The sequence below is a fragment of the Vulpes vulpes genome, chromosome 1, assembly GCF_048418805.1.
Source record: "Vulpes vulpes isolate BD-2025 chromosome 1, VulVul3, whole genome shotgun sequence".
NCBI classification, from domain to species: Eukaryota; Metazoa; Chordata; class Mammalia; order Carnivora; family Canidae; genus Vulpes; species Vulpes vulpes.
The window spans coordinates 89,618,054-89,690,142 of NC_132780.1; the positions used below are offsets into that span (position 1 = coordinate 89,618,054).

At 35.6% G+C, this 72,089-nt stretch overlaps 1 pseudogene; it reads right to left on the minus strand.

Moving 5' to 3' along the window:
- Positions 1 to 19,818: 19,818 nt before the first annotated feature.
- On the minus strand, positions 19,819 to 28,297 carry LOC140597825 (short coiled-coil protein pseudogene; annotated as a pseudogene).
- Positions 28,298 to 72,089: the final 43,792 nt, after the last annotated feature.

Sequence of the window (72,089 nt, forward strand, 5' to 3'; positions counted from 1 at the left end):
CAAAAATACATGTACAAGAATGTTCATAGCACCCTTATTTATAATAGCCTAAAGCAAGTCAAAGGTCCACCAATAGAAAAACAGATAGTAGAATTGTGATATAAATCATCTGGGAGGATACTGCTTAAGTGAAGAGAAATCAACTATTGATAGACACAATAACATGATGAAGCTCAAAAACATCATAAATTAGACAGAAATGAATATATATCATATGATTCTATTAAGATGACTTGCAAAAATAAGCAAAACAATTTATAGTAATAAAAATCAGTAAGTAGTTGCATGATGGTGGATATAAAATTGATTGGAAAATGTGCCCAGGGAACTCAGGATGATGGAAATGTTTTATATGTTGTTTTAAGTAGTAACTACACAGGTGTATATAATTGTCACAATGCATAGAAATCCACTGTTGAGATGGGTGCATTCCAATTATATATTATACTCATTAAAAAATAAGTCATTAAAAATCATAGACACTTCTCCAGATAGGTACCCATAAATTATACACAAAATTTCAGATGGTTAAATTGATTTCAAGGTAAAATTTTCTCATTTAGGTACTAGTGACAAGTGGTTAAATATAAATGTTACTGTTCAAAAAAATGTGTACATAGATAATTCAAGAAGAATCTTGTAGCGAAAAAGCTTGGTCTAATTCATTGACATTTCCTATATACCAACTCTGTTTTTATTTGCTTTCCCCATAGATGGTCAAAACAGAAGATTGTACTTGATCAGGGCATATTTACCATTAATTTTGAAAGGTGTGGATTTTAGGATTTTTACTATATTTACTATTTTTACTATTCCTTTTTTTTTTAAGATTTTATTTATTGATTCATGAAAGACACAGAGAGAGCAGAAACACAGGCAGAGGGAGAAGCAGGCTCCTTCAGGGAGCCCGATGTGCTATTCGATCCTGGATCCCGGAATCAGGAAGGCTGAAGGCAGACGCTCAACCGCTGAGTCACCCAGGCATCCCAATTTTTACTATTTCTTTTGAAAGATATGTAGGGTGAAAAGAAGGTTGTTCAGGGTACTGACTATGAGGGATTTAATTCATATTGCTGCTTAAGCTCCATATTGTGCTTTCAGCAATATTTTTATATATTCTAAAGAAATAACATGCTTGGGCCCTTTAAAAAGAAGCAATTATCTGTGAGGGATCTGTGACCCTGGCCAAGCTATACATCTACAAAAAATGCCAATAGAGACTAATAAGGAACCCGATTGTGTGCTAATTTCGAATTAGATTTTATACTAGCTTCAGGCTTCAAAGGGGGCTAAGAGGAAAGAAATACTTATATGGAAGAAAATTATTCTTGATTAGCAAAAGAATATCCCATTTCTTGCTCACTTCTGATTTGAGCAAAAGGCCATGAAGTGAGGAAAACAGAGAATTTTGAGAAAAAGAAGACAGAAGAAAGCTAAATATAAAAAATGGCAGACCAGCCCAAAGGAGAGGGGAAAAAAATCATTGAGACTGAAAGTTTGTGCTTATTTTTATAAGGAAAAGTAAAAAAAGAATTAGGCTAAAGAATGATTGAAGTTTAATGAGAAGATATCTAATTATACTGGCATATCTATTTAAATTTTTCTGAGTATTATTTGAGTAATAACTTATTAGTTAGTAGTGCTGGTGGTTGATTTACAGTTTGGTTTTTCCAGGATAGCATAATATCACAGGACAAGTAGTTCTATTTTATAGATGCCTATAAGCAGTTCAGACATTTAAGTCCTTGCCCTGAGTCTACTGGCTTCTGTCCCCCTGAGGAAAGCAGCCTTTACTGAAGACATAGAACCTGAGAGACAATAATCTTTACCCATACATCTTATTCCTCTAACCCAAACCTATAAAAAATGACAATTTTATACACCTTACATAAACCATTAGCATTGACCAATAGCTTTTAAGCTTTTGACCAAGACTCTCAGTTAAAAGATCCATTTTACATCATGACCCAAAATACATGTCTACATCACAGAAACGTTAAGCCCAGAAAATAAATTTAATCCTTATCCAACATGATTTGCTTGGATGTATTTTATTCCATACCACTTTTTCTGTTCCATTTTTAACGCTAATTGTTCACTGAAATGATTTCACTATTGAGGTTTAAAAAGCACATATTACAATTGCTTCGCCCACTCCTCTTTGCCTAAGTTATCTTCAGACTGAGAAAATGGCACTAGATGTCCTTTGGCAATATGCTAGATCCTGGGGGCCTTAAGTCTAATTGAGGCATGACCTTTGGATCTTCAAGAGACCTCTAGAGAACCTGTCTAAAGCAGATGTGGGACTAGTAAGATATCTTTTCCCCTTGCCCTTCTTTCCGCTAACTCTGATGCTCATACTGTCTCCCTCTGAAATATGATCAGCCTCCATTCCTGGAGTCCCAGAGCAGGACCCTGCATCCTGCTTTTTCTCAACTGGGCAATTCAACGTTGGCCTACTCAGAAACCGAGATTTGCTGATTTAATACAGCTATATATTTTAATCAAATTGGGGTAGTTTCCAGCCACTCAACAAAAGATTTATTGTTCTTGTTGTTAACTGTGTTTTGCCCTCGAATCCCCATTACCATCCTGAGTACAAATGGTGAGGGTGGCAAATAAAAGGAAGGCAGGCTTTTCCCTATAGGAAACCCTGTGTAATGAAATGAAGCCAAAGCAGTGTCTGAACCAAGCCCACATCTCTACAAGATGCTTAAGAGAAAAAAGGTCAGTCTCCTAGTGTGTTCACTCAGAGCAGCACCAGAAAGATTTATGACAGTGGGAAATGTAGAAGGAGGGTAGGCAGCCAGCAAATTATGCTGATTTGGGGGGAAGCAATAGGGACTAGGGTACCCTTTATGTGCACAAGTTCCAGTCGAGCGATTCCTCATCTCTGCACATTAGAACCATGTAAGAAGTCTGCTGAAGCCACGATTTGTTGGCCAGTGTGCTGTATAATCCTAGCGCTGACACGGAGCTGGAGGAGAGATAGGGAAAAGCAGATGCACAGAGTTCGAAAGAAGTGGGAAGCAAGTGAAGGTAGAAGAAGAAGGTATAAGCCAGACACTGGCAATATTTTCCCGAGACAGGTGTTTCTCCAGGAATACATGGCTGACGAATCATAGCACAAACCCAATCTAAAATGTTGACACTATACGACTCTTAATTGAGTATATATGTAAGAAAAATGGCAGCAAGTTACCCAAAAGTGCAGATCATGATCATCATTACTATCAGATACTATTCTAATCTATATGCTCGTGTCACAGTCCTTACCCCTTATGTGAGGAATAATAGGAGTTCACCGCTACTGGAGCTGGGTTATACTATCTTGCTAATGATGTTACCCAGCACCCCAAATCCACTGTCCTAATAGGTGATGTGGCCATGATAGCATCCTAAATTATCACAAAGTACTATGAATAACGCACTTCTACGGGGCAGCTACTTCACAAGACACATGGCCTCAAAGCATTGACCTCAGAACTGAGCAACCATTCATAATATTTCCATGAAAAATATGTTCCAGGCTCCAAACAGCATTCTTTCAGGCAAACTTTTAAAACAGCATCTGCTTAGGAATTGTCCCTACTGATCTGCGATACGTTTGTTTTGCACATGAAGTTTGTTTCAGATTCTTTTTCACAAAGACATTTCCTGCTTGCTCTTGGAAGATGACTTCAAATAATAAATTGTCACCAAAAATGGACATGAAGCTTTTAAAAAACAGTCGGGAGGAGGAAAAGATGAACAAGCTGAAAACAAGTCCATTTTGGGAAGGTTCTGAATATCCTGGTTAAGGGAGCTCTTCACTTTAAAGGACAAACTACTCATCTGATGTGTGTTTCTTCATTCGTGGCCCTTAATATAGAACTCTATAACGTGAAAATAGGAAGCTGGATTTATATGGCTTTTCCTCTAATGATACTAAACTGCCTGGAAATTGCAGAGTGTGCTATAGCAAGTTTCAGACATTAAAAGAAAAACTACACTACCAAACCTCTTTCTAAAGTTTTACGTGAAGTCCCAGGCTTTGTGGACATTCAAGAGTAAATCAGGGCAAGTACAGGAAATTCATAGATGGTTTAGCGGCTTCAGGCTTCCCAATTATATTAAAAAGTTGAAAGGATGCTCTGGCAGATTCATTCCCTCTCCGGTTACAAGTCATAAATTCCAAAGTGTTGGTGTCAAACTGTGTCGATTGCGCTCATTTATTAATATTTGGGATTCTATAAATGAGCTTGCTGAACATTAAGTATTAGCCATTTACTCCTTTACTGTGGTCTAATATAACAGCTCCAGCCAACGTTTTCAGTCCTCTCTGTAAAACCATGCATGCATTGCCCCTGGAGACTTACATAAGCCTCAATGGAGGAGAGGAGGGGGAGGAGGAAATAGCAAATTGCAGGATCTGCTGATCTTGGATATAGGTCTCTGCAGGAGCTTCCAAATGTGTCTTTGTTTATGTTCTGTACTCTGGGTTGTTGTGGGGCACAGATCTAAAGAGGAAGAAATTTGTTGCCTCAATTAAAAAAAATGTGTAATTAAGATTAAGATGTACAAGAAAGGTAAAGTGAAAGGAATTTAAAAGACCATCTCAGTGTATTCCAAAACAAACATTTACCCATTTATGATTTTAAACATCTTTTTTTTTAAATATCTTGTCTTCAGTCTTATACAGTGGTTAATAAATCTCCATTTCTCCACATAAAGTTAAAAAATGTATGCCAATGATGCATATAATTCAGACCCAAAAACTACCCTGCATGAACCATCCATATAATTAATGCAGTGTTTTTTGGCTGGTTTACTGAGATCTTAATTCTCCACTTTGTGGAACTTACTGTGTAGCAGAAAGATCACTGGCTCTGCTTCCCAGCCACACAATGTGTATAAATTAGCCAACTTCCCTGACCCTCAGTTTTGTTTTATTTAAAATGTGAAGTATAAGGAAAAAGTAATGTGATGATTAAATAAATGAAAAAAATTAAGCAACCTGTGCTCCGCTAAAATGCAGTTTCCTCCCCCTTCCCTTCTGTTTCCTCTTTAAGAGCTATATATACATTTTAAATAAGAAATAATATAAATGATGGGAGCAATTATCCAGAAAGCATAATATTTCATTGCAGATATTAGTAGCGCATGCCACATACCACTGGGCATGAGTAAATGGGCCACCACCTTGGCGACTGAATCCCAGGGGAGGGATGGGGGTGGCTCAGGGAGGAGCAGGAAGGTTGGTAACAGTGGGTTTTAACAGTGTTAGCCAGGCAGAGTCTGGTCATTCCATGTGTGAAGCTCCACAGTGTTTCTTCTTAGACTCCAATCAGGCAAGGAGTGATCCTGTCAGTGCAAAGAAATTTCCTTGCCCTATTCTCTTTATACAGCCACACAGGAGGAGACCCAGGCCACAGAATATTCACGAGAAAGGGACCAGCATATCCCTGGATAATAAATGTGGAAAGCAAGTGAGCCACATGTCACCTGGCATATTGGAAGAGAGCAAAAGCTTCTCAGCAACATTGCATTAGAACTCAACCAATATTAAGCCTTGAGTACTTGAACGTGTATCCAAGAAAGTGATGCAAACGGTAACAAAAATCTCCAGTATCTGTTCAATTCCAGGTCAGTACTATGAAATCGAGAATTACCCAAAAGTACACATGCACTCCCATGCTGTCCCCCATGCACCAGGCATGTGCACATAAGTGTCTTTACGTAAGCTTAGTGAAGACAAGTAGATAAGGCATGTCAGAACTTAATCATAGAGCATTCTAAATCTGTGACACATATTTACTCTAGTCAAGTTTGTAACATACACCAAATTCTCTTTCATTCTTTTTATATATTTTTTTTCTTAGCTAGAGGAGGACATGAGCTTTGTCTTTATTGTTCACTTTCAGACTTGTGACTTCCTCACGTAGTAGGTGCTCAAGAAGTATCTGCTGAATGAATTAAGGTCTAAAGAAGACTGTTATTTTAGGGGCAACTGGGTGGCACAGTTGGTTAAGTTCCTGCCTTTGGCTCAGGTCATGATCCCAGGGTCCTGGGATGGAGCCTAGAGGTGGGCTCCTTGTTCAACGGGGAGTCTGCTTCTCCCTCTCCCTCTGCTGCTCCTCCTGCTTATGCTCTCTCTCAAATAAATAAATAAAATCTTAAAAAAAAAAAGACGACTCTGTCATTTTTAGATAAGCAGTTACAGCAGAGTATGTCAACTGACATGCATGTGGGCTCATGAGGAAGTAGATCAGGAGTAGGGGAGCCTAGCCCCATGGATGGGGTTACTTCATATTACAGAGCCAGTTATTTCCACTTTTTTTGTACTTTTTTGCAGTTTTTTTTTTTATTTTTCTATCATTAGTAAGTAAAGATTTATTTTAGGTCTCAGCTTAAATGACTATATAATCATTTTCACGTATCCATTATTGTCAAGATTTTAACATCCATAGGACCCCAAAGCCCTTTTGTTAGTAGTTTCCTTTCTTGGACATCGTCTCAGTCAGGACTGTTTCTATACGGCTTTGCTTCAGCTGGCTGAGGCAAAGCCCATTTTGTATGTTTATGGTAGCCTGTTGAGAGACATCACCATGAAAGATAGAGATATTGGTTATATTTGCACAGGTATCTATCTACACTAAGGTGCAAGTGAGTAAATCTTTGCCTTCTATTAATATAGATCAGTAATTCATGAATTTATCTAAATTGATCTTACACTAATTTATGTTTTCAACCTACTCTCTTTCCCAGGCAGTGAGTTCCATGCTATTATTCCCCCTTCTCCAAAATAAGACATTTTATTTTGTTAGAATTCCCCACAAGCAATTCACCAAGAGTTAAATAGTCTCCTGTAAAAGACAATAACACCAAAATGTTATCTTCATTAACATAAAGACTTTCTTTTACTTTTTTCTAAGGTTTAAATTTTGTCTACCTCTTTCCCTTTTGTTATGACCTTACAAAGAATCATAATGGTCAAGTCATCATGATTTCCTCTTACAAAAACCACATTTTTTCCCACATTAAGTCATGTTTGTTTAACCACTAATTGACTCCCTCATCATAACTTCCAGTGTATGGTGAAGGGGCTTGAGGGAGAACTACCAGTTTCCTTATAAAAGGAATTTCATTAACAATCCCCCCAAAGTGTCACAATTTAGCCCCTAACACTCAAGCCACTTTTTATTATTAACATATATGCCTTACTACATATGTCAAACCCACAGAATGTACAACACCAACAGTGAACCCTAATGTAAACTATAGACTTCGGGTGATAATGTGTCAGTGTAGGTTCATCAGTTGTAACAAATACAGCACTGCGGTGAATGATGTAGATGTGCGGGAGGCCATGCATGTGTGGGGCAAAGGGGATATAGGCAATATCTGAGAAAGTACTGAGATTTTCCTGTAAACCTAAAACTGCTTTAAAAATCAGTCTAGTTTTAAAAAACAAACAAACAATGTTTACATAGAACATAAACACCAGACACTGTTCGGAATGTGTGTGTGTGTGTGTGTGTGTGTGTGTGTGTATATATATATACATATATATATATATATATATATATATTCGTGATTTTATTTATTTGAGAAAGAGAATTAGAGCACAAGCAGGGGCAAGGGTAGAGGGAAAGGGAGAAGCAGACTCCCCACTGAGCAGGGATATCAACACAGGACTCAATCCCAGGACCCTGGGATCCTGACCTGAGCCAAAGGCAGACAATTAACCAACTGAATCACCAAGGCACCTCACACTTTATATATTTTACGAAGCTGAGTTTATGTAATCCTAGAACAATCTTATGGGAGAGATAATAATACTGATATCCTCTTTTTGATGATGAGGAGACTCAGCAGAGAAAAATGAATTGACCTTGAATGGCACAATTGCTGAGTGTCAGAGCTGCCAGTACCCATCACCACTCTGGTGGGTTTCTTCTTAGTCATGCATAAGCAAGTCTCTATTCATACATTTCCCCTCTCCACCCCAAGCACATTTCTTTAAACTCTTAGCTGCAGTTGCTTTCATAGAAGAATTGTACACTTTACATAAATATATTCTTAAAAATTCTGCATGTGTCAATCTCAAGGATATGCTTCATAAGGGAAAGTGGAAGTGAAATAGTCTCTAATGGTTTTTCTCAGTCAAAATGAATATAAAGAGTCATTCGAGTTTTTCATTTGCATCAGAATCAGCAGATTGCCTCACTGGTTCTTTGGCTATCTGCCCAATTCAGAAGTATTACGCAAGTTTGTATTTATTGAATTGGCATCTCATTGCCTTGGTTATTCTGTGGTTATTTTGGGAGGTTTTTATTTTCTTCTTTTATATTTTCTGTTTTAAGAATTATATTGATGACCTGAATCACTTCTAAAACCAGAAAAGAATCAACATTTTTTTTGCTTGTTTTAAATGTCTTCAAAAGAGAGACATCTAAACTGAGACATCTAAATTGTTTGGATAGCCATCATCACATAAATGAGAGAACTTTCAGGAATAGCTGTTTACTCCCAAAGTTCAGGTTTCTTTCTCAGTAGTTTCGTGAAAATTATTTTTTTAGATACATACATACATATATACATATATATACTTGCAGGTTATGTTCTGAATATGTCATCTACACATAAAAAAGTCACTTTACAAAGAGTGTTGCTTAGATACAAGAAGAATCTTACAGAATACAAATGAACTTGGGAGAATTAGTAATACTTTGAAAACAATAGATAAAATGACAGTAAGAATTAAAGAGGTAATTGAAATCTGTCTTTGATGAAAACAGTATCTAAAAGAAGTGTTGTAGCACCTGCTGGCAGCTTTTAAAAATATTAATGATTACTGAAATTGAGAAATGCCAACAGTATGGAGTGAATAAATACTCTTTCACTAATGAGATTTCATAAGATGAGCAATTGTTTTGTATATTTTCTAACCTTTACTCTTACATTTAAGTCTTACAAAATAAGACAGTGCAAAGTGTGTTTAAATACTACAAAAAAAAAAGACTTGTGGCAAATTCAGATTATGATATAATTGACCATTAAAACAGAAATACCTTCTTTAACCAGAAAAATGAATAGAGAAATAATAACTTGTGTTCTCTGTGGCATGTTTTTACAAAGAAAAAGTGGAGTGTTTACTTGAAATAATGTTGATCTTCAGGCTGGAGTTTACAGCAGAGAAAAATATAGAAATAATGTGTTCATAGACAGCCCCAGGATGCACACAGTGGATGCATTGTATTCTCTTGGGTTGCATAACTACTTTGAAAGAAGTTTTCTTTTCTGTGTCATCAAAGAAGAATTTTGGCACTGCCAGGATACTCCACTATTTGGCCCTGTAGACTCCAAGCATGCCTAGAGACATGTGCCAATTGGTTGTTGGTTTTTGAAGACCATTCTGATCTCTGCTGAGTTACCCCACTAGACTCAGAAGAGTCTGACCCACACGTCACATTCCAGCTGTTGGCTTGTTTGTTTTTAATCTCAATCTAGTTTAATTGGAATAAGGTGAGTCACCTTGCAGGTATGTCAGCTGACATGTATGTTGTGTGGAAACTGATTAAAGGGGTTGGACTTGAACAGATAAGAATGTGATTTAATGGGCCTCACAGGAACTGTGTTTTGTTTTTGTTCTTCTTTCCCTACTTACCTTGTAAACACATTCCTTAAACTTTAAACTATGAGTCTTAATCTTTGGCATCTATAGAGCCTTTCTGCTGTGAAACAGTTATTTGGAATGTGGGCAGGATCTGTACTCCCTTACTATGTGTCAGGTAGTATTCAAAGTGCTTTCACAGATAACCTCATTTAATCATGAAAACACCCCTATTAATTTGGTTCTATACTTTTATCCTTTTATTAAGAGGAAACAAACAAAATGGCTCAATGACTTTCCCAAGAGCATCCAGCTAAGATGGGGAAGAGAAAAAGTATAGACAGAAACACAATCACAGACACAAACAAGTTTTCTGGCAATAGAGACCCTGCCATACTGCCCTGCAATGTGAATTGCAAATGTGAAAATTATTCACTGAATCAAAAAAAGTGGAAATAAACTATTTTCCTAGCTAATTTGGTAATTACTAATGGCCAAAATAGTTATCGGGCAGTCTTGGTTGAAATTATTTAATGAGTTTTTTTTTAATTATTTTATTTATTTATTTTAGAGGGAGAGAACACACATGCAGTGGGTGGGCAGGGAGAAAGGGAGAAGCAGGCTTCCTGCTGAGCAGGGAGCCCAATATGGGGCTCTATCCCAGGACCCCAGGGTCATGACTTAAGCCGAAGGCAGACACTTAACAAAATGAGCCACCAATATGCCCCAATTTAATGAATTTTAAACAATAGCTCTCTTCCCCTCAATATAACAATAGGTTCCTAATACCTAGATGAACAAAGAAAAATAGGACAAAAAATATATATAGTAGTCATTTGTGCCTATCATCTCAATTTCGAATTTGAGAAACCCATAACTAATAATAAGTTGTACAACATTCACAGTTCTTAAAGTAGCCCAGGATGGCTAGACAAAGGTTGACAGTTTCATGATTAAAAATAACAACAGAATATACCAGTTCTCACTCGAAACAAATATGCTTTCTCAAGATATCTCTATACATAATGAATTTCTTCTAATTAGAAAGATGTTATTGACTATATTTAAAAGTGGCTTGTCATAACCAAAATACCTCTAAGGCCACTGTATTGAATTTCAATTTTTTTTAATATGCACAGAGTAGAATTTGATTAATAAATGTCAAGATAAATGAAGATATCAAGCTTGGTCTTTTTGATACTTAAAAAAAAATGCTTCTTTTAGGAAATCTTTTCCATTTAGTCTAGATCATCTAGTTTTCAGACCATGCTATGATACAGAAGTGATCTGTGGGTAAGAAAAAAGATCCTTCCTTCAGACATTGGGTTCCCTCTGGAAGGGCCCAGGAAAAAAATCCCCAGGGTGAAGGAAACCCAAGGACTGACATCAACAGGATGCTTGAAGCTCAAAATCAAATCTCTTCAAGGGAGAACTAGAAAAAGTCAGACAAGGAAAAGGAAAGGTCAGGGAGGGGGAAAAGGAGGACCTAGGGTTTGAGGCAGCAAAGGAAAATGGGAAGAGAATAGAAGAGCCAGAGGGAAAAGGGGGTGATGCAGGGAGACCAAGGCCAAAGAGAAGCAGGGCAGAGGAGTGAGCATAGTTTCATTTTCTTTCATCATCGATGAGATAGCTTTAAAATGCTGAACTGGACTCTGTAAAAATAAAAACTGCACGAGGTAGGGAAATACTTGTAAATAATTTAAAAATAATAACAGCTTGCTGCCATGATAGTAGAGGCTATAGGTCCCAACTACCCTGATTTCAGTTTTCCCTTTCTAAAATGTGTGTAAAAATGACTATCTTCTACATGGAAAAAAAATTCCTATTTCTAACGGAACTGAATGGAATTGAAGGCATTTATTATAGATTGTACCTTCTTTGAATCTTCTCCACCCCAAACTAAACCATAAGCAACCTTTAACAGAGCCTAGGGATTGTTAGACTATTCCCTGCCACATATAACCAACTTCTATAAAATGTGAGTGAAAGCTAGTGCATTGTTAGTGGACACTTGTGAACATAAAGAATTCACACACAGAGAAAGGCAACCAAAAATGGTTTCTCATATAATCTAGGTAATAGCATATCTGAAATAGTGCTAAGCTTTAGATGTTCTCTAAACACCAAATAAAGCCACAGTGGTGACTGTGTGTACATGTGGTATGCATATGTGTGTACATGTACCTATACCACTTAGAAAGGAAGATCAGAAGAGCTAATAATATCCTGCTTGGTGACAGCTGAAGAGCTGAACATTGCCTTCAACTGCTGCAACAAAGTAAATGCCAAGAGGAGAGATATTGCTCAGGTGAGGGGCGGGTACGATGAGATTCAATGGAATCAGTTGAGAAGAGGAACATTAATCCTATCTGGGAAACTTCCTCCCAATGAAAACTACTAGATAGTGGAATCACCTCCCAAGAGAAATCTCAGAAATCCTATCACTGAAGACATTTAGAACTCAGCTGGACATGATGAGGCATTCCATTTTCCCAGACTTCATGCCCTTTTATGTCCAAATGCTTTGATTTGATAAAATGTATTCAAATTCCTTCTACAGGGACTATGCATAAAGAAAAACTATATATATATATATATATATATATATATATATATATATATATGAATACATATGTACATATATATGTATTAATATGGGTGTGTGTATGTGTGCATATCTATGTGTTTTATAGGATTTCTTTTCCTTTAATGCCTGTGGTTTTTCAAAGAATGAAGAGGTAGACCAGATGAAGAGTGATGGGCAGCAAAGCAAAGATTATTGACCAATGGTAGAAAGCTCCTGAAGAGACAGGGGACCTGAGAGGGTTACTGATTTGGTATTTAGATGTAGTAGTTTTTATGGGCTTGTTGCCAGGCTATTTTAATCTGATTAACCCTCCATGTGCCTGTCACCCAATCAGGTTTTTATCATCTACCTATCACGTGGGAAAGAGTAGAAGGCTCCTTCCAGGGTGGTATAAAATCCTTTTAAGTGTGGTTTCCTCTTGGGGGCGGGGGCTGCCTTTCTTCCAACTATTCTTCATTATACGCACACTTCATTTATACATGTGCATATGCACATATGGCCTCTCTATATATAGTCTGTGCATATATGTGTGTGAATATATGTTACATACAGTACATGTGTGTATATTATATACATACATATAGATGGTCTTTATGGCCTGTATGTGTGTGCATTTGTATACATTGCACACACACTGACTACATAAAGACTATGTCTATGTATATATATATAAAATATATATTATACACACACACAGACTATATGTATATATACACACACACATATATGACATACGTGTATGAGAGAACTTTGAGATTTAAGGTTCTTTTGTATGTATGTTTTTAAACTTTCAGGTTTTAACTGAACACACTAACAGCTATGATTGATGGATATTTAAGAAATATGCTACGATTAACAAGACCCTTCATTTTCCTTATTAATGCAATTATACCCCAAAAGTCAGAAGTGACCAGGTTTGCATTTCTTGTCAATTAGTACTTGCTGCTTCTGAGAATAAGCCCAAAGATTAATCTAAAATTCCAATAAAAGCAACAGAAAAAAGTACAGATGACAAATTTAAAATGCTTGAATTCATAATGGGAACTTAAAGTTCAATGACCTAACTAACTTTTCCTTGTGAAAGGAACAATTACTTTCAGAAAACCTATGCCCCCACAGAATGACGCATCCACTTCCTCCTAAACATAGATCACATTATCAGTGTTGCCAAATATATCAACAACCGCCTGGCTGTTGAACACCATGTTTATCTAATGGACCATAACAGACAGCAAGAACAAGCACAGTTGGAGACAGGGATCTCTACAAGTATTTTCCAAACCAGTAAAATTCTTTACTTTTCATTTTTCTTTTTTTTTTCTTTTTCAATTAAGGGAAAGAGGGTTATTAAGCAAGACAGATGCAAGAGCAGCACAGTTTAGTTCTCTTCTCTGAAAACTTTTCTATTGGCCAACATGTAAAGTCATTATGGAGAATCATATTTTTATGTCTTCACATAGCAACTAGGACAGGGAGGACAGAGGACCATGGAGTGGAGTTTATATTGGCCAGCCAACCAAATCCATTTTGAATTACATAGAGAAAATTCCTAAGGACCCAGATATAAATTCTCAATTTTTCCCCTCTACATAATGAAACAATTCAACTCTAAGTATGAAGATGGGGTCAACAGGACTTTTATGTAACTATTTGTGAGAAGAAAACAATACAGTTGTACAAAGTGTTTCACATTGTTTAATTTAAAAAATAATACAAGTGTGCTGTAAATTAGTCAGGAAACAGGTAAGTCAAAAGGAGAAAATCACATCAATCTTACAATTCAGAAGTAAACGAACACTTCAAAAGTTTTGATTCTTATTTTCCCAGTCTATATACTGAAAACAGATATTTTAAAAACCAAAAGGATCATTTTGTACATGTAATCTTGTGCCCTGCTTTTTCATTATTCATCATATGCTACATTGTGCCCATATTTTTCAGGCAGTATTTATGTTCAATACCCTTTCCACTGCTATCTGATACTCTAATACATTGTTCCCCATTCATTTATCTAATTCTCTATTGCTGTTTTCAAAGGTTTGCTGTTATTGGCAGTCTGTGTTATGTATCCTTACATTGTCCATTTATGCACATCCATAAATATTTCCCTAAAATAATTTATTTGAAATCTGTCAAAAGGTAAAATCTCCAAGATTTTGTGATAGAAACAGCTAAAATATACCTTAGAAAGTTTGTAACAATTTCTTCTTTTCTACCAGCAGGTTTGTTTATTGTGGATTTTGACAGAGTACCTCTTTGTGTATTTGCTTGTTCGGTTTTTCACTTACTCGAACCTGTCAATCTTCTCTGGTTGCTTTCATGGGTTCATGTTGAGAAAAGCTTTCTTATCCAAAACTACTTAAACGCTCTATAGATAAATAAATAAATAAATATATATATATATATATATATATCAAAATAAATTGGAATGTTTAAGTTGAACCTTTATTTTCCTCGTCTCTATACTCCTTTAAACATCAAATTGATAATAGAATTTATGTTGATATATGAGATATGACAGTGAACCAATTTTCTCAATATGTTTATTAAATAAACCATCCTGCCCTCGCTGATTTGATATGCTACTGCATAAAATTATTACATACACATTATTTTTTAGTTCATTCAATCTGTAAAGTTATTATAACTTCTTTCTTACTTCTCTGAAAGACCCAGGAGTAGCAATTATTTTACCAGTGTAGAGGTAGCTAAAGCTGAGCAGTGTCATTTTCTGTGTTCTTGGTTTAAAAAATAAATAAAATCAAACGTTTGTCTCTTCTCAAAATCCTAATCTTATCCATGGTTGAGATGAAGGTAGAAATCAGTAGATGAAATCAAGAGATTATGCAGCTCAACTAGGGTGGAGAGACCAACTGCAAGAGGAAAATACATGTTTAACCAAAGGACAAATAAAGTGTCAGTGCTTCTTCCTATCTCTCCGCCTTTTCATGATATTACATTTAATACAGTGGTTCTCAAACCAAAGTCTTCAGACCAGCAGCATCACTTGGGAACTTATCAGATATTAACCACCTCAGTCCTACTGAATCAGAAATTCTGGGTTCAGGGCTCAGCAAGATGTGCTTTATCAAGCCCTGTAGGTGATACTGAGCCATATCTAAGTTTGAACCACTGATTTAAAAGAACTTTGTCAAGAAAGAACCTGAATAGAACCCACATAAAGTATCATGATATCTTTATGAGATCCCAGCCTCTGCTGGGATCTACAATGCAGATCCTTATTCATTTGCCCTCCCCATTTATTAGTATGTAGTCATTTATTAAACATGTTTTATGAGCCCAAACTAGGGCTGGGTGCTGAGTATGGACATTAAATAAGCCAAATCCTTTGCCTTCAGAAAATTTACTCTCTCTCTCTCTCTCTCTCTCTCTCTCTATATATATATATATATATATATATATATATATATGAAAAAAATACCCATGAAAGGAAAGAAAACTCATCTATTAGCTTTTTGTTTGTCATTTTTTATCTACATGGCCAGTTAAATATATTTTCTGCTTCTTCAAATATCAGCTTTTGTGTTGAAAGAACAATATATGATAATTTGCAAGATGAGATCCTATAAAATAATATTAAAAGTATTTTCAGTTGAATGAAAAATTAAAAGGAACCATACATGGAGCCACACTAAAATAATCTGGAAGAAGCCCAAGTAAGCAAGAGCTGTTTTAAAGAATAAATAACAACAACAGCAATGACAAAAACAAACAAAGGCTAACAAGTTAGTTTGGAAAGATAGTACCATAGACCCCTCTTATTCATGGAAGATAACATTCCAAACCATCCAGTGGATGTGTGAAATTGTAGAAAATACTGAACCCTATATGTACTATGTTTTTTTTCTATACATATGTCCTATCATAACATTTGATATATGAATTAGGCACATTAAGAGATTACTAATAACCAGTAATAAAATAGAACAACTGTAACAATACACCATAATAAAAGCTATGTGAATGCAGTCTCTCTCTCTCTCTCTCTCAAAAGTATCTTATTGTACCCTTTTTGCCTATACCTATGTAAGATGACAAAAGGCTTACCTGATGAGATGAAGTGAGGTGAATGGTATGGGCATTATGATATAGCATTAGGCTTCTACTGACCTTAACAATATATGAGAAAGAGGATCATCTGCTTCTGTAGCACAGTTGACCACAGGTAAATAAAACTGTGAAAAGTGAAACGGTGGATGAGCAATGGACAAACTCTAATTACAATGAAGGCTAATCAGGGTATAATTGAAAGGTTTATCTCTGGGAAGAGAGAAGGGCCAGACATGATGTAAGAGATACTAAAATGGCAACAATGTAGGAGATTTGGGTACTTGATATAAATAATAGATGCAGAGAGCAGAATAATCTTGAGTATTTAAAACTCAAGAAAAGGAAAGAGATAACCATAATTATTTTTTAAAAGAAGAACTAATCAGTAGCGTGGTTTGTACTGATTGTTAAACCACTAGTCTTGCTTCTCTAAATTTGTGACTCCACAGTGAGTGAAGCAATCACCTTTCCCCTGATACCAAATCTCCACCTTCCCTTCCTGTTCAGCTCAAGACACAAAACTTCTTCAGAACACACCTTCCCTGACACTTCTCCCTTACCTTGACTACACAGTGCTTTACCTGGCCTCTTATTCAAACATCTCTTTCAATTGATACAGGAGACCTAGTGCTATTTTAATATTCCAGAACAGATTTATGAGGCATATAAGGCAGTAACTCACCTCATGTCATGGCAGAAAGATTCAAAAAAGGATGTTCTCCAGAATGCTCTGGGAGCAACTTCCCACAGAGTATTTTCCACTTTCTAGGAGGAAAAAAAAAGTCTTCACAACTCCAATCTAATCACACTTCCTTATCAGTCAATATCCTTTCTCTTCCTCACCTGGGCAATTCGTACTTATTCTTCAAGTATTAGTTCTGCCACAAAGTCAATTCTAATTTGTTTGCACAGTTCAAATTCTCCTATTAGAAGTTGCCATTTCTCTGATCTCCCTCATCACACCAAGTGTTACGATTATAATCGTATATATATATATTATAATGAAAGTCCATTTACTTCACTTGATCCCTCTCTCCCTGTTTTCGTTCACTTTTGTATCATCAGAACCAAGGTCACTTCCCAGCACATGGTAGGTGCTAAGAAAGAATTTAAACATTTGCCGAATTAATAAATGACGGTTTATGTCCTTGAATGACAGAAGTAACCCTTTTGCCCCTTAAGATCTTACTGTTCTCTCAGTGTAGAATATCCTTTTCTTGACATCCATACCTTAGTCTTGTAATTCCATAAGCAGCATCTGTCAAATTGTTCATGGAGGTCTTTCATCCATTATTATATTACAGTAAGCCACCTCTACCCCCCCCCATAGCTTTTATATGTTCTTGCTGATAATTGTTCCCTACATTCTCCAAAAGAATATACCTCTACGAAGACAAGAACTATTTTTTTAAATCCTTATTGAAGGACAGTCGGAAGAAAGGCACAGAGGGACAAGCAGCCCCTATCCTAAGAGGAAAATATCCCTAAGGAAAGAGGCCCCATCCTGTTTTACTAGGCTTTACTCAATGCCCCAGCTTTAAACTTTAAGTCTTCCTCCTGGGAGGACTCACAACTTGTAGGTGACAGAAAGGAAGGGAATGGCCTTGGATATTCTAACCCAGGCGGCAGGGCCAGGAGGTGGGGGCATGGGGTGGGGGGCGCCCAACAGCCAGTGGGATATTTAAACAAAGAGCTTGATCTGGTGGCCTGCAGCTGGTCAGCATGTCTTAGGGCAGTGGCAGCCGCAGCCTTCTTGGTCTGTCAGGTGAGGAAACACCACCCAGGAAGAGCCCTCCCCACTTTCCCATGTGAACAACTGCCTAATAGGTAGATGAGCGCAGGGATCAAAACAGGAGTTGGAAAAAAAAAAAAAAAAACAGGAGTTGGTGACAGGTGAGTGGAGGGTTAAGAAGATTAAAACAGCCCACACCAAAGAGCCCATAAAACCCCCTAGATTTAAATGCCAAATGGCAACTTTCTTGGATCCCCTCCCTCTTCGGGAGCTTTGTACTATTGTTCAATACTTTGCTTTGCTGCCGACCACTTCCTCTGGTCTACCTCTTCGTTCTTTGAAGAGTGTGACCAAGAACTGGAAGCACTAAATGAAAATAAATCCTGCAACAATCTTGCAACAGTTTTTTTATTAAGCAGCAAAGGAAAATTGTAACATAATTTTAAATGTTTGCAAATTAGGTCACAAAATGGACACAAAATGTTTGCAATATGACTATTAATTACATCTATTCACATAGCTAAAGTCAGTCATCAAATCTCACATTAATACAAACATAAGATCATATCATGATTAAAAGTAGTTGAAATCAAACAACCATAAGCTGTATTGGTGGATCTTTTAATATTTAACATTTTAACATTATCTGATACTAACTTCCTTACCTAATGGATTCTACAAACTAAAGTTTAAAAAATTGTTAAAAAATGACTAAAAATCTGCAAAGGAATAGGGTTTCAGAATATTTGGTGAGAAGAAATGAAACAAAATAACAGGAAAGTATCAATTAGTATACATGTAAAATTCTCCCATTTTAATCATGATTTTGATACTGACATCCTCTTAAGGGGTTCTGCAAAAGTTGATCTGCTGGGCACTACATATAAAGCTTGAGACCAAACTCTTGTAACCATTCTCTTCTAGATGTGGTTTACATAAGGTTAGTCAAACTTAACCCACTTTCACATATATTCCCCAAAGATCTCATCTGTGCCAGAGATAACACAGATCTGGAGTAAGAACATTTGGAGTTGGTCACTACTATTTACCAAGTACTTTCCCATCCTATTTCTATTTTTCCTCAAAATTTTATATTTCAGACATACATATAACCTAAGCTTTTCTTTCCAAATATCAAGTGGATTATTTTGTACAAGAGAAAGTTTTTAACAATAAATCTTCCTAATTTTACAATTCAGTTTCAAGAAAAACCTTCATTTTTATTGTCTGTTTTTAACTGATTAAAGAGGAACCAACAATCCTATCTTTTTTTTTTAACAATCCTATCTTATTATCAAATAAGATATCTAAGAAAGTATCTTATTTTTGGTTATGTTTTAACAATTAGTGTTTAGGCTACTCTCACAGATGATTAACTATTGACATTACTTTTACAAATGTGAAACAAATTATTTTTTTAGGGGAAGGGAAATGAGAAGGAGAGAAGCAAATGGGAGAATAGGCACAAGATGATAGATAAGGTGCATATTTTTGTGCATTCAATACATAATTTTGGTCCAACTTTTTCACAACGTAATGGCTATTCTCTTGTATTTCTTACTATGCCTATAATAAAAGTCAGTGTTAAACCTATAAATCAAGGCAAATTCAATCATACATTTACTTTCATGTTCCATAAATATGTTACAAATTATTAAGTCTCTATACTATATTTGCATATTTTATGGACTAATACAATGCACAAACCCATAGAAATTTTCTATTATGCTCTTAATTTTGCCTAGATTTGACATTATCTTCAAAGCTGTTTAATTGAGCCACAAACAAAAGTGCTATAACATTTGGAATTGATACAAGTTAAAAAAAAAATTATCAGCAATTACATAAAAGAGAAAGATGAATCCCTAACTTTTCTTTGTTTTTTTCTTGTGAGTCAGTTGTTTGAAAAACACTTGAAGATGACATGAAGTTTTCTATATATTGTCCATGAAGTTGATTTTCTGAGTTTAACTTCAGATTTTCTGCCTTAACTGCATCCACTACTCTTGCATAAAGCATTTTAGGTGTACATTGGAGTTCCAACACTTGATTGAGAAATTGTGTTGTTGTTTTTTCTCTCTAGTTCCAACTGCTTTATAGCACCAATTACATCCATGTCAGCATTCGTCACCTCGGTTTACAAACATCTCCAAAATCCTTTGGAGACATCAGGAGGGAAAAGAACCAAGAGGACACCTTAAGCCTTGATCCTTGGACCAACTTGAAAACAAGAATTTTGACTGGTTCACTGCTATAATTCCAGCTCCTGGAACTGTGTTGGAGTAAGTGCACAGGAAAAAAAAGAAAGAAAGAAGTTTTCATCTCTCTTGTGTTATACTGCAGCAGACCAGCATAGGACTGAGGCACACTAGACTCTACTAAACTGCCAGTAACCAAAGATATGTATACTACTCATTTTAGTTTTAGAGTAGGAACAACAAAAATGGAGTAGCAGAGAGCAGATTAGGGAGGTGATGATATGGAAACACAAGAATGTTTCACATCCTTAGCCATCATAAGCAATGCAAATGACATCTCAAGATTTGGAGAACTGATTAGATGAGTGGGGAGGGCAGGGAGGACTTTTTCAAACCTGAACTAATAACTTAGTGCTAATATATACTATTTTTTGTTAATTAAATGTGTGTGTGTGTGTGTGTATACACACACACACACACACACACACACTTCTGGGCAAGAGCCTTTATAAGATTCAGGTTAGGGGAGAAAAAGAACATTGCCCCATCCCACATATTAGATAAAAATCCAGATACTCCCATCACCCAAATGATTTCATTGTAAGAATTAGAATCTCACCTCTTTGTGACAATAATTACCAGTAGGAGTGGGATGGATATTGTATGCGTCACGACATTTATTTTATTTGTTATCACCCTTGTTATGGGCTGAACTGTGTCATTTTTCCTTCCAAAAATCGTATGTTGGAGTCTAAACTTATTTAAGGAGGAAATTAAAGTTAAAATGAGTTCATTGGGGTGGGCCCTACTCCCTTATGATTGGTGTTTTGTAAGAAGAGGAGATTAAGACACCAACACATGCAGTAGAAAGACCATGTGGACAAAGAGAGGAAGGCAGCCATCTATAGACCAAGGAAAGAGATGTTTGAAGAAGTATTCTAAGACTATATGCTGACATTTTGCTCGCAGACTCCTAGCCTCCAAAAGTGTGAGAAAATAAATGCCTGTTGTTTGAGTCATCAAGTCTCTCATATTTTGTTATGGAAACCCTAGAAAACTAACATACCCTCCATTTTAAAATGTTTTAATTTAAATTTAAGAACTTAGCAAAGTATATATAATGTCCTAAAAGTCTATTTGTTGACTTACTGAATGAGGAAGGAAGAAACAGTCAAAGAGTAGATATCAGCAACTATTAACAACTGAAATTAACAGATTTGTAAGATATTCACTAGTGATATATCCTCTTGGGAGAAAAAGTGTGATGATGAAGACACTGGTTCCCCAGGAAAACTCCACATATTTTCCACTTCGCATAAACTGATGCTGGACAGTACATCATTTGTACATACTAATAAAAGGGGAGACAATATATCTGAACCTGGGGGGAGGGGGAGTACATTTCAAGAGAGGTGGTAAGTAATTGAGATTTTAAAAGGTAGAAAAAGACATCAAAAAATAAAATTGTTGGAGGGATGGGATCCCTGGGTGGCGCAGCGGTTTGGCGCCTGCCTTTGGCCCAGGGCGCGATCCTGGAGACAGGGGATCGAATCCCACCCACGTCAGGCTCCCGGTGCATGGAGCCTGCTTCTCCCTCTGCCTGTATCTCTGCCTCTCTCTCTCTCTGTGTGACTATCATAAATAAAAAAAAAAAAAAATTGTTGGAGGGAGCAGATCATGAAAATGACAATGAGAGGAAAAATAATCTATGAAAGTGATAGAAAAATGTGTCTAAAATGTAAAGTAGAGGCAGAAGAGCAAAGAAAAAGAATTATTATCACCATAGCTCCAAGGTGAGGGTGTTGTAATTTTTCAAGGACCTGCAGATACATCTGAGGTTCTAACATAAAATGTATTGGATCTAAAAATGAAAGCTGCAAGATAAAATTTGAAAATATATAAAAGTTTACAAATTATAATACTATGTTCTCTAACTCATTGTATCCTACACATATATAACAGTTGTATATCATCTTTATATTATTTGGAAAAAGGAAACTTTTCAACATGTTTGATATAATGCATGCAGTGAATCTGTTATAAGAACATTATGGACCTTTAAAAGTCTTAAAATTGCCCCAGGGGAAAGACGATAATGCAATGTAGAAAGAGAAGGAGGGTATGATAGAGACAAAATAGTTTTATTTGGGTTATAAACTCATGAATTCTCTAGCAAACTCTATGGGTACACTAGACAGTTGTTCCTAGAAGAGCTAATAATCAGTGCTAAGAACTCAGACATCAGGTAAGTATCTTATTTTTTGGCATTCCGGGTGCCAAAATATAACCCCAAAATATACTCTTGCATCAGCAATTTGCTGGTTTAAAAAAGCACAGGGTTACATCTAAATAATGACAAACACTAATTTAATGAACTCTGAAAAATCTGCTAACAAAGGAGAAAACATTCACCAGTTGCTGGGCATTATGAAGAAAGAACTATTTTATTTTTTCAAGAGATTGAATCATCACTTCCTGTAGGAATGACCTAATAAAACACATTGCATTGCTCATATCAACATGAATCCATTATTCAATAAAACATGGCCAGATCTGACCATTAAAAAATAGTTTTTCCAGGGAATGAAGATAAGCTGTTGTTTGGTATCTTCAGAGAAATTTATATGTCTCTTCAAATACAATAAAAGACCATTGATTAACACTTAATTAAAAAGATAAAGCAACCCAGTGTAATTTCACACTTGAAAGGAGAATTATGACAACTCAATTTAATGCCAAAATATAGAACTTTATGTTTAATAGGATAGTATAGGAATTTTAGGGAGAGTATAACTAATAATAAAAATCAGTATGTTTATCATATTAATAGGGCATTGTAAATTTTTACAGCACTCTGCCAACATGTGAACCCTGAAAATAAATTCAACCAGAACATTAAAAAACTAAGTTTCAGTTCTCAGAAAAGGGAAATCAATTGTTTAAACCATGAAAACTAAAACCATATCTTACTTAAATTTTTCATTATTAAAAATTCTAACACCTATAAGTACCTACTTTCTAATGTGCATTTAGGTATATTTCTTATGCAGGAGGACTAAGTAAATAGGGTATCCTAAGTCCTTCACACAATATGTTCAGATTATGAGTTTTGCAGTTGTGAAGTATAATTATTAAGTACGTACCTTATCTCCTTCTTGAAACTGAAACTATCATTTGGTACAAATCTATTACTAAACACTGAGTTGATATACTTTAAGTGCAAGTATTACTGCATTCCACCAACATAAAAGAGATTAACCAGGATGCTCTGATTCACAGATTAATATTTCTGAAATAAGATAATATGGGAAATAAACCTTCACTGTTAATGTGGACAATACTGTCAAGAGGTAACAATGGCCCATCACACATAATTATATTTTTGAGCTTTGGGTTTTTGAGAGTGAATTTTTAAAAGAATAAAGGTAATCAATACATACGTGTCAAGCCTTAAACTCATCCCATTTCAGCAAGCATATCTGACCCTTGAACAATAGGGGACAGGAGATGCCTATCCCCCCTCCTATCGCAGTTGAAAGATCCAAGCATAATTTTTGATTCCCCCAAAACTTAACTACTATTAGCCTACTGTTGACCAGAAGCCTAACCAATAAAGAATCAATTGACACTTACTTTTATATATATTATAAACTATATTCTTCTAATAAAGCTAGAGAAAAGAAAATGTTAAGAAAACCATAAGAGAAAATATGTTCACAATATCATTTGATATTTATTAAAAAATCCATGTATTTGTGAACCTGTGCAGCTCAAGTCCAATTCATCAACTGTATACATGTACATGGAATATATGTATTCCAATATTATAGTGAACATACTAGGCTAGATATTAAAATGCAAGGTTGTAATTCAAGCTCTATATTTATTAGTTCTAGAACTAAAAAGAACTATAGAGGACCCTAGGTCTTGAGATCTAAAATTTCTGCAATCTGTAAAATGGGTATAATCGTACCTATCCTGATTATCTTACAAGAAAAGAGGAGAGGTATAATTGTAACATAACAATTGTAAATGTTAGAAGTAAAAATTCAGTCAAATACTAACCAGATACTCCTAATGACTTGGGCAAATCGCTTACCTCTCTTTGGACCTCAGTTATAACAACAGTAATAGTATCAGAGATATGTATAGCACTAATTCCACATGCCAAGCAGTGTTGTGTGTGTTCCAAATAAATTAATCCACTAAATCCTCCAAATGCATGTAAAAGCTATATCTTTATTGCCTAGTGGATTTCCAGATACAAGATTAAGTGGTCTGTTGAATGAAAGGTGGATAAATAAAATGAAAAAATGATTTGAAATGTAATATTTTGGCATCCCTCCTATGTAAGAAAAAATAGTACATTTTCTTAACCTATAAGAAAGGGAAAAGGGAGGAAAAAGTAAAATCTCCATATGTTGAATGAAATGTGAAAAGATGTTATGTTTCTAATTTTCTTTAAAAAAATGAATTAAGAACAAAAGTATGTGAAAAAGAAATAGGAAAAAAAAAGTCTACTGATAAATATGCGGAACAGTCCATGCTGTTAGAATTTGCTATTAAACTTCACCTAAAAAATAAAACAAAGCTTTATATATGCTTGTAGAAGCCTACCAGTTAAAGGCTCCATACTAACTTTTATATTTAATGGTGTCTGGTTACTAATTAGTTAAAGACACTCTGGGAGTCATTCACAGCTGTGGCTCTGTACATTCAGGACAGGGCAGTTAACTGGAGGGCAAATTATATACTAATAACCTAGGGAGAACCATGATCCATTTTCAGGATTTAACATCAAGAGTGGCAAGAAGGAATAATTATACTGAAATAAACACACACATATAAACACACAGAGATAATTTTAAAACATTTAATGGTAGTGAAGAGTAAATTATTTAACTCTAACCAGGGATGAGAGCCTTTTGGTAGCTATCATTTACTGCAGTAAATCTGCTGAAGTTTGCATTTCCTGGCTGCTGGCTCTGTTTATTTAAAGTCATTCTGAATGCTCTGCTAGAAAGGATTTCAGCAGTGCTGCCAAATTTTCACTAGATTAAAAATGTGCACTGCTGATAATATTTTTATAAACACTGCACACAGAACAAGAGCACTGTTCTTTAGATATCAATTTGCTCCTCCTCTACAACCAGTCTTCATGCTACATCTTCTCACTTAGCAGAATCGGTTCAATCTGGTTATTTCTGATGAGATGTCCTAGAAAACTTACAACAAAGTTCCCTTATGGGTTAAGTGCTGAATTAGATGTCTCTCATTAACTGGTAAAGCCATAGGATAATTCATCAATGTGAATGTTGGAATGTCTAAATATTTGTTAGAAAAGTGTCCATGAAGCGAAGTCTTTCAACTCCAGAAAAGATAACAAATGATGTGATGTCAAATGTGCCTTGTAGAAAAGTATTCAGATTAAATATAGCTTCCCTCACCCTAATGCTCAGGTGCAAGTTGCTTTCACTATTATTAAAGTAGTTGTAGTTGAGGAATTCTTAGGCTTTCCATTATCCCCTTAGCTTTATCCTGGGATACAAAAACCACAGGAGTTTTATTAAAACAGAGTTGCTCACAATAGGTTTCGTGAGTGGCAGAAAGGAGTCTAAACTGAAAACTCAGGAGTCAGCAAAAGTTAATGGCTGGAGCAAGGGGGAAGTCAAATTGCTAGAAAAGAAAAGCTTTGTCTACGGAGAAGCAAAAGTTGAAGATAAGAATAGAAAACACACAATGAGAAATAGAAATGCATTTCTATAGGGTCAAAGGCATTAGAAAATCAAGTAAGGAGGTCAAATACAAGAAGTTAAAAAGAAAAATCTGGAGGAAAATTATCAATGAGGTAAAAACGGAGATATTTATAATATTTGTAATTCCCCTCTGGTTACTCCATCTCTGGATCTCTTCCTTCTGATGATCTAAAACCACTTTTAATTTAGTTTCTGTGCCCCAAAGTCTATCTGGGGCTTCATATCAATATAGGCCAACCAACTGCATCACAAATCATGGTCAGAGATGAGAGTAGACGGGTTTAACATTGTTTTTTAATTTTATTTTTATTAAATAAATAAGGAGAATGTTTTAGAGAGCAGATTTACATGATTTTTTAAACTAAAATAAATTTAGACTTGCACAGTTTCACTTAATGCTTTGAGGTCTCCTGTCTTCCTATCTAGTTAGAGGCAGTTCGAGGAGCAGAAAGGTAATTAAATTCCAGCCACTGAAAAGGGAATGAGGCTTTAGAGTAAGTTCAAGAAAGGTTTCTTAATTCTTCCCAGGTACTTAGACTTCCCTCTGGTAGCTGCTACCAGCTTCTTAATGGGGCCTCATTAGGGTAGACCAGGCATGGCCTTTTAACTTTTAGCAGAGATAACTAAGAAACGGTTATGTCTCAATTTAATTTATATAGATACATATACACATGCATGTGCTCACACACACACACACAGAAATATAGGTAGGATATAGACAAATTTATGCCTTTTTTCTAAATATAAAAGTTGAGGTATAAGGGAGAACAAGTATAAACAAATCAACTGAGTGTAGTAGTATTTTTAGTGATTATTTTTCTTTCAGATTTAGTTAATATTCAAGAAGATTGAATATGGGATATTGATGCCAGACATGATACAATTCCAACCCAATTACCATTACCATTGACTTTTTTTGTGTGAAGGCTAAGCACTCTCCTTAGAAAAGAACTCTAATTATCCTAGTGATTGGGGTTCAGGCATGTGTATTTGACAGCAGGAATCTAACAGAAGCCAAATGCCAGGTGAAGGGGAGGAAGCCAGCAGTTTCTATGAGACTCTAAAGAGAACATTCACCATGAGAAACGAGAAAGTCTAGCACCTTTGAGTTAGATTCTAGAAAAAAGACCGAAGAGGCAAAGGCAGAGAGAGGGGAGGGTGCAAATAGCTGTTGCAAGAACTTTGCCACCCATGTCATATAAGGAAGGCCCTGTGGGAAGTAAGGCTAGGTATGGACAAAGCTTCAGAGAACGAAGAACATTTTGAGTCTGAAGCTATACTGACTGCAGCGGAGAGCTTCAGAAAGCGCCCAACAAGGCAGATGCAGGGGTATTGCTCTTCCTCTACAACCAGTCTTTCTGCTAGGTCTTCTCTAGAAGTCTTAATGGGACTTCATTCAAAATAAATAAATGGCATTCAAATTATATACAGGCTGAGGGAACGAGAAGCAGTCCTAAGCAGAGTACAGCACTACTTTGCCTCCTGGCCCACGCCAAGCACCTAGAATCCAGCCTTGAATAGCACGCCAAGTGATGACAGCAGTATGACTGGGAGCTGCTTACACAGCAGATCAGGCAACAAGAGGTCCACGAACAGAGGATATGCGATGCGTGGGTGGAACCTGAGTTCCTGGCAGTTTATAGATGAGAAATAGCTTGACAGGAAAAGCAGGGTATGCCCACCTCTGCATCATGGTACCCACAATCCAGAAAAGTGTAGGAGTCCTCAGAAAGGAGAGAAGAGGACAGATGGAAGATATGTGGCAGTAGAACTGAAAGGACTCAGGAAGGAGCAAGAGAAAGGTAACAGGGAATATAGTCAAGGACAAGAGTGATGTCTTGAATCTGAGTCCCTGATGGAATATTTAGAAAATTATTATTTTTTTAAATAATAAATTTATTTTTATTGGTGTTCAATTTGCCAACATACAGAATAACACCCAGTGCTCATCCCCTTAAGTGCCCCCCTCAGTGCCCGTCACCCATTCACCCCCACCCCCGCCCTCCTCCCCTTCCACTACCCTAGAAAATTATTTTTATAACAAATAATATTTAAAAGTAAACAGGAGTGCTTGTCAGTTTCAATGTCATCTGGTTTCCTGACAAGTACCTACAATACAGTCTGGAAACAAACTTCCTAATCTTCCCTCAAAGATATTTCCTTTGTCCTTCTCTTCATGGTCCTGGGCACTGAGAGGCAGAACATTGCTGGGAATCTCTTGACTCCTCCCCCTGCCTTGTGCCATGTCCCAGATCTGAATTATCCAGGTTTTACCTCAGCATTATCTTCTACGTGTTCCATTCCTTCCATTCTTCCTGTCTGATTTACAGAACCTGCCATCAGCACTTTTGCAGCCATTTGAAAGTTACTTTACTAATCACACACAAACTTCACTGGACTTTCAAGCAACAATTATTCTCTCATCTCCTAAAGCATAGTGCTCTATATACCCAGTATCATATTTATATGAATTTTCATGGACATTTCATCTTCCTTAACAGACTGCAAGCTTGTGGGAATAATCTGTAATGATTCATTTTCCATGAACTTACACATGGTAGCTATAGAATTAATATTTGTTTGGATTACGGTTGGATAATTATAAGTGGAAAAATAAATTAATGGCTTTCAAATTATACACAAACTATTAGGTAATGTATGAAAAACAGGGTCTATTTTTAGACTAGTATTTCTAATACTTATATTGACATTTATAAACTCCTCATATAAACACTAATTGTCTTAAAATTCTCCCACTTAGAAATGTCTAGGAGGATCTGCATGCATATACCCACTGACACATACTTTGTTCTGCTATTGTAACAATACTGCATTTAATAATGACAGACTTAACTGAAATACCTGAGTTTTTGTTTGGCTCTGCCAATTACCGAGTCATGTAACCTGGCTAACTTACTTTATCTCTCTAAGCCTCATATAAGTGATTTAATTTCTAGACTTGTTTTAAGGCTAAAATGATATGAGAAAACAGTCTGTTCAAAGTAGATCTTAGTAATTGGTCGGTCTTAAATAATACATGTCCTCACAGTGGAAATTGACTGCATAGTTTCCCCTTTCCTTTTATCTCTTCCTTCTATTGCTTTCTTTCTCCCTCTAACTCTTCCTCTGTCTCTCTCTTTCTTCAAACTACTACTTAGTGTACTGGAACAAATAGGACTAGGAGCCAAAAGACTTGTGTAGAGTTTGATAGTTGAGTGACCTTGGGCAACACATTTAGTGTTTACAAATCTCAGTTTCCTTTTCCATATAATGAAAAATAAAAATGGATGTGAAAAATTCCACGAAAACTATAAATCTTTATTAATCTATAAGATTTTTATTAGATTTAAGAAAAATAACATAAGGTTATTATGACTGCCCTAGTTGTTTCAAATATTTCCCCTTGAGATCATGCTCTTGACCTTCAGTATAACACAAACTGGAGTTATAAGGGATGCAGATTTTATTTCTTCAGCAAAATCTGAAATTGAAGTTTAGTTTTAAGTATATAGATAGATACCCATATCAAGCAATTCAATTACTGGAGCACAGGTTGGTAAGGCTAAAGTAAGTCGGCTTCAAAGTCATTCTCATTTGCCTTTGTAATGTTTTGAGTGACTATACCTGGACACTGATACATATATATTTTGAGAAGTAATAAAAATTCAGACCTTGAATAATGAATGTGCCCTGAGACAGTCTGAGGAAAAACAGAAAGTTTTCCACATTACCCATTTTACTTCATGACTCAGAATCCTCTGTTCTCCTCATATATTCTAGAGACAGGTGGGCCTACCTGACATATGGTAATAGAGCACCATTCTGGTTGAGCCCTACTTTCCTACTGTCTCAGAATTATTACAAATGGTTTCCTGCTCATTGCTGGTACTGTGGGAGAATAAAATCAAATAAAAATTAGAAGAGAACTCCTAAAGTACTTTATTACTTAATATGTTTAATCTCATCAATAAAATCTGAAAATAGAAGCTGTCAGATATGCAAATACTCAAGAATTGGCTAGTATTTTGCTTAGCTCTTCATCATAAAATTTTTGCATATTCTGGCAAAGATTGTCAAATCATCCTAGCTGAAAGAAAACTAATTTCCACAAACTGTTATTTGCTATATTCTTCCAAAAGTCTGTCATTACCACCTGTACACATTAGCTAATTATCTCCTGTCTGTTGTTTCAATAAATGTATTTTGTTTACAATTGTCTGTACCACTAAGTGAGAGGTCTTTAAAAATAATTGATTGTGGAAAACTTGAATATGAAAAAAATAATAAAAACTTGTGGAAAGTAATTATAATTTAAGGGAAGAATATAGCTTAAAGAGCTTTGGAAAATAGGTATGGTGGGAAAGGAAAGGACAGGGGAAAAAGATGCATTCATGTGTCATTCACTTATTACACTCAGTCATTTTTAAAAGGTGAGAAAATATGCACATAGGAAAAGTAAGACATAGTTTTTACCAGGTTATGACCAGTGATGAGTTCTTTGAGGAAAGCACATGGTATATAGCCCATTTTAAATGAAAGTCCTGGATCTGCACCTGCATTTGACTATAGTATAAGTGATAGGGAAATATTCATTCGTCGTTGAAGGCACTGATGTCTTTTTGTTGTCTTTCTTAACACAGAAAGAACTAAGTACCTTGACAAATACAATAATTAAATGCTAATTTGGAAGGTGAAAAATCATAAGTGCTATAAAAGTTAACATGTAACTATGAGCTCAGAGACTCCATAGAGTCCAGCTGTTTCACACCATGTTTTTATTTCATTTTTTTAAGTTTTTATTTTTTTGAGAGAGAGAGAGAGAGAGCATGCATGCAAACAGGGGTAGGGGCAGGAGTTGAAGGAGAAGAAGACTCCTCAATGAGCAGGGAAGTTCAATGTAGGCTCAATCCCAGGACCCCGAGATCATGACCTGAGCGGAAGGCAGACAACCAACTGAGTCACCCAGGTGCCTTCACACCATGTTTTTAAATGGGTTGAAGCAGTCAAGAGGAACAAAGCAGGAAAGAGGAAGAAATCAAGCTGGAACTTTGGAGGTAAGTATGTCATAAGTAAATAGTAAGGTGGATATTCATCTAGTTGCATTGTGTTGCTTTAAAGAAAATGTCAACAGATACTGTCATTAATTTGAAAGGTAGCACACACTCAAGTCTACTACACACACTCAGTAAATATATGTATTTACTGAAGTGAAGAAAAGGCAATGGTGTAGGAATAAAAAAGAAGTTTGGTTAGATTATGCTAGTGTATAAAACATTAACCAAGAGGTTTTGATGGGCACGTAGCAGGCATTTCTCAAAACACTATCCCAAATTTTCATAGCACAAATTTTGAACTCTCATGGATAATCAAGATCATGAAGAAAAAAATCACGTAAGAAGCTCTCTGACAATATCAAATCTCTGTGATGCTTAAATAATCATTTCCAACAATGGGTGCTCATTATATGTGAGGATTTTTTTATTAACTTTTTAATTTCAATTCCATTATGGTTAATGTACAGTGTTATTTTAGTTTCAAGTGTACAATATAATGATTCAACAATTCTTTACATTATTCAGTGTTTGCTCATCATGGTAAGTGAACCTTTAATCCCCATCACCTATTTCACCCATTCCCCCCAACTATCTCCCCTTGGGCAAACATCAGTTTGTTCTCTATAGTTAAGAGACTCTTTCTTGGTTTGACTCTCTTTCTCTTTGTTTTATCTGTTGATTTGTTTTGTTTCTTAAATTCCACATATGAGTGAGATCATATAGTTGTCTTTCTCTGATTTATTTTACTTAGCATTATACTCTCTATCTCAATCTATGTTGTTGCAAATGGCAAGATTTCATTCTTTTTTATGGCTGAATCATATTCCACTTCTTTATCCATTCATCAGTCAATGGACACTTGGGCTGCTTCCATAATTTGGAAACAATCAACAAAACTAAAATGTAGTCTACCAAATGGGAGAAGATATTTGCAAATGGCATATCTGATAAAAGATTAGTATCCAAAATATATAAAGGATTTATAAAACTCAATACTAAATAATCTAAATAAAAACTGGGCAGAAGATATGAACAGACATTTCTCCAAAGAAGACATTCAGATGGACAACAAACCCATGAAAAGATGCTCAACATAACTCATCATCAGGGAAATGCATATCAAAACTGGGATGAGATATCACCTCACACCTGTCAGAATGGTTAAAAGCAAAAACACAAGAAACAACAAATGTTGGTGAGAATTTGGAGAAAAGGGAACCCACGTGCACTGATGGTGAGAATGCAAACTGGTATAGCCACTGTATAAACATTATGGATGTTCCTCAGAAAAGTTAGACATAGAACTACCCTACTATCCAGTAATTACATCACTGGGTATTTATCCAAAATTAAAAAAAAAAAAAAAAAAACACTAATTCAAAGGGATACATGCACCCCCATGTTTATTGTGGCATTATTTACAATAGCGTGTGAGGATTTTCAACTGACTTTTTCACACCAGAAATCAACATTACTTGAAGTCTTTAGGATAATTTCTTCAGATTTCAGCCCACATTCATAATCCCATCCTCAAACCATTCATTCTGTCTTCTTCCATCCCTTCCTCCAGATTCTTAGCTCTCCTTAATATTTTGTGTAAGTTTGTCTGACATTAGGAAAATTTGATCAATACCACACTGTACTCAGTACTTTATAAAGCTTAATATAAGGTCATGTAAGCTCTCCAGCTTTGATCTTATTCTTCTTCAAAACTACACTTTTCTGGGGCACCTGGGTGACCTTTGTATACACATATACATGAACACATATACACACATATATGGCTAAATTCACTTATTTTTAGTAGGGTTTTTTTTTTGTAAATTCTTCTAAAATTTTATATGTATGAAGCCACTGAAACAAAGGACAAAAATTTGTACAATTTTTTTCTTGCTATATTAGGTAGGATATCTAGTAGTTCACTGGAAAAAAAAGGCAGCAGAAATATTTACCTTCCATTTTTCCTAGATATTAGGAGAAAGCATTCACTCTATTAGCACTAAATATAATTTTAGCTATAAGACTCTTATATGTCTTTTATCAAGTTCAAGAAGTTCTTCTCCAATCATAGTTTGCTGAGTTTTGTTTTATTTTTAAACAAGAGAGTGCTGCTATCAAATACTTTTTTCTGTATCTAGGACATAATCCGGAGTTTTCTCCTTTATTCTTTTAATATAATTGATATTCAAATGTTGAATCAATTTTGAATTCCTACAACAAACTCTTCATAGTTTAATGTTTTATCCTTTCTATACTTTGCCGGACTCAATTTACTAAAATTTGGTATGTATACTTGCATCCATATGCATGAGGAGTATTGATCTGTATTTTTCCCTTCTGTAATGTCTGTTTTGCTGATACTAATGGATCAGAACAATTCTGTTCTCATAAAATGAGTTGTGACATATTTCCTTCTCTTTGAATTTCTAAAAGAGTTAATGTATGATTGAGATTAAACTTTCCTGAAGTGTTTGATAGAATTTGCCATAAAGCTCTTTGGGCCCAGAGTTTTGTTTTTTGGTTGTTTTTTTTTTTTTAATATTTTATTTATTTATTCATGAAGGACACACAGAGAGAGAGGCAGAGACCTAGGCAGAGGGAGAACCAGGCTCCCCACAAAGAGCCTGATGTGGGATTCGACCTGGATCCTGGGATCAGGACCTGAGCCCAAGGCAGGTGCTGAACCGCTGAGCCATCCAGGCATCCCAGAGCCCAGAGTATTTTGTAAAAAGATCTTAATTACGGAAACAATTTCTTACAAACATAGAATTATTTGGATTTTCTCCTTTTTTTGTCTGATTTGATAATTTGCCCATATCATTTATTATTTGTAAAATATATTGGGATAAATTTTTTCATAGTGTTTCCTAATTAGCCTATTCATATTTACAGGACTTATTATGGTGCTCCTTTCTTTTATTTCTGATATTGGTAACTTGTGTCTTCCCCTAACTTTTCCTTCCTTCCTCTAGCTAGGGATTAATCAGTTTCACTGATCTTTTCAGAGAACCACCATTTGGTCTTATTAATATTCTCTATTGTTTGTTTCCTATTTCATTTGTTTATGCTCTTTTTTTCTATTTCTTTCTTTCTACTTAGTTTGGGATTACTTTTTTTATTGTTTATTTAAGGTGGCATCTTAAATATTTTCATTTTTAAACATCTTTTTTTCTTTTCTATTGTAAGGATTTAAGGTATACATTTTAAGGATTTAATGTATACATTTAAGGTGTACATCTCTCATGAACAAATAAATAAAATCTTTTAAAAAAAAAACCTTGCTTTATCACATGAATTTTCATATATTGCATTTTTATTATCATTGTGATTAAAATATTTACTGATTTCCATTGTGAATGTTTCTTTGTGCCATCAGTTACTTAGAAATATATTTTTGTTATTGATATTTTAAAATATTCTGTTGCTATCAAAGAAAATACTATTTCAATTTTTATAAGATTTTTTTTACTTGTTCTATGGTTCACTAACATGGTAAGTTTTCACTGTGCAATTGAAAAGAATGTATATTCTGCTATTGTTGGATAAGTATTCCACAAATGTCAATTAGGCAAGTTGGTTGATGATGTTGTTTATATACTCTCTGTCCTTACTGATGTTATTTACTTTTCTATCCAGATTGACAGATGGGAGTTGAAATCTCCAACTGTAATAATGAATTTGTCTATTTCTTCCTTTAGTTTTATCAATTATTAAGTCAATACTTTAAGCTCTGTTATGAGGCATATATATATACATACACACACATATACATACATATATATCATACATATATATACATATATATATCTCATCAGAGATACGAAATAGCCCTCTTTATCTCTGCTACTATTCTTTTTTTTTTTAAAGATTTTGTTTATTTATTCGTGAAAGACACACAGAGAGAGGCAGAGAGATAGACAGGAGGGAAAAGCTCCTAGGCTCCTCAAAGGGAACTAGATGCGGGACTGGATCCCCAGACCAGGATCATGCCCTGAGCCAAAGGCAAGATGCTCAACTGCCGAGTCACCCAGGCTACTATTCTTATCTAAAGCCTGTATTTGCTTATATTAATAGTCCCTTCACCTTTCTTATAATCCATGTAAGTAAGGTATATCATTTCCCAAATTTTACTTTTAACCAATCTTCATCTTTATATTTAAAGATTTGCTTCTTTAGGCAGCATATAGTTGGGTCTTATTTTATAGCCAGTCTATCTCTGCCTTTTAGTTGGAGTGTTTACCTTTTACATTTTACATAATTTAACAGTGCGACTATTATTTTGTAATGTGCTATGTATTTATTCTGTTCCTTGTGCTTTCTTTTCTCTCTTCTTGTCTTTTGGATTGTGTATTTTTCAATATCCCAGTTTACCTCCACTGTTGGATTATTGGCTTATATCTTTGTTGTTGGTTTTTTCTCATAGTTGATCTAAGATTTAAAATACACATTATTGGGGCACCTGGGTGGCTCAGTCAGTTAAGCATCTGTCTTCTGCTCAAGTCATGATTCCAGTGTCCTGGGATCGAGTCCAAGGTCAGGCTCCCTGTTCAGTGGGGAGTTTGCTTCTCCCTCTCCCTCTGCCACTCCCCCTTGCTTGTGCTGTCTCTCTCTCTCTCTCTCTCTCTCTCTCAAATAAATAAATAAAGTCTTTAAAAAAATAAAATACTCACATTAAATACTTTTAAATAATATTATTTCCCTTCACTAATAATGAAAGGAACCTTGTTCATTTCCTCTTCCCATTTTGTACACTGCATTTTAGGCCTTTTTACTTCTACATATTTACAAAATACCTTTGCTTCTACTTTTGCTTCAGCAATATTTACATTTTTAAGTGTTTTAAGAAGCCTTTAATATTTTCTATTTTAGCATTTTTAACTATATTTTCTGGAATTAAGTTTCCATCTCATATTATTTTCATTCTTCCTAAAGACCTAACTCTAACATTTTTTTTAGTGCAAATTTACTGGCAATAAATTCTCTCAGTTCTTGCTTTTTCTGTAATAATTTTTAATTCTCTTTAAATCTTGAAAAATTATTTCAAAATCCCAAATATAGGCTTATAGTTTGACAGTTTTGATTTTTTTGAGGGGGGGGTTACAAATGTCATTCTCCTGTCTTTAGATGTTCATTTGTTTCTGATGAGACCTTTTTAGCCATTCTCTTTTTATATTCCTCTATATGTAATATATTTCTTTTTCTTACTCTTTTCAAGATTTTCTCTTCACCATTATTGGCTTTTTCTTTCCTCCATCAATTTATTATTTTATCTGTAGATTATCCAGACTTTCTAAGCACACAATCATGTGAAAAAATGAGAGCTTTGTCATTTTATAATCCTTAAGTATTTATCTTTTTTCTTAGTTTATTGCACTGGATAGGATCTCATTATGATGGCAAATAGAAGGGTAATAATTAGCATCTTTTTCTCATTTCTAACTTAGGGGGAAAAATGTGGGATCAGAAGCCCAGTGGGGAAACAGAGTCATGTGGTAAAGACATGGCCATCTATTTGTCGGGAACAACTAAGTTAATTTTTTTCTTCATTAAAAAAAAAACAACAACAACAACTAGGTATAGTATAATAGACTTTGGGCAATGCAGACACCTCAATTTATCTATCAACTATAATTACCCGTACTAAAATAGAAAGGTCACAGAGTAATCAATATGGTTCAGCAGCCTCATAAAATGCTGACATCCTCTCTCCAATGTTGACATGAAAGCTTCACTTAAACATTTCCAGAGATAAAAAGCTACATTTTAGTTTTGAAACTTTTTGTTACAAAAGCAAACGTTAAATACTTCCAGAGTCTACATGAGTTCTTCCTTTTTCTTTCTTTCTTTTTTTAAATTTTATTTATTTGAGAGAAAGAGAGAGAACAAGCAGGGGGAAGGGGAAGAGGGAGAGGGAGCAGTAGACTCCCACTGAGCAGGGAGCCAGATGCAGGAATCGATCCCAGGACCCTGGGATCATGACCTGAGCTAAAGGCAAACACTTAACTGTCTGAGCCACCCAGGCATCCTATATGTATCCTCCTTTATTCAAATATGTAGGTTTTCTTAGGCACTCCTTCAACTACATGTATTCCTTACAATGAACAAATAGGAGTGAGTGGTGGGGAAGAAAGCAGTGGCATAAATAAAATAGAACTCTAAGTCTCCCTCAAATAAATATCTGGGTCGGTCCTCCAAAGAAGCTTCCCAGGCTCTGCCACGTGCCATTTCTGCTTAGAGTCCACTGATAAAACTTACTCACCTGGCCATAGCTAACTGCAAAGTCACTTAACAGATGTAGTAGACAGCTATTTTGCAGTACCTTTCAGCTGACAATCACTGCTCATGACTCCAGTAACACATCTAGTGTCTTCCTTCCTCCTATGGCTGCCTCTACTATTCCTGCCATGGCTTTCCAGCTCCATTCTCTGCCATGGCTGCTAAATACCCCTGGTGTCTACTGCCCCATGATTTCTGTTTACTACTTTTTCTCTGTGTAGCTCTGTGTTGATCCTACTGCAATACCTCTCCTTATATGCCTTAGATTAAAGCCCTCTAAGAAAGTGGATTTGGATTGTTTTATGTAATTACTGCCAGTGTAGAGCGCCCCAATGGGGCAGAGCTGTCGGGCTAGTTCACACCCCAGTATCCTGGACAGCCAGAGAAGGCTACTTACAGTTTGAATTCAAATTCAAATTTTTCCAGATCATAAAAATTGCTCTTGTATTCCATGTGAACTACAAAGGACTATTTAAAAAGATGTGTAGCATGGGATTTGTTTAGTTTTCTAGACCACAGGTAATCTTCCTAATAGATTTTGCATAGAAAATTGAAAAGAAAAAGACACTAATTTCAGCCTGTTAAAAGTCACTGGCCAGATGTTGTAAAACAAAACAAAAAACCCACTAATGAAAGGTCTCCCTGGAGATTTAAAATCTTTATACTCAACCTAATGCTCTTAAAGAGAATATCACATTTCATTGACATACAAGGTATTTGAGTTAAATTAAAAGGCTTGAAAATATCCTTCTCTGAATTGAAGTCTAAGGGACAGGTTTTGAAGTTTACCTACTTTCCTAGAAGACTTTTACTTCCTTCTGCCATAAACTGAGTAATTTTTTTCAATTTGACTTGATGCCACTCAACCTTCTAAATTAGGCGTTGAGTTGGATGTTCAGTTCAGGTGAAGTTGAATCAAGAGTCATACTTTGTTCAGATATAGGAAGCAAGCAGCTACACTAGAAATTGATTTTAGAGGAAAAAATAAAAGTTCTCTTTGTTCAGAATGCAAAAGGCAAGAAAAGACAAAGCGATTAAATATCTTTTAATTGGTAGGCTTCCCAAAAATCAGTGGTCGTTGTTTTCTATGTACGTGACTCAAGAAATAATTTATCTGGAGAAATGAAATTTAAGAAGAAGCACTATATTGAACTTCCTTTAAACAGATCTGGGATAGTTATAACTTATCTCCACAGGTAATTCAACATTTTCTGTTTCCATTTTTCCCCCCAAAACCAACTAATTTGCAGTTACAGTGTTCATTCTGAACAATTGCCTGCAAAAACTCACTTCTTGGTTATTCGTAGCAAAATGATTCCTTTCCCCACCCCCATATGATTCTGATGTGATGAGGTAACTTGAACAGTTGTGTGTGCGTAACTCATTTTCTTCACTGCTGGGAAAACATGAATTCCCTTGAGGGGAAGGGACACTCTTTTTTTTTTTTTTTTTAAGCATAGCCCTCAGTTTGCTGCAAGTTCATATTAAAAAAAAATGAAACAAAATTTGAATATTCTCTCTGCTTTTGTTCACCTTCATTTTCTAGAAAAGGAGGATAATTGCTATTGTAAATGTCGGTTTAGAAGACTGATATATTCGTGCAGGAATTTGGGAGAAAATATATTGGAGAAACTATAAATATTGAGAAAATTATAAAGGCAGTAGGGCCACAGGAGGTCAGGACTGGAAGCCCAAATCAGAGAAACAGCAAGTTTTGAGAGAACCTCTCACAGAGAAGAAAGCATTGCTTGGGTGACTCTTACCTATAGGCAGGCATGTTCTGCTAATGTGTTGAAAGTAGCCTTTCCCAGTTTCTGTATTGTTCCTTGTCCTGGACCCTAAAATGAGCACACTATAGGAAAAGTGACAGTAATTAGGATGTTCAATAGGAATTACCTGAGCTGACAACTCCCGCAGGGCAGGTGGCAAATGCCAGGGCAAAAGCCAGAAAGTTACATGGGCCTCTGCATAGTAAATTGACACCTTTGTGCCAGGCCTCTGCTGATCTCATGGAGAGAAAAATCACTTGAAGTCCAGGAAAGTGTTTTACACGTGAAAGTCTATGTTTGTTTCTGTGAACACTTATCTTTCCGTCTGTGAACCATTATCATCCCTATTCTTACCTCACACTTCTGTCTCGTTACCCACCTGCTTGCTTATTTTATTTTGGCTGCTGCTGCTTCTTCTTCTTCTTCTTCTTCTTCTTCTTCTTCTTCTTCTTTTTTCTTTTGGACTTCACGGACTATTCTTCTAGTTCTTTTATGTAGCTCATTGTCTCAGGTCATCTCTCTTGCCTGTGTACTCTGTGCTCCATAAATGTTTCAATGCTTACAAGTAATACGAGGAGGAGAGTCCTCAGACTGACCAAGGAATCTAATTCAGTATCTCTCATCTCCCGTGAGCAAGTGACACGTGTAACAGCCCCCCTCCTACGGATGGAGTTACATTCTTCCCAAAGCAAGAGGGGTGAGCCCAGGCAGCTGCATGTGAGGACTCCACCTGTTCACAAATTCTGAAAAAAATAAAAGTTAAAAGAAATGTCTGTATCAGAAAGGGCTAAGGGAAGTTTAATGTTGATTGGTCTTCCTCTTAAAACAAAACAAAACACAAAACAAAACAAAACAGCAAAAAGCTATATATTCCTGGGAGTCATTCAGTCTAATGGGGTAACTACTCTTCATCTAAACTCAGTAACCAACAGCACAAAAATACTAGCAAAACCTTCATAGGACCGTGTGATCTTACAGAAAAATTGCTATATTTCTGAAAAATTGCTATGCTATTTTTGTTCTCAATAAATTTTACGTTTACTTCTCAACTCCAAATGTTCAAGTTTTCATTTAGGATCTGACATACGAAAAAGCTTGATACAAAATATTTACAACTTCTTACAACTCCCATTGTGTGGGCCTTGACATTAGCTTATAGCAACATTGTCACATTATATGTATATTTATTTCTAATTATTGCTCAGCTCTGGTTTAAGAGGATTTTCCATAGCTTTGTCTCCCTAGTGTAACCTTCTACCTCTATATAGTTTATTTTGCCAAGCAGAAGCACAGTAATTACAGGCAGCGATCCTAAGATGAAAGTTATATCAAGCCACAATATCCACAAGTCATTTTTTTTTCTTAGACAAAACATCTCCACTACTTCTACTAAAAGTTTGAAGAAATGATGATAAAGGGGTGTGGAAAATGGACATGTGGAACTTCAGACCAGGGTATAGACTCAGTGTAGAGAACTTTTATTCACACTTGCTGTGTAAACACTCTCCAGGAACCTCAGTGGTCAGGATTAGGCATGTTAAATAAAGAAATGACACAAGCAATAATCTGAGTGACACTATAAACAAATAAGGTTGGCCAGAGTCATAAGGAAATAACAATCAGAGCCTTGACAGTAATCAAAATATCTTCTAATAAAACCATGACAGTTTCCAAAGAAAACCATGGTTCCCAATTGCGTTTCCAAAACCAGTAGTGTGTCACAGATCTCTTTACTGTAGAACTTCTCTGCACCTTTAGTATCTAAGTCCATTTTGAATCACCGGAAGGAGGGATGCAACCCTTTCCAAACTAATTGGACTCTAAAACTCTCTGATCACAGAAAACATATTAACACTGCCCAGAACACCAGTGTCCCAAAGAATGGCTTGGAAAATGCTGCATGTGAAGTTTGACAGTCCTTGATATCAAGATCTTTATTGAACATTATGGCTATTCATCAAAATGATTAATGAATATAAGGAGTAGCTACATAAATAAAACCTAATGTAACTATTGCTTTCGAGAAAGTATAATCAAAAAAGCAATCAACAAATTTATTACTAGGCACAAGCACTCTGCAATAGATGATCATTGCTTATAGTTCATAACCATTTTAAAAATATATGCTGTACTTTGGGGAAATTTTTGCTTTTCTTTCCATGTGCTCATTTTCATAGCAAAATGGAGTGTGAACAATTAGTTCATTAATTGTAAAGTATTTGCATCTTTCGACCTCCTCTACTGTTTACAAAGTATTTTGGAGATTTTATCAATTCAGTAAATAGGTAGAGTAGCTCAAAATGGAAAGATTGTTTTGTGCCCAAATATTTATTAAGAAGTCACTCAGATTATGGTCCATACCATTTTTAAGGGTGTGATTGAAAAGTCACCTGCAAGCCTGCAAGTATCAAGGAGTTTTTTCTCACTTTTGATAGCTAGAGGACTCCTTTCTGCCTTCTTCGAACTTTACTGGTATCCAGTCTGAAAACCCTGGGTCTCTTTCAGATGTTGAGCTCCTTTACGAGCACTGACATTGTTGAAGCAGCTTATTTTTACACAATAAAGCTTACATATAACATGTGTCATCCTATAACCCTCATGCTAATCCAAAATAAATAGAAATCATACACAAACTGAAATCTGGCCTGTTCCTTGAAGAATCATCCATGGGAAGGCAGTGTTTTAAGATATTTACATTTAAAAGAAAGGAAATCATTCTTTTACCTTGAAAAACATAGATCATTTTAGAAGTTCTGGAGACAGTTAAGTTTCATCCACAGCAAAAATGCTCACGTAACTTAATGTTCACACATCTTTTTTAGAAGATTTTCAACTCAATAATCATTTGCTAATATCTGCAACTTTCTTTAAGGCTAAATAAATGAGGAAGCCATCTTGTTTTCCACATCACTGGCTCTAGCATGCTATAGAAGATCACCATGACAACAGGAGCTGGTCGGCCTGGTGTGAAGACAACAGTGTAGGCCTCATTTCCTAAATGCATGTTTCCACTAAAGTTGAATCACCAATTAAAAGACTCCTTTCTGTCCTTGGGGGCTTCAGAGATGCAAATGGTGTTGGGAAGGCTGGCTGGTCAGCTGCTATACCTAGTAACTACTCCTGATTAACTAAAAATAAAATGACTCTTGTTAAAAAAAAAAAAAAAGTATTTTTGAATTACACAGGAGTTAATACTTAAAATCAAAAGACTTGCTTGAAATTGTGAACTACAACTCTTGCGCTAAATTGTGATTGCTCCTTAAATCCCTGAAAAAAGAATTCTGATTGTGTTTATAAGTATCTTATTGCAATATTACTAGATACACAAAAATGTTGTTTTATAATTTAAGGCAAGAAAATAAAACAAGTTTTTAAAGACCCAGGTTCATAAAAGAGAATTTTCTTGACTTTTAACACTCAGAAAGCAAATGTAATTAATAGGTTTTGATTTTAAGAAAAGATATGTACTTCTATTTTAGTGGATCAATTAAGAAATGAAACAGTATTTAATGGGAGTAATTTTAAATAAATAGCATAATTTTTAAAATACAGATCAGTATTTTTCTTTGTGCACAATAATAGATGATAACTAATGCTTGTCACCTACTTCTCTAACATACACTAGTCTCTGAATGTCTCTTTTCTGTATCAACTCGATGAATAGATATTTCAGTTTTGACATTTTACAGTCCTTATTTACAAATGAAATGCTAAAAATATCCAAATTATGTTACTCAGCATATTTCTGATTTTTATAGTAAGAAAGGGAGGATACAAGAAATTCAACATAATTAATTTTCAGGTAAAATTACACATTTCCATTAGTAGGCATGTGATAAAGATATATGTTATTAAGTGAAGCTATTTAGGAATTAATGTGCACAAAATTAACAATACACACTAGCCAATTTTCTGTAACGTGTGTTTGTATATTTAACTGTTTCTTTGTATAGCTAATTAAATGTTTGTTGCAAAGTCTCATGGGAAGCTCATTTGCATGTACCTTGTTATAATGGCTAAACACTTTCTCACTAAGTATCGCCTGATGAATAGATATTTCACAAATGCCTGGCATAGACACAACAACAAACTATGGACACATGTCATTATTACTGTAGTTCATCAGACAACTCTCCATGGTTCTCTCTGCATAATTGGACTCATTTAGGAATCACTCATTTGCTTACGAGTGGTAACTAGTGTAGCATTGCATTTTAATATTAAAAGTTTAATTAAAATAAAAATTTGTTCAGTTTCTTTACTTATTTGAATATGTATAGATATTCGAATGTGATTTCACAAACGTCTGATTTTTAAGAGAAAATGTCACAACAGAAAATAAATTGTCAAATTCAGATACAAACTGAAATAAAAATAAACAACAAAAATATTAACACTGTATCTTCTCCAGAGTTATAATGAGAATTACATGAGATAATCTACATAAATAAAATGACCATCAACAGTAGGTTTCACTGAGCATTAATTTCTTTCTAGCTTTTTCTCTAGAATGAAACAACTTAGAGTGGCCTCAAAAGAGCAGTAGGTAACTTGTGATGCTAATTTTTCTAAGACACTCACAAGTAAACTGGGTTGATATGAACTAAGGTTGCTCAGTTTTGCAACCATGCGACATTATAAGAGCGGAAGTCATTATACCTTCTTCCCACTTCCTGTGAGTAACTGGTGCACTGATTAATAAGCCTTTAACACTTTCTGTTAAATATTTTGCAACCTAAATATTGTTTCATGACTTCTTTCACATATTTTTAATTTCTTTAAATATCTATCTTTAAAGATGTTCTCAACATCTTCCAATTTAGCATCATCTATAAATTTAATTGAGTGCTTTTTTTATCCCTTCTTGTAGATCATTTAAAAGTGTGGCAAATTAAACCACAAAAAACTCCTAATAGATCCCCCATTGTCTTGTCATGCAAAACATTTTACCTTACAGAGCACCAAAATTAACAATAGTGTTTTAAATAATGCAGGAGTTATGCCAGTATTCCATTTCTGCCAAAAGGAAGGACCCTGAACATTTCTTGCTAGGAGATTACTAAAATTTGCAACAGTTATGGCTATATATATATGTATGTGTATGTATATATATATACATATATATATATATAATGTACCATGATCTGCCTTCACTACTACCAGATGTGGCATCTAAAATCAGGTGACATAAAGTCATCAAAAGAAGGAGGTCACTTTTGCTAGTTCAGGCAAATTATCATTTTAAAACATCAAATTTTGTTCATCCAGTCTATCAATAAATCTATCTTGAGAACATATTTCATGGGGGACATTTTTGCTAAGTGGTACAGGGAACACAGAGTTTATCAAGAGGTAGTGTGTTTTGTGGATAAAATGAAAAGCTTTGGCTTTAATAGCTAGCTACTAGCTGTGTGGCTTTAAGCAGATTCATTGACCTCTCTGAGAATCTATTTCCCCAATTTACAAATGAGTATCATCATAATACCTGTCTCATAGGACTGTCATGAGGATTAAATGAGGTGGTTTTTGTAATTTTTGTAAAACTCTCAGAATAGAGCCCAGCACTAAGTAAGAGCACTTTAAATGTAGTATTTATTCTAATTAATGGATTCAGTACAAAGCTATTGAGAGATGGTGCTGGCTATCTTACCTCCTTTTGGAATAAGAGTTGTAAGTGAGTGCTATAGACTGAATATTTGTGTTCTTCCGAAATTCATATACTAATACCTAATCCTCAGCCCAATGGTATTTAGAGTTGGGGACTGTGAGACACACTTAGGTCTTGAGATGCAACATTCATGAATGGGATTAGTGCCCTTATAAAAGAGACCCCAGAGTGCTCTCCTGTACTTCCTCCCCATGTGAGGATGCAGAGAGAAGATAGGAATCTATAAAAGGAGAAGGAAGCCTAACCAGACATCAAATCTGTAGGTACTATTATCTTAAACTTCCCAGCCTCCAGAACTATGAGAAACAAATTTCTATTGTTTATAAGCTACCCAGTCTATGGTATTCCGTTATAGCTGCCAGAACTCACTAAGACAGAAAGCCAATAAACATATAAAATATTATAAATAAATAAATAAATAAATAAATAAATAAATAAATAAATAAACAAAAGCAGCTGAATGAATTATAATAAATGATCTCTTGATGGGGTTTATGTTCTAATTAAATGGAAAACAAACCAAGTAAGTAGTATGATACAATGTGCTGCATTACAATGATCTGACTAAAGCCATGTGGAAATAGAAACAAGTGATTAGTTGTACCTGTGAATAAAGAAAAAGTTTCAGTAAAGGATATGATATCATTGCTAAAGCCTAAAGTAAAAATATAAAACACAGGCCCTGAAAATCATATTAAGCCAGGCCTTCCATGCATACTTCCTCTCACATTTATAGAAGCAAGTCCAAACTCATTAGCCTTGGAATAAAATATCCTACACAGTCTGGCTCCAAATTATCTTTCCAGTATCATCTTTTTCACTCCACCTTACCATCCTTAACCAAATCTCTATCATCTCTTATCCAACAGTGGTAGGAATAGATGTGCCTTAGAATTTAAAATTTCTCAAATTTTAGAATTCAGTAATTCAGTACCCAACTTTAGATTATCAGAGGGCTGGGGTAACACAATATAATCAAATACATCAATGCACCTGCAGTAAAGCAAAATTATTCATCTTGTATCTGTTCAGGTGAGGTTCTCTTGACAACTGAAGTCAAATCAGATCAGGATCAATAACAAAAGAATAAAAACAAAACTTTTAGTTTATGGAACTTTTGGGACTTTGGATTATTGTTCTCTGTTGCCTAAATATACTATCTCTTTTCTTCCTCTTAAAAATCTGTTACTAATGACCCTTCTGCCTTTCAAAAACTTTACCCTTCAAGGCTCCACTCAGATAACATCATCTTGATGAAGGTAATCTATGACATGCAAAATATGTCTCTGGGTCTCATTAGCACTGTCAATCCCTCTCTTTGATGATATTGTACACCAATTTATTCATAAAATGTTTGTCATTTCCTCTTAACGGAGCTTTCCAGGACAGGTATTGTGTCTTACTTTTCTTAGAATCCTCTGTCCATTATATAGCATCTACCATACAGTACGTGCTCAATATTAGTGGTGGGACAGAGTACACTCATAACCACTCAGGAATATAAGGCAAGTATACAAATACACAAAAATCTATCCTCAAGCTTCAAGTGATAGAAGTCATATGATTAGTTCAGATGGATGGTTAAGAAAAAGTTTCACTTTCACACACAGAATGGAGAGAGTATTTAGGAGACGACGAGTGAAGAAATCTGCTTATGAAGAGGAATCCAGGCTTAAAAAGTATACTAAGAAAGCAGTTCACATGAGTTAGAGGGAATGATTCATGCTGGGAATAAATAGGAGATTAGGTTACACCTGTGGATGCAGCTAAACTGAACAGAATTGGGAACTCTGTTGTTCTCATCCCACAGCACATCAGAGACCAGTATTTTTAGGATTCTGTACTGGACAAGTGAAAATCCAGGAGAATGAAATTGGGCAATAAATCCTTCTACTCTGATATGTTATGATTTGGCAGGAAAACAATTTATACTGACTAATAAGCAAAACAAATTTTTAGGTGGATGGTTGGTGAAGGAAATCATTGCTCATTCCTGAACACTGAACCATGACAAACAAGTACAGGTAAGTTGATTTGACTGTGAGGCAATAAAATCAATGAAAAAGAGGTTAATAGTTTTCTAAAGAAAAAAAGGATAATTGATGGATGAATTTTTAAAATGCTTTAGGATTTTCTTCCAACACTAGAAAGAAAACATATGCTCTGTAATTTGACGAGAATGCAGAAGATGATACAGAATTTCTGAGCATAAGGAAGAGGGAATATGAAATTTTTCAAAATTCTCATTGGTAATGGTGGTTACAGTATCTTTTTTTAAGAAAGGTACATAGTGTTTTGTAGGTGCACAATGATTATTAAAACTGATGTTATATATTTTATCACTTCTTTTTCCAAAATATCTTGGCTTCTATATCAAAGGTTTCTCTTGAGTGAATACAGATTAGTAAAAATTTGTATTTCCAAATGACATACCTGACAGCAGATCCAGACAATTCTGTGGCGTGATTTTTATGAGTTCATCACAGATATCTCTCTCCCCCAATATCAGCCTTTAGCCTATCATGGAGACTACATATCAACCATGAGACATCATGCCATTCAATCCTGCAGGGTTTCCATCTACCTATTGGTTTTCTTATTCAAATGCAAATATTCTCCAAAAGGTAATCCTTTAAATTCATATCATTTATGATCATTTTTAGCACTTATTCATTTGTAGCCAGCTGCAAAGTTGTAGAGAGTATGTGGACACCACATTCAGAATTAAACAAACGGTAAGAAGTTGGCAGGGGGAGGTGCTGTGAAGAGGGGTTGGAGAGAGAGAAACTTTACTGTATTTCATAAAATTAAGCACACACAAGAGGGCATTCCTGAAATGCCAGTTCCTCTTCCCCTGCAGTACCTGGTTTCACAGCAAACAAAATTGACCCTCAGTTAATCATAAAATGGCATAACCAGGAGCTTGGCTCTCTCAACCATGCCTGTTAATTCCAGTATTACCCTGCCTGGTCCTTCTGGGTTTTTTTTTGCATTGCTCTTTTTGAAATCATTTTAGATTCCTAGACAACTTTTAAGCGATTGTATTGTGGAACCACTTACTGGAAAACATACATCACATTTATACACACACACACACACACACACACACACAAATTAACTATAACAGTAATAAATACCTTCTTTAAAAATTTTGAGATATTTTCGGCATAGAACATAATATTAGTTACAGGTGTACGACATAAGGATTTGGTATTTGTGTACGCTGTGAATCATCATCACGATAAGTCTAGTTGGCATCCATCATCACACAGTTGCAAATGTTCTTTGTGATGAGAACTTTTAAGATCTACTCTCAGGAACTTTGAAATACACAACACAGTATTATTAATGATAGTCACCAGGCTATACATTATATCCCTAAGACATCTATTTTATAACTGGGTGAATGTGGTCAAAAGGTATAAACCTCCAGTAATAAACATCTATAAATATATGTTTACATTAAATTAGAGGGGTAGTTTCCATTCTTAAGTAAAAGTATGGTACTAAACTACTTAGAAGTAATAACGCCAATAAGAAAAGGATCCATAAAACTCTCAGCCCTCTCCATATTTGCATGAACTTTATTATAATTTAATCATATATCAACTAGATATTTAGTTCCTTTTTGGAACCAAAAGGAATACAAATAAATAAATCTTGTTTTGCTAAATTTAATTGAAGGTATACTCAAAAAAATGTGATCTAGGTTTGGAGTAATAGATTGGCTGACCTCCCAACCACTGTCTTACATAACCGACCTTGAAAGCTTTAGGGAAGAATTCACACAATTTTGAGTGTTAATGTGATCTCATGGCCCTCCATCTCCCAAATTTAGATTTTTGCTGTATTTTTTTTCTGTATTTGTCTAGCATAATGTCATGTCACCATGGAGTCTAAATAATTTTATGATGATTACATGGATAAGCAATAACATATAGTTTGTGAGTTTTGCGAAATGTATCTCTCTCTTTCTAACACGTACACACACACACACACACACACACACACACACACACCGGCAAACACCTATAATTCTATTAACTTACTTTCGTCCTAATCTAATCTCAACAAGAATAAATAATGAGTTATTTTAAAAGTGTGTAAATACAGAAAGATTTTTTTAAAAATATCACAGCAAAATAATGACCACAAATAAACACTAAAGGGGAAACCCAGAGGAAGAATGAAGGCAGGAAATCCTACCTGAGGAACAGTGCTGTAATTGGGCCAACTCCTAGTGCATTGTTTCCTAACAGCCCAAGCAAAGGGACAACATGATGGATTACAGGGCTGTCATTTTCTATGGAAAGAAAGCACACCAGTTCATCAACAGAGGCAAACTTTCCTATCCCTGAGTTCGAAGATGAATTTGTCAAAATGCTCTTTATATAAGGGCAGTGAGCTCCATAATGTCCCCCATAGCAATTTTACAAGCAATATAAAGATGTTCCACATGGCTATTCCTTATATTGCTCTGACACTGAAGCCAAGTGCATGTTAAAAGTTGTAGTTCTGTAACAGCAGTGTGAGAAGTGAAGCTGGGAAATGGAGAAAGGAGAAGGTTGCAGAAAGAAAGGGTACAGATATGCATGTTTCTGCAACATGGCATTAATGGAAATTTATGTTAAGCAAAATTGAAAACCTGATAATTAATGCTTCCTTAGAATATCTTGCTGGAATATCAGCATCTCCCTGAGCTTCTGGTAGAATCTATATGGCATATCATTTAGGTATACTAAATTGCCAGTCATGCTACCAGACATCAGAGAAGGAGTATTATTATGACAATTGAATAAATTATTGTGTGTTTGCCCTATTAAGCAGCCAAATCACAAGAACATGGTCTGTAGACAGTATGTGATTTTTGTTATTTTGCTTTGTCTTGTATTTCTCCAGAAAACGGTTCTGTATTTTGAACAAGAGCTCAGCAGAGGTGGCAAAGTTCTGCCCCACATACAAGTACCTTGTGTGGACTCTTAAACTCTTGCTTCACTGATGTGTTTAATTAGCTTCATGGAGATTTTAGAGTACCAGAACTGTTTTTCGATGCTCTATAATTTGCTTAGAAGAAAGACAGGTGTTAGACATGCAACCCATAAAAGTGATTTTGTTATTACCTATCACTTATAAAAGAAACTATTAGCTTAAGATTTGAAACTCTCCTTTAAAAATAGTAAATGTAACTGGACATTACAAGGGCTTTATGGTTACATCTGGGTTTTAATCTCACCTCTGACAAATACTGGGTGAGCTTGAACAAATGGCTTAGCCTTTGTTAGCTTCAGTTCCTTTGTCTCTAAAACAGTAAGGATAATACTATTAACCTCCTTGGAGGTTGTCTGAAGGGTGGTGGGTCAAAAGGTGACTACACCATGCCTAAACACAATGCAAATATGAAATCATTCAATCAATCAGCTATAGTTAGTAAGCATTCTGAATATTAGAATCCCAGCTTCAGAACTAGGTCTTTCCTTCTTTTGGAAAAGTAAAGGCTCAGGTTTATTCCACTAAAAAAGTTCTGAGAATTTTTTGCTAAAGAATTTTTGGCCTCTAAATGCCAGAAATTATATATAAATTAAATATATGCATAAATAAAAGAGGTAGGGAAGTAGCTTAGGTAGCAAATGATTCTCTCACTTTGGCTAGTTCTGTGAACCATAAAAATCATGAGCTTTATTCTATCTATAACCTAAAGGAATTTATAATTGCTTTTTAGGTGAATTCGGATAAAGAGATGTCACAAAGACTATCTAAAAACAATGTCCTAAAGAAAAACTTTGCTAATATTTTCATGGTAATTTTTCCAGAATTAAATTTTTATTTGAACTAAAATCCAAATCTGGTGAACCAGTTGATCCAGAAACTGCTGTAATGGGAGAAAGCCACTGATCTCTCTCCGGCACTGAGCTAAAAATGGCTTCTTAGTTGACCACCACTTGACACCATCAGCTCATTTTGTACCATTGGGGGGCAGAGTCTCAAAATATAGACTGTCTCAAAAACCTGAGGGTACCCTAAGAGAGTAGTACTTTGCATGAGTTTATCATGGAATTTTGCTGACTTTGAGTGTGTTTATAAGAGAAATATGAATGAACAACTCTTCTCTCTCGGGAAATTGTATAAATGAAGACTAGAGTTCTTCAATCATCTATTGCTTTCCTTTTATCTTGTCAACTATCTACAGAGAGGAGATGGTGTTGACTCTCCTACCTGTTTATCTTCTCTCATGTAAAAGGCAGTGTGGTGTAGCAGAAAGAATGTGGGTTTCTGAATAACACCAACCTCTATGATACTTTTGTTTTCTCCTATTTACTAGTTGAGGGAACTTGAAATCACACACACACAAATCTCTTTAAACCTTGGCTTCTTCATTAATATAGAGGGTTGGTAACAACTATCTCATGTTTAAAGTCAATTTTTTTTCTGTTCTAGGAGGAGTAAAAAAACTTTTCATTCCCTTCTTTATTAGTGTACCTACTATATAGAGGCAGACACTCACAGGGGATAAATGAAAGCCCAAGCAAACTTAATGCCACCTTTTTTCTCCAATGTTGAAAAGATAAGGAAAGGGAAAGAATTCCAGTCAGCTAGGGATGTTAAGGGTTATACATCTTTACCACTCCAAGCAGGCATGGGATACGCTGACAACAAAGAAAGACTGCAGCCTTATCTTGACACCCACTTACCCTTAGAAACCCTATTCTTTCCTCACAAGCTGAAAGAATAACAGAACTTCTATCAGAAGATCCTAGGAAAGATATGAGCAGAATGTCAAGCCAAATTCATGTCCGGGGCCTCAGACTATCCCAGAGAAAAACTATATATAAGTAGCCCCCAATCTTATAGGTTCAGTGGGTCTGGGTAGAGCCTGGAGAGATTGGGGATAGGAGGCAGCCTGACCACATCTAGAGTCAGGAAGCGTTTAAGGGTGGAACTTGTCAAGAGTGGTCAAGAAGACAGGGCCTACCTTCGGCCAGGCAACCATAGCCAAACACAGTTTTTTCGATGATAGTTGGAATCCAATCCTAAATGTTTAATGGTTCCCAAAGCAGACTGTGATGTTAGAGTCAAATGCCTCAGACATTTTTATATCTAAGGTTAAAGTTTTTAAATTTCTTAAAAATGGTTTAGTGACCAGATTAAATTTCATTATAGAGCAGTTTCTCCTTGGAAGAGTCTAGGAAAAAGGAACTGTCCCAGGGAACCCTTACCAAGATAAAGGCCACCGAAATATCACATGAAAAAGTATCTGGCCCATAGGAGATACTCAATATATATTGATTCCTTACTGTCATTAGATTCATTTCTCCACTCTTACCAAAAACCGTAAATATATTTGCTGAACATTCCCTATGTATTAAGCATTGCACTTGATCCTGGGGTACATAATGACTGTGACTGGCAAATCCAGACCCTCATAGAATGTAAAGTCTGGCTTTGACCTATGCTTTCAACTACTTCTCCTGGACATGGTCTTGGAGTGTGATTTATTAGAATGAGTATTCTACTAGTAGTTAAAGGAAAAAGTTGGGATGCTGGTTCTACCATTAATTAGCTAAGACATGGTGAAAAGCCATGTAATGCTCCTAGATGTCAGTTTCTATTAAAAAAAAAAAAAAGGACTTTGGACAGATATCCAAAACCCCTTTTTTCCTGAACATAACTACATGAATGTCAAACATGTGTCCTTAGACTCATTGGTGCCATACTTCAACCAAGCAAGCTCACTGATCCCCCCAAAAGTTGATATATATATATGTTTTGTTTTGTTGTTTTGGGGGGTTTTCTTTGCCTGATCTTATTACCACTTTCTCTTTATGCCTAGTTGGCTAATAATGACAACAGTGGTTTTTTGGCCAAATTTTAGCCATATTCCTTTGGCACAAAGGTTTGTAGATCAAAGTGATTCACAAAGCTTAAAGTGCAACCATTGACAAACAGATCTTAGGGCACCCTCTCCAGCAGTGGACAGCTGCTCGGAAGCTGTCTACACCATGATTTAACACTGTGAACTTGTTTTGAAACAGCTCTTTTCGACACCAGATGTTCAACAATGGCTATTTTCACAGGCCTTACACAGTCTCTGCAATGCTCACGCATGTCATTTTGCTCCAAAATGTGCTATATCAATGACATGTCTCGACACCATCTCCTATCTCAGGTTTCCTGAGAAAAGGAAGGCATTGGGGTGAAATGCAGGGACTCTGCCAGACTGATGGGTAAGTCTCAGCCTTATCTAGATTCTCCCATGTTTCAGGGTAGTTTTGTGCACTTTGGTGATGCTGAGAACAGATTGATGCCAATAAGCCATTGGAGATAAGAACTAATTGGAAACAGAAGGTTGAAGAATGATGATGTTGGGAATGAGCAAAGGGGACAGCAAGTAATTATTCAGGCAGAATTTCTTTACACAAAAGGCAGATGGAAACGGGAACAAAATTCCAAAGTCCATGGCAGAAGTAAGCAGCTGCACATTTCTTTTTTGTGGAAAAGCAAACAGAGTGAGTGATTCACTGGGTTGGTAATGGGCTCCCTGGATCCCTAGGGATTCACAATGTGCTGGCAGCCCGCAGCATGTAAAATCACTCAGTAGTCTCAATCTAGTTCACCTCCTCACGGACTCTAATTGTGAGGCATATGAGACACGAGATTTAAAGGGAAGACTGAAGAGAAACAGCCTCCTGTTCACACACGAATCAGACAGAGGTGCACTGTGAGGAAGATCAACGCATACACGTTCCACATTCATGACAAGCCATAGAGCAGGTTTAACCGAACATTTCTGCATGTAAATATAAATTCATTACAAAGAGAAGTCATGAGAAAATGGAATCTTTCTAAAGACCGAGGACTAAAATAGTCCTCAATATTATCGTGGAGTCCTCGGGTGGAGGCTAAATAAAGCTCTATGATCTCTGAACTGAATTTGAAAGACAAAGGCAATAATAATTAGTAATCAGGGTGGGAAACAGAGACTCACAACTTCCCCCCAAAGCAAAATCCATTAGCAGGAACCTTACTCAGCAGGACTAATTTAAAAGCTGTTTAACACTGTACTGGTTACAAAACAAAACAAAACAAAAGACCCCAAAAAAATCTTCCTTAGTTTTTTTTCTCCAGCTCTATGTATGTATGTTTGTATCTATCTATCTAAACATATATCCTAAACATATGCATACGTATATACACACAGACACACACACACATAATTTAGATATTATATAATTTATCTCTATATACAAATTATAGGTTTTCTATAAATTATATGTATTTATATAAATTTTATTTATATATATAAAACCTATCTTTGTATATAACCTATCTAATATATACATAACCTCTTGAATACATATAACCTATCAATCTAATTTATATACTACCTAATATACATACTATCTATATAATACATATCTATATATACTATCTGTCACACACACAAGAGTGACTTAAGGACAAATGCACCAAGAGTACGTTCTCAGAGACATCCCCAAAGAATGAAAGAGTTAAAGAGAAGCTGGGACCCCAGTTAGCTAGAACCTGAAACCAGATCCTGGACTTCACAGTGATGTAAGTTTTTAACATGTAGAAAATTATACAGAAAAAGAAAGAAGGAAAAACTAATAATACACTATTATGTTCATTTATTAAATTTAAATAAGAAAAGGAAAGAGAGATCTCTTATATAAGGTAAAAGTCTTAATTTGGTAATAAGGAATAAGAAAAAGATAAGTGCAATTATCAAAGAAAACAAGAAAGAACAATAATAGATTTCAGAATAATATACTTTAGGGTGGAATGAATCATGAATTTTTGGAATGCTTGATTGGTTTGGGGTTTTTGCAAATTGAAGTTGAAGTGCATCCAACTGCAACCACTTCTCTGTCCCAACACCCTCTTCCCTTCTCCCCTCAAATGTCTTAACTTCTAACTGCTTCAGTCCAGAGTTCTTCTACTGGCCCAGCCCTTCTTGACCCCTTTCCTCTAGTTGAATAAACCTTAGACTTCTAGCTTCAGACGCAAAGTCCCAGAGACAACTAACTGGTTTGACCCTTCCCATATCTAATATGGAACCTCTAGATTGTTCTCCCATAAAACTCATGGGTCCTTTTGAACATTACATGATGCAATTTGCAATTTTATACTTATCTCTCTGTCTGTTTATCTTCCCCACCCAACCGTAAGCTCCTCTTGGGCAAGGACTTTTCAATTTTGTTCACCACTATGATACTAGTCTTTAGCAAAGAGCCTGGCGCAGAGTAAGGGCTCAATAAAATTTGTTGCTGAATTAACAGACATTACCCTCAGAATCTGAATTGTAGGCCTTGGTAAGTTAGAAAATGGCTGAAAGCAATAAAATTAAACTAGAAGGCTGATATATATTTTAAAAATATTAAATTTTGAAAAAGCAAGTAGAGCTTTAGCCACCTATAGCTAACTCTGGGAAATGAACAAAAGGTAGTGGAAGGGGAGGCAGGCAGAAGGATGAGGTAACTAGTTGATGGGCACTGAGGAGGGCACTTGATGGGATGAACACTAGGTGTTATACTATATGTTGGCAAATCGAACTTCAATAAAAAAAAGGGGGGATGGAGTGGGGATGGGGGGAGATAAAACTGATTATCTATATGATGTGTGATGTTGATAGCTGCAAAACATGTCTTTTTAAAATAAACCAACAATCTTGAATTAGCTTGAAAACCATAAAAAAGTGATGTGATAATAAAAAATATATAATTATATCACTTATGATAAAAAAAATAGCAACAAATATGTCTAGGAGTTACACAGCAATTAACCAGGTGTCAGATATTGTTCTTATTTACATTAATTCACTTATTTCTATTGACCTCCCCTCCCGATGATGTAGGTACTATTGTGATACCCATTTAAAAAACAAAGAACACTGAGACACAGAATGTTAAATAACTTGCTGAAAGTCATAAAGCTATTAAATGATGGAACCTGTATTAGGAAGCATTCTCCAGAGCAACAGAACCAATAGGTTGTGTATATAAAATGAAAGATTTATTTTAAGGAATCAGCTTATGTGTTTGTGAGGACAGGCAAGTCTGAAATCTACAGGGCAAGCTAGAGACCCAGAGAAGAGCTGATATTGTCATTGAATCTGAAGGCAGGTGCTAACAGAAATCCCTCTTCCTTGGGGAGGTCAGTCTTTTCTCTTGAGGCTTGCAACTGATTGGACAAAGCCCACTCACCTTATGGAGGGTGATTAGCTTTACTTCAAGTTGACTGATTTAAATGTTAATTATGTCTAAAAAAATACTTCCATATCCACATCTAGAGTGTATTTGATCAATATTGGGTACCATGGCCTGGCTAAATTAATATACCATCACAGAGCCAGTGTACAAATTCAGTCTACACCCAGGATCTGAATCCTTAGTGAACACACTACCCAGACATTTACACTATAAGAATTCCCTTAAAGTTGATTTTCTACACTCATGACAGTGAAGAAAGTATAGGTATTTGTGCGTATGTATGAGTGTGTATGAGAATAAAGAATAAAATACAGCACCATTGTGTTTCAATAATCTCAAATGAGCTATATATAGCAAGAAGAGAACTCAGCACTTCAAAGTCGTTCCTATACCACAATATTCCAAAATAGCAGAATACCTAAAGTAGCAGTTATGTTTTCAAAGTAGAAGAGTGCACAGAAGTGGCAACATGAGTTTCACTTGTGATTGTGCCATGAACTGGAAAGTGGTCATCAGTGGAGCCAAATGTGAACGCTCAGGATGGCCAGGAGTTCTCCGCCAGAACATCACCACCAATTTCCCTTAAAACCCAGCATCCAAGTTTCACACTCAGTCCTTGGAGCAAGGTACTGCCTCTAGACATCTGGATTAAATAAAAAGTATGTCGACCTGTGGTTATTATATTAGGTCATGGACACACACACACACAAGCAAAATGCTGTTGATTATTTATAAGCCACCATAGCAGAGAGCCAAGTCCTGTCATCCTGGAACACGGATCCATTCTGCTTTCCTTTTCACATCCATAAAGGAGGGATAGAATTTCCAATTATGGATGTTGACACATTATAGAAGACTGAGAGAAGCAATTACAGAGGCACATTTCTCAGCAAACAGCTTCTACTCTAAAATACAGAGCCTGGTTTTGCAGAAGATGCCCACTGGAGAGCTGGAATAGATATTTGCAAGGATTTTTTTTTTCCTTCGGAAAGCTGAGGATAACAAAAGCTGTTTCCTGAGAACTTTTATCTATCATTAAAACAGATACCCTCAAGCCTGGCAGTGAATGGTATTCTACTCCACCCCTGACATACCCACTTTTCAGTATGAACCGCAGTAGAGGAGATGAATCAGCAGATCTCAGAAAAATAAGGCTGTGCAGGTCAGTTCCTTGGGGCAGAGCATCCAAATGGAATGACAGTTATATCATTCACCAGAAATAGACATCAATTCATCTAAAACATTCAAGTTAAAGAGTCCAGATTGAGGAATCAAAATTTTATGTATAACTAGAGGCATGGTAATTGATGACTTGGAACACCAAGAAGCAATGTTTACATTTCAAACACAGAGAACTTGATTTTCCTGGCATGGACATGAAAAAGACAAAAAGGATATACACAGTTACACAGGAGGAAACATGTTCCAGCTATGAGTTCCAGCTCACTGGAAATGACAAAAAGAACCTATTGGAAAACCCAGAGGACAAGAGAAAAGAGTGAACACCAGAGGAACTTGCACACAGAGATGATTTTAAAGGGGGCAGGACCATACTCTTCAAGAAAAAGAGAGAATAAATCACATTTCATAACTTCCCCTTTGCCTGGTCCCTTCAATTCCTGACCATAGGAGGGGAAAATTTGACCAATCTGCTGGTTCTCCCCAAAACAATGCCATGATAAGGCAATTCTGTGGGGCTAAACACCAGAAGCAATGCAGATAAGGTCAGAGAGGATATTATGAAAAGGATGTGATAAATATATTGGCTTAGAGAGAACATTAGAAAGGAAGAGGTGAATTGTGAAGCTGGTCGGTGCAAGGCTTAAAGAAAAAAAAAAGAAAGAAAGCAAAGCTTATTTGTCAAGGGGCTATGTAAACAGGGAGAAGCAGAACTGAAATGCTCTCCCAAATTCTAAGTGAGGTGTTGGAACAAAAGGCTCACTGGACATCTGAACAGAAAACTGGTAAGAACAAGATGCTTTGGGAAGAAATAGCAACAATAAACTGCTTTATGACATATACACACCCCCGTGCATCTAGGGCGTATTGACCATTCGGTGTAAGGTGGCTGTATCTGAAAGAGAAAGAAAGGTAGGTGAGTGCAACAGGGCAGAGAGGGGAAGGTGAGGAAGGTGGGGGAGCAGGAGGGGTCATTCACAGGCACAGCAGGTGGCAGCTGAGGCCTGGTGAGTTAACCGGATCCCCCAGGTGAAAAAAGACCAAATGGCACAGTTTAGAGGTGAGGCAGACAACTGAAAGATGTGGCAAAGGCATAAAAAGGAATTGGATTATCCAGTGGATTAGCAAGAGGAAGTATTACATTTAGTGGAAAGTGGAAGAGAAAGCCTGTAAAATAAAACAGGAATTTCAGGAGGCAAAGGGACCCAAATACAAAACAGAATGCTTAACTGTTTCACTCAAATTATACAAACTGGAGATAATTCAATTATCCTGGTTGGTGGAGTAGCACAAATGTTACCAAGACTGAGTTTGGAGGTAGTGTTCTTCCCGAGGCCTCTTGGCTGTGTATTCCTAGCCCTGAGCTGACAGCTTATGCTCTCCTTAGTCACAGAGAAGCAGGAACAAGGTGGAAGCTTCGCAGGGTTCTGAAAGCTAGTCAGACAGCTTTTTATTCAACAACTTTCTATTCATCAGCACTTCTGTGATCATTAGCTTGTTGTAGCTACAATCTGACAGGACTAAGTGTTTGAATATTTGAAGCCACGGGGATGCTAGAGTATTCTGCAAGAAAGGCCCAGTGTCGATTAGCAGTTGAAGTGAAGCTGGTTTTCTCCACTCTCAGCTCACATTCACTTTCTCTCCATTTCACACCTGTTCTCATCTCGGTAGCCATCGGAATGGCTAAAATGGCTAAACTTGGCCCTGCCTTCCACCTCATGGCACCTTGGAAAGATGTATTGCCAACTACCATAGTGTGTGCTTCACCGCTGCTGAGCTCAACGACACATATCTGGGTTTTTTCTCTTCATTAAGAGAATTCGGTTTTTTTGTTTTGTTTTTAAATTTGCAAATACCTTTCCTTTGGTTTTGTGACTTTTCAACACACTAATAAATTGTCTACCTTCCTCAGTTCTAAAAATGAATAGAAATTGAAAACCTGTCACCCATAAGTCAGAAGCAGGTTTGAGGTGGAAGCATTTTTCCCTCTACTCTGTCCACCACAATATTTTTAAAGTCCATTACTCTTCATGTTTGTAGAAAAGCACCAGGTCGTATTTCAATTTCCCCTGAATGCCAGCTCGCGTGGCTAAAGGTTTTGCAATAGTTTATGAGGCAACAGCAATGCTAGAGTTTAGCTGGTGTGGTGTGGTGTAATGTGTGTATAGGTGTCCTTCCAAAAGGAAGGTGTTCTTTTCACCTCTTTGAGGCTGTGGCAGAGAAGAAAGCCTCCACGGTTTATGCTTGCTTTGTCAGCCCCGTTAAGCAACCATCTGTTTCAGCTGTGGAGTGTGAGCTGTTTTGTTTTTGGTTGGGATGCAGTGGCAGGGGCTCACTCATTGTTGCTTCTTCAAGAACCACAAAGTAATTAACCATTCCAGTACTGGCTACAAAAGAGATGGCCACTCTCAACATTGGGCCAGATTTTTGCTTTATCCAGTGTTGGAAGTACTACAAAAAAAATTGAATGGCTATTCATCGTGTTTCATTGTTCCCTAAAGAGGCAACATGCTCTTTGTTATAAAGGCAACCTGGATTTTCCGACATACCATTTCACTTCAATGTCCATGTGCCAAAGATGAAACAAAGTCTGGGCGCTGTAGACAAACAATCAAAACATGACGGTGACAAACACCCTGAGAGACCTCATTTGCCAACACGTGAACAGTGACATGTTTTTCACAGATGATGGGAGGTGTGAGCTAGGCTAGTAAGGAAATAGGAAAGAAGAGGAGGCAGGGGTTTGATTTTTAATACGCTGGGGATGTAATACTTGTGCCACTTGAGTATAACTTCGTAAGGCACAGTCCCCATACATCAAAGACCTGTGGAAAGAGATAAGGACCGACAGCCTTTATATTTCATCCTATTTTTCTCATGGCTCCTCTACATTTTTTCTGTCCTCCTCCTCAGTCTTGAACATGACACTTTGCCTCTTACCCTAACCATAAAAAATGGGATTAACAATTAAATTTTGAACTGCGAATGTCAAAAAAAACAAACTGTCAAACAGATGTATAAAAGAGATTTTGAGAACCTTCAGCATGAGTCACTCTGTAAGAGAAAAGTAGGAGAAATGAATAATTTATTATTTTGTTTCTAACATCATGATCTCTGAATACTCTATGGTATATATTTATTAATTTAATAGGACATAAAATAAGTATAAATGCTATCAAGCATAAATGCTAGCTCTACTTTCAACTCACTCTTTTATCTTTTCCAACAAATTTAAAAGTTTGATGGAACAGTTATGTTGGCTTTCATATGAGACAAGAAAATACTTCCAGTGGAATGGGCTAAATATTCTATATTTGTACCTATTCCTGCCATGTACCTAATAGCAGGGTTTGAAACCTTAGGTTGCTTTCTGAACACATCCTTAAAAAGTCATCCCACCATTTTTCCTGACAGCTTGCTATATTTCTTGGATTTTTTCTAATTAGCATTTACTTTGCTTTAAATGATAATTTATAAAGATATTTCAATTTGCAATTAAAACTACTCCAGGGGTTCCTGGGTGGCTTAGTCAATTAAGTGTCTTAGGGTCATGATCTTGGGGGTCATAGGATCGAGCCCCTTGATGGCTCCTCCTTTGGCAGAGTCTACTTGGGGTTCTCTCCCTTTCCTGATGCCCCTCTCCTATTCATGTTCTCTCACTCTCATAAATAAATAAATAAATAAATAAATAAATAAATAAATAAATTTTAAAACCTTACTCCTTATTAATTAAGGAGCATAATCAAGCCACGTCTACTCATCAATGTTCCTTTCATTTTTAGACAGATCATAAGTCTTCCATTCTCCTTTCCTCGACATTGATCACTCAATATGTTTACTTTTTCATTTTCTTGGTAAGCTATTTTGATTGTTTCTTTTACAAAAGAACTGTATAAATAAGAAGTATTGAGGCTTAACTAAAACCATGTGAAACAAGAAACAAGGTATATTTGCTTCCTTTTTTGTTTTCTTTTTTGTTTTATTTTGTTTTTAGAAATAAAACTCTTTTAGTTGGAAGAATTTTTCTTTTTCATGTTTAAAGGTATCATTCTTCTTTTTTTTTTTAATTTTTATTTATTTATGATAGGCACACAGTGAGAGAGAGAGGCAGAGACATAGGCAGAGGGAGAAGCAGGCTCCATGCACCGGGAGCCCGACGTGGGATTCGATCCCGGGTCTCCAGGATCGCGCCCTGGGCCAAAGGCAGGCGCTAAACCGCTGCGCCACCCAGGGATCCCAGGTATCATTCTTCTTAACTTACATATTTCACCTATGATTCTTTGTATAGCTTCAAAACTTTGGAATATTTGTGTATTTAATTATAATTAGGATCATGCAAATGTTTCTGTTATCTTGGTTAAAGTTAGTTTTAAAGCATCTTGTTGCTCTTTGAAGAAAGAGAATGTCCTGGATCTGACCTTGAGGACTTCTGGTCTGGTGGCTACAGCATTTATGGATAACACTGACCCAACAGATATCTTCATCCTGCTGTCTGCAACCACAAAGATACAGATCACTCTTATTAAGATACAGTCTTCTCGACAACATTGAAAGCCCAGCCAAAATTGGAAAAATTACAGAGTAAGTGATGTTTAAGTTATATATCTCTGATCCTCTCATTAGAATTCAATATCTGTAAAAAGCAAGCTCGGTGTTATGTTCAACTTTGTAATTCTTTCCTTTCTCCCTCACCCTCAGTCTTAGTTCTTCAGGTCTAATAGCCTCAGGATAGACATCCAGGAAATGTCCATAATACATGACTATACCCTACTACACCCATGTCTATACCCTACTCCTTCTTTCTTTCTTTTTCCTTATCTCTCTAAGGTATTCAAACAGAATTTCCATGAAGACCTTCTTTCCTCAAGAATTTTGTCATGCTCTTGCCTAGAGGTCTCATAATTTGTTAATGAGGTGATCACTACCCCATCAATAAAATCTTTTGAAGTGACATTTCATATACTTACAATTCTGCACCCAATTCTGATTCTGAATGTGCAGGGTTTTTTCCCTCCCCACTCATGAGCAATTAACTCAATTTTGACACCATTTACCTAGAGATAGCATCAGATTCCACAATTTAAGTGTTCAACTCCACAAGACCACCCCAACTCAGATGCCATTCCCAAATTTAGATTGTCATCTGGGCTTCTGGCCAACTGGTTATAAATGAGAGGTTCCCAGAAGCTTTCTATGACCTTATCCTCATGTTCCATTTATATGCTTGAATGGCTTATAAAACTCAGAGAAACAGTTTGCTTCCTACATTATCAGTTTATTATAAAAGAATATAACTTAGAAGCAGCCAGTGCATAAAGCAAGGTAGGCAGGAAGGAGCAAAGAGCCTCTTCCATGCAGTCTCAGCATACCACTCTCTCTGAATCTACACCAGTTCATCAACTTGGAAGCTCTCTGAACCCTTTCCTTTTGGGTTTTTATGAAGGCTTCATTACCTAAGCAAGAATGACTGAATCATTGGCCATTGAAGATTAAACTCAATCTCTGGTCCCTTTTCCCTCCACAGAGGTGGGGAGGGGGTAGCAAGGGGGACTGAAATTTCAAACCCTCTAACCACACAGTTAGTTCCTCTGGTAATCAGCCCTCATCCTTAGGAGATCTAGGAGCATGTGCAAAGGTACCCCATTTACAGAGCAAAAGACACTCTTGACTTAAAATAAATTTCAGGGCTTTTAGCAGCTCTGTGCCAGGAAAGGAACATATACCAAACATGTGTATATTTATTATTATAAATCACAGTATCACAACATGTATGTATATTCACAAATAGATATTTTAAGTAGAATTAAATAAGAAATACATATTTTAAAACAATTTTCATTTTTACTTCTCGATGGTAGAAAAGATTTTACATTCAGAAAATATATTATTAGTTTGAATGTTTTCGTTCTGTTTCTAGGGAAAGCCATGTTGAAAGCGGCTTTCTTCTTTTTAAAAACCTCTGTTTAACACTTAGAAGTATGCTAATTAAAAACTATGGTAATAACTTCAATTAATTTTGGTTCTTGATTTTTGTGGCCGTTGTTTGTGCAAAAGACACTCAAAGATAGGCATGTTCTTATAAAATTAGAATACTAGTTTTTTAACTCCACCCAATAACTGTGAAAATAATTTTGTTGAAATGTGGCTAGTAAATTTCCATCTTCCATCTATAATTGAAGATATTATAAGTTTATATTTCTGACAAATAGGCAGATTTGAAGTTCCTCAGCTGTGGTATATCAGAAAAGGTTTGAGAATCCTTTTTCCAAAGCTTTTAGGTATTCAGATGTGAGACTTTAAATAGGTGACATAGTCACATTGTTTTTAGTAACAATATCACTCCAAATTTGCCTCAACTGATTTTTTTATTAAAACTTTCTGTAGAGCATACATATCTTTCAAAATTGAGCCATTGCTTTTTCCCTCCTTGTAGAAAATGGCACATTTACATGGACAGTAGTTTCCTCATAATTTGGATGATAAAGAGCTTCTATTAGGGACACATGTCAATTGCACCATTTTCTTATTTCCACGTGCCTACCTTACTAGTCATTTCTCTGCCAGAATTTCTGTGACAGGAATCTTATTAATACATTTGACTATTTTGCCCATTACCTAAACTAGATAATGTAATGAATTAATCAACTTAATGTAGCTTCACATTAATAAAATTAATGAATTTTAAATTAATGAAATTAAATATATCACATTATTAAAAGCAAATGAGGTCATAAGGTAGAAGAAAATATTTCCAAATCACATACCCAAAAAGACTTGAGTCTAGAATATATAAAGAATTTTCTTAACCCAACAATAGGAAAATAAATGACACAACATTTTTGTTGTGTGTCAAAAGAGAAGAACCAATATTTTGCCAAAAAAAAAATAAATAAATAAAACCACACAAAATAGATAAGAATGGCAAATAAGCACATAAAAAGATATTTAATGTCATTAGCTGTTAAGAAAATTCAAATTAAAACTACAAATGAAGTACCACTCTATGCTTATTAGAATGACCAAAATAAAAAATACTGATAATACCAAATGCTGACAAGAATGTGGAACAACTAGAATTCTCCTATATTACAAGTGGGGATACAAAATGGCACAATCATTCTGGAAAACATTTTGCTGGGTTTTTTTTGTTTGTTTGTTTGTTTTTTAAGTTAAACGGTGTACCTGGGTGGCTCAGTTAAGTGTCTGACTCTTGGTTTCAGCTCAAGTCATGATCTCATGGATTTTAAGATAGAGCCCTGCATCAGATTCTGTGCTCAGTGGGGAGTCTGTTTGGGATTCTCTCCTTCTGCCCCTCCCCCGACTCTCTTTATCTCTCTCTCTCTCAAATAAATAAATAAATCTTAAAAGAAAAAAAAGTTAAACATATACCTACAATGTGACCCTGCAATCCTACTTTTGAATGTTTACCCTAGATAAATGAAAATTATGTTCATTTAGGGATGCCTGCATGGCTCAGTTGTTGAGCGTCTTGCATTTAGCTCAGGATGTGATCCTGGGGTCCCTGCATGGAACCTGCTGTCTCCCGCTGCTTCTGCCTCTGTGTGTGTGTGTGTGTCTCTCATGAATAAATAAATAAAATCTTAAAAAAAAAAAAAAGGAAAATTATGTTCATTTAAAAACCTGCACACCAATGTTTAAATGGGTATTTTCATGATTGCCCAAACTAAAAACAACTCTAATTAAATTCTGTGGGTAAATAGATAAACCACGGGCAGTCATACAAGGAAAATATTACTCAGCAGTCAACAGGAACAAGGAATTATGCTGAGAAGTCAGTCTCCAAAGGTCACTGTTATGATTTCATTTTTATGATATTCTTCACAAAGACAAGTCTGTAGAGATGGAGAAATGATCAGTGTTTGACAGGGATTATGGGTGGAAGAAAGCATGACCATAAAGAGATAGGCTGAGAAAGATTTTTATGGTGCTAGAACTGTTCTATGTCCTAATTATGGTGGTGGTGGTGGCATGAACCCATCCAAGTGTCATAATTTACAGAACTGCAAACTAAAAGAAAAAAAAGCCAAATTTATTGATAATTTTTAAAAATAGATTTAGAAAAAAAATAGATTTAGAAATAAAAAACAAATGAAGCCATAGTCCACCCACCAGTATTTTGCCCATTTGACAGAGGGACCAAGTGAGGACATAATACATGCAAATAAAGCCTAATTTATTTCTTTTAGGTGAAAAATGAGTAGAAACAAAACATTCAAGCTTTTCTACAACTCAATAGATTGTCCAAACACATACCTGACTCTGAAGACTGTTGCCCTAGACCCTTGCTACTCAAAGCATTGTCCTTGGATCAGCAGCATTTTGAATCCCCTAGAAACTTCTTAGATCTCATGAGTGTGAGGTCCAGCAATCTGGGTTTCAACAGATCTAACAGATGATTCTGCTGATGATAAATTTTGAAGTGAAGTGTTTGTTAAAATGTAGTTTCCTAGGCCTACATGTGGCTATTCAAATTTAAATTTTAACAAATTTCAATGAAGTAAAATTAAAAATTTAATTCCTCAGTCATACTAGTCACATTTCAAGTACTTATTAGCTACATGTGGCTAGTGGCTACCGTATTAGATAGCACAGATATAGAATATTTCCATCATCACATAGAATCCTATTTATTGGAAAGTGATTTTCAAGATCATGGGTCAAGGAATCATTCCTTAAAATTCCCTGAATAGAAGATAGTAAATCATTGAGGCTTCTAGATCACAAGGTGTCTGTCACAACCACTTAACTCTGCCTTTGCAGCTGGAAAGCAGTCACAGACAGTCAATCAACCAATGGACTTGACTATGTTCTGATGAAACGTCATCTATAAAAACAAGCCGCTGGTCTATGGGTCACAGCTTGATGACTCCTGGTCTAGACTATTCCCATCACAAGCCGTCAAAGTCTCTTAGACCCTGTTTTCATATCACAAAATGAACATGTCATATATTAATATAAACACTGAAATGAGTCTTCTAGCAGCCTTTCGGCTACTGTAACTCTGGTTATGTCAAGACAATGTCCAAATGTTGGGTAGAAAATTAAATAATATTATTGGTGGTGATTTAATATCAAGTAAAAGGAAAGATTGGCTCTCTGGTAAGCCTAAAATGGAGATATTTGGTTGCAGATCAAAGCACTTTGGAACATACTGCTTTATTGGCTTAGAGTAAATAAATAGCTACTATGTAGCCCTTTGTTTTCTTTGTTTCATTTACTGATTTACAACCTGTATCTTTTACCAGTATAACGTCTACAGTACTCCATTCTTTTTGTGCAACAAAACATATATGAAAATCATCATTCCTTCATTTTTTTTTTTTTCAGAGAAAGAGAGGGAGAGAGAGGTGAGGGGAGGGACAGAGAGAAAGAGAATCTTAGGCAGGCTCCATCTCACAACCCTGAAATCATGACCTGAGCCAAAATAAGGAGTCAGATGCTTACTCCACTGAGCCAACCAGGCACCCCTCTCTCATTTTTTTTATATTAAGAAAAAGGAGGGAACCACTTACCACCTATCTAGTGCTTAAGAGAAAAAAACGATTACTAGTATTTCCTTTCAAGGTAAAGAACTTTTTTTCTATATAATTTGGATTAGTAAGTCTCTAAATGCATATGATTTACCAGGCCCTGGAAGACTATGAGATAAACATACAATGTTGCCTTTGCTAAGTGTTTAATTGAGTGGTGAGGTTTAAAAGTACCTAGAATCTTGAAGTATCTTGTTTTTCCCCACTTGATCTTCTCACAGATCTGGTGGTTGTTCCCAGGAGCCCTTGGATTCCCAGGGGGAATAGCTGAGAGAAGCCCCTGGTTGTTATTCCAAGTGCTTATAAGAAGGATCAAGTTCATTAGATAGAACTCTTTTTCAATTCTTTTATTTTTACTTTCATCTACCTTATTATCATTTCAAAAAAATTAAAAATTCAAAAAAAGAAAGTTTCAAAATGAAAAAGCAAAGATGAGAAATTCACTAGCCCAAACTATCCAATAACAATTAATGTCTGCTCTCATCTAGTGAATGTCATTTCCAGGTAAGAAGGGTTGGGGCACCCTGTTCCAGATGACAAATATTTTTTTATCCAGGAAAATAGATACTTAGTCCTGCTGCATTTCCAAGAGGTTACTAATGCTTGTGCGGTTTTATTTGTTACCCATTTGTTCTGTGTTTAGTGTTTTACTCAAATCTGTGGACCTTGCTATTGTCCAAATCTCAAAACAACTGGATCCTGGCAGAAGAATGAGCATCAGGGGGCAGGTGCCAGAATTCAACCTAACAAATGAAAGGTGAGTAGTAAAGGAAAGTCATAGGTTGTGGTACTATAGTCAGGTTACTAATGAAGATTGTAGAGTTTTTACCTATTAAGGGAAAAAAAACTATTCAAATTAAATATTAGGAAAAAACTGCATTTTGGGAAGTAGTAACTTTTCTGTTATTCTGATAACTATTGTTACTCTATAAGGAGAAGATTAATTCAATTCTCAGTCAATTCAATGATTAGAAAAATGCCACAGTGAATGTTGAATTTTGAGACAATTGGATATATTAAAAACCCATCAAAGATTTGTGATATTCATGGGAATGGTTATTCTTATCAGTGTACCAAGCACATAATAGAAGTGTGGCAAGTGTTTATTTGAATGGTGAGTGAATTGAGAACTGAAACATTGAAAGTATAGGGTTCCTATCCAAGCTTTTCCAGTTCACAAGTTTACAGAAGACAAATGATCACACTTAAATAAGGTAGAGCTGATTAATCCACTGGACAAGAAAAATAAGGTGAATGAATCCAGCCAAGAGGAATAGATATTTGGAAAAGGAGTTTATCAGAGTTTACAGATCAGCGGCATTGACACTCTGCAAAACATTGCTTTAAAATCACATTGTTTTTCAAATATTTGTCTTTCTGCCAAAGGCTTTATGCTCAGACTCTGATTGGCAGTTGATGAATCATGCCTCCTCTAATCACATGCCGACTTATCTTGATCTTTCCATGTAAACAAGCAGAGGAAGAAGAGGCATGTTCAGAGTGAAATAGTACAGTAGAGTTTGCAAATGCTTTTCTCACTGAAGAATGATTTGGAAGAGTAACAAAGTCTGCATAAGTATGTAAATGGCACCAATGTGAAAAAATAAATGTAAAAGGACATCCTTTAGACAATCACAGCATTCTGTCAAATTTAAGGTGCTGACTAAAACTTAAATATTTTAGGTAAATAGAACAATGTCTATATGGAAATATAAGACAAAAAGGCAGTTTTCTCAGTTATTAATATACCTACTGTGGGAACATTTCTCTAGGAATATCCTGAGGAAACAGTTTTTAAATAAGTGATTAATTTGTAGGAGGTGTTGTTTATAGTATTTTGAATTAAAATCATAAAGCAATTAAATAAATAAGCTTATTTGTGTCTTACTAGGAATTTTTCAGGGAATATATAAAAACTAACAGATCCTCAGTGATGGACTCATTTGGAAACTCCATGCAGATGGTCATTTCAGAGATGTCCATAACAACACACATCAGACTTGATCAAAGTTAAGATGGATTTTAACTTAAGGCAAAACTCAGCCATATTTGGTAAAAGTGTGAACCCAGTTTTGCAGACATGGTAATTATGGCTATAAAAGTGAACTATGGCGGGACCAACTTAAAAAAAATTGTGTAAATGTGTTAACAACTAAATACTACAAATAAAACTGTCAACATTTATGGTATGTTCCATTATACCTCATGTAGCAGAAAGTAAAATGATAGAAGTGAAGTTTTCTCTGATTAATAAAAAAAAAATCTTGCTTCATTGGACCAATTCAAAAGTCTCTTTCTTGTTAAAGTAGACTGGTGAACAAAACTTCCTCAGCAGGTTTGGAGATTTATGCTAGCTTTAAGTGAAAGAGTACACACAGGAATGTTAAAAGTAGAACTATTTAATAAATAGAAACTTAAGATGAGAGTATTTAAGACCATATTTCTTTTTCAGTATTTTTCACTATTTGGCTCACAGTTTTCAAATTCTCCACAATAATATATGATCTTCACAAATATCTTCTTAAGTATAATACTTTATACTAGATCTAATTTTATATATTACTGCACACTTGTTTTATGCTACAAATATTAATACTTTTTCTCAAATGTGTAGTAATTGATTTCATTGAGAATTACTACAGTGAATTTTAGTTCAGTTAGTGTTTTCCTTACCACTAGCTATTCACTTTGTTTCATTATTTCCTTGTTGGAGATACAGTAGACAATCAAAAATCAAGAAAAATGCAAATTTATATTTACAAATATTGAGGCAAAATCCTTCAACAGATCATGAGCATTCTCTGTGTTATCAATATCTCAAAGGTGCTTAAAAAATCTTTTACCCTCACAATATTTAGAAATAATTTCTCTTATTTTAAAGTTGATTTGATCACTTGGTATAGTGATAAAAATTTTTATTTAGAAACATTTCTCTTTTTATTTCTTCTAAGATTTTTTGGCTACATTTTCATATATCCATATTTACTTAGGCCTTTTGTTTTATTTCTTACTCAAAACATGTTTACCTTCTTAAGAACTATATGCAATTGAGCAAATTTATTCTGTGACCACATAATCAACCACTACCCAGTCTCCAGTAGTCGTGTGCAGGGAAGATAAACAACATAGACAAGGAGAGCTGGTTTTGGTCTGCTCTGCTGTGAATACGTTTGTGATTTTGGGTAACTTAGAGCCTTAATTTCTTCATCTTCCAACAGAATTAGATGTCTTTTAACTTTACTTCCAGTTCTGATATTCTGAAATTCTATAAAGTTGTTTTGCTTGCCAGCATATTGGTATTAGTGGCATGCCAATAACAAGGTTAAGAATAACCTCACACAAAGCACCACATATGTAATGATATCTATGAAAAGCATGTAGTTTGAGCTAAATGAAAAAAAAATTTTTAAGATTTTATTTATTTGTTCATGAGAGACACACACACACACAGAGAGAGAGAGAGAGAGAGAGAGAGAGAGGCAGAGACACAGGCAGAGAGAGAAGCAGACTTCATGCAGGGAGCTCAATATGGGACTCGATCCCGGGACTCCAGGATCATGTCCTGAGCTAAAGGCAGACTCTTAATCCCTGAGCCACCCAGGCATCCCGCCAAATGAAAATTAAAAAAGAAACACATCAAAATGTGTGGAATGTAGCAAAAGCAGTGCATAGAGGGAAATTTATAGCCTTGAACGTATAAATCAGAAATGAATGAAGATCTAAAATCAATAATCTTAATTTCCACCCTCTGAAACTAGGAAAAGAGGAGCAAATTAAGCTCAAAGTAAACAGATAAAAATACATAGTAAGAATTAGAGCAGAAATTAACAAAATTGAAAACAGGAACTCATTAGAAAAAAACCCTATGAATGAAAACAAAAGTTGGTTCTTTGAAAAGATCAATAAAATTAATTAGTCTCTAGCCAGGTAAACTAAGAAAAAAAGAGAGAAAGCACAAATTAATAATACCAGAAATGAAAGAGTGTGAATCACCACAGATCCCCTAAGCATTAAAGAGATATTATGGACATAAAAAGAATATTATAAACAAATTTATGCCCACAAATTTTATAACTGAGATGAAATGAACCAGGCTCTTAAAAGGCACAATTTGCCAAAATTCATACAACAAAAAATAGACAATCTGAGTTCGCCTGTATCCATTAAAGAAATTGTATCAATACTTAATAGCTTTCCAAAACAGAAACCACCAGGTCTGGATAGATTTGCCACTGAACTCTACCCAGCATTTAAAGAAGAAATTAAACAATTCCCTACAATCTCTTCCAGAAGATAGAAGCAGAGGGAATATGTTCTAACTCATTCTATGAGGCCAGAATTACTCTACTATCAAAAACAGACAAATTTATAACAAGAAAGGAAACTATAGACCAATATATTTCATGAAAATAGATGCAAAAATCCTAATCAAAATATTAGCAAATCAAATCCTAATCAAAATATTAGCAAATCAAATATAACAATGAGTAAAAAGAATTATACATCATGACTAAGAGGGATTAATGCCAGGTGTGCAAGGCTGGTTTAACATTTGAAAATTAGTTAATGTAATCCAGCATATCAATCAGCTAAGAAAGAAAAAGTCATCTGATCATATCAATCGAGAGAAAATCCCAATACCTATTCATGAAATAAACTCTCAGTAAACTACACAGTGGAATACAATGGAACTTCCTCAACTTGATAAAGAACATCTGCAAAAAACCTGTAACTAATATCATTCTTAATAGTGGGAAACTCAAAGCCTTCCCACTATGATCAGATACACGGCAGGATATCCCATCTCACCACTGCTTACCAACCATATACTGAAAGTTCTAGTTAATGCAAAAAAGACAAGAAAATGAAATAAAAGGTATACAGATTGGGAAGGAAGAAATAAAACTGTTCCTGCTCACAGATGGCATGATCATCTATGTAGAAAATCAGAAATAAATGACAAAAAAAATTTTTACCCATGAAACTCCTGCAATAAGCAATTACAGCAAGGCCATTTGACACAATGTTAATATGCAAAAGAGAATGCTTTCCTGTATACCATCAATGAACAAGTGGAATTTGAAACATAAATGCCATTTACATTAGCACCCAAAAAAAAGAAATACTTAAATATAAATCTCACAAAATATGTACAAAATTTATATGAGGAAAAGTACGAAATTCTGATGAATGAAATTTTTAAAAAATAATAAAATGGAGATATCTATATTCATGGATAGGAAGACTCAATATTGTTATGATGCATATACCAACAAAAGCAAGTCAAAGCAATACCAATCAAACTTTCAGCAGATTATTTTGTGGATATCAACAAACCAATTCTAAAATTTATTTGGAAAGGCAAAAGACCCAGAATAGCCAACACAATATTAAAGAAGAACAGGGGCAGCCCCGGTGGCTTAGCGGT